The 61,707-nt window shown below is 28.2% G+C and overlaps 3 protein-coding genes and 1 non-coding gene across 7 annotated transcripts; 2 read left to right on the top strand and 2 right to left on the bottom strand.

Moving 5' to 3' along the window:
- Nucleotides 1-1,610: 1,610 nt before the first annotated feature.
- Nucleotides 1,611-28,866, bottom strand: LOC112685296. Of its 4 annotated transcripts, XM_025557136.1 has the most exons (3): nucleotides 28,670-28,866; nucleotides 24,673-24,747; nucleotides 24,431-24,615 (listed from the first exon to the last, which is right to left on the bottom strand). In XM_025557136.1, the coding sequence occupies exons 1-3, from the start codon at nucleotides 28,707-28,709 to the stop codon at nucleotides 24,434-24,436; spliced, it is 297 nt and encodes a 98-aa protein (XP_025412921.1). In that variant the 5' UTR covers nucleotides 28,710-28,866; the 3' UTR covers nucleotides 24,431-24,433. The 4 variants fall into 4 exon arrangements, 2 of the variants coding, with proteins under 2 accessions (XP_025412919.1, XP_025412921.1); XR_003148781.1 differs by lacking the exons at nucleotides 24,431-24,615; nucleotides 24,673-24,747; nucleotides 28,670-28,866 and adding exons at nucleotides 1,611-2,100; nucleotides 13,496-13,920; XR_003148780.1 differs by lacking the exons at nucleotides 24,431-24,615; nucleotides 24,673-24,747; nucleotides 28,670-28,866 and adding exons at nucleotides 1,611-2,100; nucleotides 2,161-2,300.
- LOC112685295 lies at nucleotides 4,331-5,658 on the top strand. The gene has a single exon (XM_025557133.1). The coding sequence runs from the start codon at nucleotides 4,712-4,714 to the stop codon at nucleotides 5,324-5,326; it is 615 nt and encodes a 204-aa protein (XP_025412918.1). The 5' UTR covers nucleotides 4,331-4,711; the 3' UTR covers nucleotides 5,327-5,658.
- An 8,300-nt stretch (nucleotides 28,867-37,166) lies between the features above and the next one.
- On the bottom strand, nucleotides 37,167-60,898 carry LOC112685288 (RNA polymerase-associated protein CTR9 homolog). The gene is made up of 9 exons (XM_025557130.1): nucleotides 60,653-60,898; nucleotides 56,132-56,198; nucleotides 39,054-39,287; nucleotides 38,415-38,990; nucleotides 38,226-38,345; nucleotides 38,027-38,158; nucleotides 37,783-37,961; nucleotides 37,523-37,717; nucleotides 37,167-37,448 (listed from the first exon to the last, which is right to left on the bottom strand). The coding sequence occupies exons 3-9, from the start codon at nucleotides 39,240-39,242 to the stop codon at nucleotides 37,415-37,417; spliced, it is 1,425 nt and encodes a 474-aa protein (XP_025412915.1). The 5' UTR covers nucleotides 39,243-39,287; nucleotides 56,132-56,198; nucleotides 60,653-60,898; the 3' UTR covers nucleotides 37,167-37,414.
- On the top strand, nucleotides 59,291-59,363 carry Trnan-guu. Its single transcript has one exon. It is a non-coding gene; the product is annotated as a tRNA-Asn (tRNA).
- Nucleotides 60,899-61,707: the final 809 nt, after the last annotated feature.

Raw genomic sequence — 61,707 nt, 5'->3', positions numbered from 1 at the left:
CTCGGTTTTTTAGGCACACCAAACATGGTCAATATTTCCTGTTCGACCTCGTTCCGTTCTTCGATAGACATTATATCTTGCTTAACTGTCTGGACACCAGTATCTACGTACACACCAGTCGGCGACTCAGCGGTGACCATCATCGACGTGACGTACATCGCGATCAGCGTCACAAAACAATTTCGTTTGTACATAATTTTTTTTTTCCTTTCGCGTTGTCCGTCGAGAAAAACAGCCGTGTACTCAAGTCATGAAACGAGACGGCGATCCTATTGTCCGGGTCACGAACGCTGAAAAAAGAGAAAACGAGAGAGAGAGCTCGGCGCGCGTAAACGGCCGTGTCGCGTTGGACGGTCGTGCTGGGATCAGGCAGTGTGACCAATCCGGCGGCGTCGAGCGTGGTGAAGGAATATGTGGCAGTGTGTCCGCCACAAGTGTATTGTCGATTTACGTCCGTATTACAATGTAAAATGTACCTGTTATGGTGTGTATTGTTATTTTTATTGTTGGCCGTCGGCGGCGCGGGACACAATCACACCGGCCGATTATCACTAGCGCATTCGAGGCAGTGCTATATTCATGCGTTACGTTGCGCACCGTCCGAATTCTGTTTTCCAAAACGTTTTGCTGTCCGCCCCAAGCGCCGGTAATACAACAACGCGCGTCGTCCGGCTGTGCAACAACTCATTAGCACTTAACAGTGTTGTTAACCTGTTGTTGGCCGCCGAGTGATGGCAAACGGTACATGGGGGAAGGATGGGGGGTTCAAAACCTCCCCCGGAATTCGAGAAAATTATTAAATATGTTTTTGTAGGGCGAAAGTGGTTTTCTTAGATTATAAAAACACGAAAACGTATAACCTAAAATCCTAAATTCGCCGGTTGTTGTTCAATCACAGCACCAGCTGTGTAATTATGGTTGTACACAACGTCTGTCGGTGTCGGAGCCAGGTCACTGAAATGCACATACCTAGTGCATTTGGATACGTCTCCGATGTGAAGCACACATGCCCGTCGTTGTATATTTGCTATCTTCAAATTTGTAATTCAATCAGTTTAAATACCACCAATTGTTTTAAAACGAGTATTTGGAATAATTTCACAGTTTTTGTCTACATTAACATTAAATGATCATTAAACTTAATTAAAAGATTTTCGTTCTAAATGGCAAAATGTAATTAAAAATATTCAATATGAAAAATGTGAATCAAATAATAAATGTCATGGTGAAAGAAATAATTAATTATTGTTGCGACAAATTAATAGTTCATTATAATTTGTTTAGTGGGCTTATCATTGGTTATTTTTATGATACGAATTAATTTTAACTATGCATATTTCTTCCGAACGTTAATTTTCAATACAAAAAATTATTTAAGAAATTCATTAGCACAAAAGTATTTAGAATATTTCATGCTCATGGTTTAAAAAAACATATATTATCAAATCTTAATTATGAAGATATTGTACATAATGTGGAAACTTAAAATAATGTTACTTTTGTAATTTTTAAAAATAAAATACATTTTAATTTTAAATAATTTTTCTTAATATTTCATTAATAATTTTTTTACATATTATTTTCTTGAAATGTAATTATTTATGTACAGTTGATAAAATGCAAACATCTCAAGCTCCCACGGGTTTGCGCATTCCGAGTAACTTTTGCAACCCCTGATATTTTTTCCGAATTACGCCACTGGCGAGAACACGCCACATATAATTGGCCATGTGAAAAGACTGGATTTTCTAGATCCAATTATACAAATGGTTAAAATGACTAAAAGCATGCTACACCTTATTATTAATTCCAATAATTTTGGACAAACACTACATACTGGTGTCGGTTTACATGAATACTGGTCGTATTGTCACCTAAAACAGTCTGAAAGGAAATAGTATTAAGCATATAGGGCAAGTCATTAAATAATTCATGGAGGCTAGAAATAGCATTCTGGAAGAGCATACGGAATTGGTGGTCGTGAATGGTGAGTGTCCCGTTCAAACGAATGATTTTGATTGTGGTCCGTGGGTTACTGCAATGTGACTTTGCGTAGCCAAATCCATTGACTTTTGGTTTACTCAGAATAATTTTCAGAATCTTAGAAAATATCAAAATATCAATAATAGGTACATATTTTTTTTAAATTTTATCTATCACTTCAAAATCTTTGAATTGTGGGTTTTGTGTTCGTTTATTTTTAGCCAAATAATATTTTTATTTCCCCAGGAACTCATCTACGACAACGACGGTTGTATTTTATTATAGCTTATCTTATTGTTTATGAAATGTCTCGTAATACTATAATTAAAAAAAAAAAATAGATGTATATGAATATTGGAGTACTCGTTTGGAGTAACTTCGCTTTATAAAAATCGTTATCGGTACAAGGTTCACTGCGTAAATATATATTTCCCATATCTTATTATTAAATCAGTGGTTAGTTAGACGAAGAGTGGTGTGTTATCGTTTTATTATAAATAATATAACGATATTTGACAACCTTGTTCTTATATTTAACCGTTTATAATGAATTATTATGAAGTTATTATGAATTAGTCGATAGTTGTCTTTCACCAAAGAGTATACGTCCGCGGTCCGCGTGATTTATTTAGTGACAACAGTGGTGTTAACTGTTTATACATATTTTATAGGTACGCACGTGAATTATTTATAGTGACGAAATTGGTGTTAACAGTGGTGTTAATATGAACAGAAAAAAGTGAAGTGTAAAAAGTATAAAAAGAAATCAAAAGAAAAAGCTGAAAAATTAACTAATGTTCTTAATCGGATCCAAAATGTTGATGTAAATTTTAAACCAATAAAAGAAAATGAGGAACAACAGGTATCTATTTCTAATTTACCCCAACCAAACATGACTAATGAATCGAATATTATTAATTCACCTAAAAAACAAATATTAGAAAATAAAAACCTAGAATCTGTACCTTTTACTTCTTCTGCCATTCATTGTCAGTCTTTACCTCCCCCCAAGATTAAATAATTAAATTTTTCGAATCATTACCAATTTTTTATTCTAACGATCCGTCAATGTGGATTATAAATGATGATCTCCGAGACTATTTTGCTGTTAATGGTTTTGAACAAAATAAAAACATTGATTTTTCTAAATTGCTGCGTATGCTGCGTATGTATAATGATGGGGAACAACGTTTATTAACGAAAAATATGTTTGAGAGAAAACATTTAAATGGACAAATCATCAATAATCTCTGAAGGGTATAATGACTGGAGATCTGCATCTCTGCGATTAAAAGAGCATGAAAATTCTTCATGTCATAAAACTTGTGTTGTTAAACTTATGGATAGACGTAATGTAATACAACGTATCGATTCAAAATTAATGGAGCAAGTAAACAAAGAAAAAATATATTGGAGAAGTGTCTTGACTAGAATTGTAGTGATTGTTAAAAAATTAGTTTCACGTGGACTTCCATTTCGAGGACACGACGAAATAATAGGATCTGTAATTCAGTGTTTGTTGGTTTGTTTTTATTTTTCGAAGCTGAGGTACCAGCAATACAAGCAGTATTGTAGTAAGATGCGAAAATTCCAAAAAAAATAAATTGCTCATTGCTAATTGCCACGGTGCCAACGGGCAAAAACTTAAAACAATACCTGACAACAACATAATGACAGAAGTTCAGGTTTGTTATAATAGTTATAGTTATAATTGTTTGTTTTGATAGACATAATAATTTACATCTAAATTGGATGATTGATATTTAATTGATATTCAATAAATTCACGTACCACAGCCATTTGAATAAAATTAATGCTAGTTGTCGATTTTCTTTCTCGTATAAATGCTATCAAAGCAGATCTATTCATACTGTTTTGCCAAAGTAATTTTAAGTAAACAATTCGACTGGAAAAACTGAACAATACATGCGTTTCTTATTAATATTTTTGGAACAAATTGGGCATCTGCTACACTTATGTTTTATATTTCACTAAAAAATATTTCTTCGTTTATTATGGAATCGAGCCAAAAATAATGCTCGATAAATGTCCATTATTTTTAAATAACATGATAAGTATATACATTTGTGCTAGATTCCCCGTAAAGCATTTTGCTGCCGATATAAAAATAGTTTGTTAAATATTACGAAAAAGAACCAGAAATGTAAAATATTAATTTAACAATATACAACATATACTATTCGATGTATATGTATGTGATCGGCGGTTCTTTTATTACGAACACCCCTTTAATTTCATTACATTATATCGTATTTCTAATTCGTTATTAATATTTATATCAATTGGTTCTGATTAAATATTACTTAATATTACATGTTATCATATCGATAAGTTATATATACATTAATATTTAAAATAAAAAAATAGTTGTGAAATTCGTGGCGATGTATGTAGACCCAGCGACATACCGCAACACGTTGTTTTCTTAATCGCCTATATTTATCAAACGCACGTCGTAAATTCGTAAATCGATAAAACTCCTGTCGCACAACCCACGGCCTTCCGCCAATTTCGATCCCCGGCACGTATACTTAGACAAAAAGTGTATTTTTTTTGTGTTACGTTTGAATGCAATAGGATAATAATGTGAACAAGTAAACAGTGCGCAGTGCAATTGAAATAACGTTCTCGTCGTGTTTTTTTTTTTTTTTTTATTTTGAAATTGCAGAACAATCGCATCGCCAAGCTGAACAACGGCAACTTCGTCATGTACTCTAAGATCAATAAGCTGCTGCTATCGGACAACGTGGTGCACGAGGTGCCGGCCGGATTGCCCAAGTCGCTGGTGCATCTGAACCTGAATAAGAACCCGATAAAGAGCATGGACCAGCTGTCACGCGCTGTCGGACTGCAGGTGCTGAGCCGCTGTGGCCTGGCCATGTACCCGGCGCTGGACGTATCCGGCAACGAGCTGCTGAATGACCTGGACCCGGTTGCTTTGGTGGCTACGTGCCGGCTGTACTGGCTCAACGTGATAGGCTGCACCGCGCTGTTCCGACTACTCGAGTCCCGTTGCCGGTGCCTGAGCGCCGTCCAATGGACGCGCAACCATAAAATCCTAATGTTCGGTATGCCGCCATGTCCAGTCGCCAATGGCACCAGTGTCACGGACAAATGCACCGCACCCACGGCCCTGCACCAGGCTATGACCCTTTTCGAGCGCTGCACGGACGAGTGGGACCGCCGGAACACGTATCACCGGTCCATTGGCCTGTGGCTGGTTATCACGGTTGTTGAAGTTACCGTACCGATGTACGTGCGCTGGCGGAACTGTCGCGACGCAATATCAAAGGCAGGATCAGATATGCATTCTGATGAATAGACTGCATATAGGTGTCTTACAAGCCGAGGTTTTTTTCATAAAACGGTAAATCATCAAATCTCATATGTAGATGAAAATACAGGAGCCCACACTCAAAGCATTGAGAGTCATGGTTGGACGCGAAAATGAAATTATTGAAGAAAATGAGAAGAGTTTCTCTTCATTATTTGTAGTTTCATCCTGATTACTTTTGCTAGTTAATTGACGGTAAATCAAGATAGTCTTGATCTTTTTCTCGCCTTGTTGGAAGACATTCAGAAGGTATACTAACAATAAAATTAAGTAGGTACTAGTGTAGTAAATAGTGTAATCAAACATTAATTATTGTTTATTTTTCGTTAAATAGAGTTTTTTTAAATTGAAAAGTATTCTTCAAAAAGTAGTGATAAATTACTAATTTATTTAAGTCATTTAAATTTTAACACAAAAATAATTAAATGGTACATATTTTTGTCCTGAAATCATTGTACCAATGATAAAAATGTATTTCAAAATTAGAAAAATAGTTTAAATTTTAATATCCAAATTGAGCTACTTTAAATCCAACTCACTTTATATAATACTAATTTATTTAATAACTAATTATTACCTGTACTCAGTTTTATATTTGATATAACCAACACTGTTTTATGTTGTTGATACATTTTTAAAAATATTTCAGATTTAAAAAGTATTTAAACTAATACATTACACACAATACTCATTTATCTTTAAATCAGTATCAAAACAATGATATAGTTGCCCCTCAAACACTAGAGAATGAAATTATGGACAGCTTATTACTAGAGATTTTTCTATAATATCTGAAACAACAGATCTTAAATGTAGCCCAGCTGTAGTTTGTACTGGATTCACATACATGTAAAATTTATTTGTATAACATTTTATTCATTTCATTATACTGATAATTTTATTTTCAATAGTCAAAACAGGTATTTCAATATGTTAATGATAAAATTGGGAAAATGTTCTTTTCATAATAAAGTACAGAGCAACACCACATAATTAGTTATTCCATAAATTCAACCAGAGGAGCTAAATTGTACAATAAATATTTATCTTTGTGTATTATTTTATTTATATATATATTAAATAAATCACCGACTATCCACGCAATTCTTCTATTACTTAAACGAATCGGCGCGAAATACTCAGTGCCATAAAATTGATTAGCAAGATTTGAACTTTTTCAACCTAGTGAAGTATAGAAATTAAATTTTTTTCTTTCATAAAACGTTTAAATTATTTTTATTTGACGTCGTCATATGTAATTGTTAATAAATAAATGCTATGTATAATTTTCTAAGTTCAATTGAAATTATAAAAAATAATTTTAAAACTTTATGATTTTACATTTCACATTTTTTATCAGTCGTCCGTTTTCAACGATCTCAAACATCTCATGTATAAATACACAAGTAAAACATTTTGAATACTATTAAAGCAACTGTTTTACCTGACGGTTAAATTCGACAAACTGAATGGAAAAATAAATAATAGAAAACTGATCGATAATCAATATCTTTTTGTGCGATATTTATAAATAAACGTCAAACTATTTTTCACAAAACCGGCCTTGACAAATAACAATATGCATAATACAATAAAAATGTATTCATACTTATGTGTGTATAATTTCTAAAAATGTAAATAAACATTAACATTGTGGACTGTAGTATGTATAAAAAATGTTTTTACGAATTACTAATTAACAATACTAACAACGCAATCTGTAAAAAATTGTTAAAACGAAAAAGTTGTTTTCCATATAACATAAAACTAAGAAGTATCTAAGTACATTTTATTTATGATATTAATAACTATTAGCTATTCTTAACAATTCATTTGATTTACAAAACTTTCTATTTTTCTTTTATACCTAACAAAATTTAATTTTTAAATTGAAAAATTATTATCTTTGGAATATAAATATTATACATACGACTTTTATTTTTTCAAGTTATCAGTATTCTGCCATCTGGAGGTCCAACTATCCAAGATCTTAAAATAGGCCAAAAAACTGATTTAATCAGCAAGTATCAACTGTGGGTCAACTGATACCCCTTAGCCGTTCTAGGTAAAATAGTCATTAGAATATTCAACATGGATTATTTTCTTCGAATAATAATTAACATCTAATCTTGCTAGTCGTTTAACAAACAATAATCATGCAGCTTATGCTTATACAAAACATAATTAATGTTATTTATTAACCAATGCGGTATTCTTTATAGAACACATGGATAAATCGATATTAACAAATGATCGAGGAACAGTAAAATATGTTGAAACCGAATAACTGATAACTAAACCAAGGCGTTGTTTAAAAATAAATAAATTACTACGATAATTAACCGCATGTACGAGAAGCTATTACATTTACATTTTTTAAACACATTCTATGCTTGACTCTCCTTTACTCATGAAAGAGGACATTTTGAAATACGTATTATTTATAATTCATATCGGCCATCGTATCCGTTAAATTAAACATTTATCGAGAACGTAAAACGTTTGAACAACATTCGAAGTATTTATGTTAAAATAATACATCGATATGTGTGTGTGTGTGTGTGTGTGTGTGTGTGTGTGTGTGTGTGTGTGTCGTATGTATCCCTCATGTATGCTTGACTTGATTATAGTTCGCTTCTATATATTCTTATATCTCTGGACATCATTAAAAAAAAATAAACAGAAACAACCAGTTTAGTTGAACATAATATTAGCGTTAGTCATTATAACGACACTGCTCAACCCTAAGTAAGTTTGTATACAGGGGCGGATCTTGAATATTTTAATAGGGTGGCACAAATAAATTGTGTAATGATTATTTAATCATAATTTATAGTACATTAATAGTTCCACGCGCTAGGCATTCTCCCTATTTCTGTTGCTTAATATTAAGTGTGTATATATATTTATTTAAGTAACATTATTTTTGTGTTACTAAAATGTTTGTAACGCTAGATTTTCATGCAACGGGTGTGTAGGAGAAAACGTCAAGCTGTATCGCTAAAACTTTGGGAATTGTTGGTATATAGGTATTCTATATCCAAACATCGATAATTGGACAATTTGGGATGAAGTATTAGAAAGATTCACATCATATTATATTGGTTGAATTTTCTGAAAAATAAATTTGATAATATAATTGTTTATTAGGATACGAGTATATTATACATCAGTACGTAAGCGTACGTTTTACACGAGTATATAGGTACTCTTGACCCCTCCAATAATATTACACACACACACACACACACACACATTTTTATATGGTTCTCGATAGAGTTGGTGCACGGCGCGGAGAGTATACAACATACTGGCGCCGAATATGAGATGGTACGTGTTGGTGCAAAAACGAATAACGACGGAGTGGGAACTCGCAACCACAACTGTGGGATAGGGACCGGTTGTTCGCGTTCGCATGACAGTCACCGACAGAGGGCAGCACGTGATGGACTTTTTGTTCGATCGATATATTCACTTTCACATGAAATCCGCAAATAAGTATAGTAATAGTAATAATAATTGACCACTATACTATACTATTACGCGTGTCACGAACGCGAACTAAGAAACGACGAAAAGAGAAACAAATCAATAATAGTAGAATCATTGATTATCAATTAAAAATTACGCTTGGAACAAAACTTCAAAATGCATCATTAAATATTTTGATTTAAAAAAAAATTACAAAAAACTGAATATTTTAGATGAACGCAATATAAATAATAACTTTTCCTTGTAACTATGTAAGTGTTTGTTAATTTTATTTTAATCAATAAATTATTAAAAAATAAATATACATAATAATTATAAGTAGATTTATATGTATAACATAATAATATTTATAAATTATAAAAGTAAATATATAAATACATAATATTACTTTTACATATAAGTAATAAGTTTTAAGTAACAATTAAATTGAAATTAATTCTTTTTTGCACCCTTCCAGAAATTGCGCCCAGGGCGTAGACTCCTCTAGCCTCCTCTCTTGCTACAACCCCGTTGATTATAGAATAACCATAATTTTATACTGTAATCAATGGCAGTAGCCAGACTTAGTGTTCAGGATATGCAAGAAAGTTTCAAAAGCGAAGAATAATAGCAGTGTCCAAGAAATAAGAATATAAATTATCATTTCCATTAGCATTCGGCGGGGTATGCAGTTGCTACTTTGGCTACGTCTACGCATCTGTTCAAGAAAAAAATACTTCAATATTTTAAATGCACGTTTAAATGGTGTGTAATTATATATATATATATATATACGTAATAACAATATACTTAATTATATTTCTTAAACTTTTCAATTGCGTGTGGGTAACAATAAATTTCAAAATATGATTTGGAAATAAATTGAATTTTTTTGAGTCATAGGTTATTCGAACGTATCGGTAATTTGAACGATCCATTTCCAAATTATCGTACGGATTATTGTGACTCTACTAGTATTCCGTATAATTCGATATGTAAAATTTATTGGTACATTTTATAAGATGTACTTATAAAACGGTGTGATTATAATTTCGTTATACTTTCTAATATTTTCAATGTATTCAAAACTAGAATTAATACAAGTCCATCATAAATTATAGCTGCTAGCAGTTAAATGTATTTATTAATACACACTTCTATAGAAGTCTTCAAGTGTTATCTTTCATAAAGAGCGCATCAGTTGTGCGCGGCAGCGATTTTTCGGCCGACGAGTACGCAAACCTCGTTACGAAAACCGATCAGTCAGTGTCGTACGTTCGTGCGTATTATTTTTACGTGTAAAACTGTCCCAGTTTTTATATCTGGTGATTTTTTTTTCTTTTTTGTTATTCATTTGAATTTTAAAATATTTAAAGTAAAAATGCCAACTAGGAGTTATTTATGGTTTGATGGTTACATTTTATATTGCAATATTTGTAAAATTTTTAAATCATTTAAAATAAAATATTATTGATTCTGTAATGTACTACATACCATTAAAATTTCTTATACGTATTTGGTAGTTACTTTGTATCACAATGTAAATGTAAAAAATTAAAATTGACCACGAACGAATTGTGAAACAATCAAATAATAGTAACATGAAGGAAGCCAAATGCGAATCATGAAAACAACAGTAAGGAAAAGCTGCAGATTGCAAACCAACGCATTTATTATCCGAAAATATCAATCAAAGGCAAAGGCAAAAACTAATTGGCAAAAAAATACAATTAACCGACGAGGACATGATCAAACAGACATAACAAAAAAAAAAAACCATAAATGGCTCCGGTTTAAGCACCAACTTCAGACGTATCCAGCCAACTCAGTTTATATTTGTTATGTTTACTTTGTCTATGTTGATATTAAATTAAAAGTGTTAGTAAATATCTAAATGCCGCAACAAATATTCTTGATAGTCTATTAATTTAATATAAAATATCCTTACATTTTAGCATTATGCCACCGTGTCAAACTCACCATTCGGTACACTACTATTCAATTATAAATGCAAATTTTGTAGCATAATACAGTATTTTTAGAAGCATAATTTGAGGATTTTTTATACATATAAATCCGTTAATTATTAATAATCAACAATTAAATATAAGTTTTTTTGAGAAAAAAAACATTTTACAAAGCTTTAAATTTTCGCCATCGAAACGAGATGAGTTTTTAAACAGTCTAATGCGTAAAACTAATACTTGTGAATTATTTTATTCAAAACTGAATAATATTTTCTATTCTACTTATCCAAAAATTTTCCAATTATTAGAAGTTTTGAAAAATATACAAACTAACATTTACATCGAAATGCGTAGCTCAAATAAGACACAAGAACGACGTCAAATAGAAGAAAAAGAAGATTATATGAGAGAAATTTAACGTCAATTTGAAGGTAAAATTATAACGCATTTGTAGTTCATAAAAAAATTGGCTAACAAGAACTTGCCAGCTTAATATTCATGTTTCATTTGATTTTTTATATAGATATAATTTTTTTAATTTCAACTTTTTGACTGGATTTTTGACTTTGATCCACTTTTGTTACTACATTAACAATAGATAACCGAAATTTTGAATTTAAACTCCAATATTTGATCAAAATATCTATTAGATATAGTACACAATATTTTTGATTGATTGCGTTAATTATTTTGTAATAATAATTAATTTGCACTCAATATTATTCTTCATGTTTTTTCTGTGGTTTTTTGAATTTATACTACAATTTTTGATCAAAATTGACAATATTTGTTTGACTATTCTACGAAATTTGACCGATCCGACACTGTACAGTTATAATCGGTTGCAGGTTGACTAACCACAAACGCAACTCAGCTCAATTGCGATAAACCATGCATATAACTCGGCTTTGTCGTGAAAAACTAAGCACACGATTCGACCTAAATAATGAATAATTGTATATAATAATAATAATTTTGCACGCAATGTAGGAAACACCGACATTTTTATATAAACATCCATCTTAACATATAAATTAGTTTATTATTATATTATTGGAATTTCAATTAGGCAATTATGGGCAAATTGCAATTTGTAAAACACGAAAATATTTTATACTTGATACAGTCTTTTCGAAAATTAGTGTCAAGTCAATCAAAATGTTTTAGTATTTCCTATACCGTGTTACTGCATAATACAAAATATTATGTACGTTAAGTATTAAATTATTATCTTTATCGGTATATTAATGTATAAAAAATTTTTTAATTCTATCTTTTTGTCAGTTTTTCTGGACATGTTCGTTGTACACCTAACGTATAAAATATAAGAAAACTTTAATTTCAGTTAATTTTCTCTAATTGTACCTATATAAAATTGCGTATATTTTTTCATCCTTTCAAAATAACGTTTATGGATTATTATTTTATTAATATTTAAATTTAAATTATTTTTATGGGTTATATAAAAAAATATTATGATATCACTTTTTATTATAGATACTATGAGTTTGATTTGACAATAATGTATTATTCAGATCTTAAGCACACCAAAATAAATGTGCATTATGTAAAACACACAATATCAGATTTCACACAGAGCATAATATTATGTATACAGGACCACATTTAAAGGAGGGGGCAATGGTCAAAATCGTCCCCAGCGCCAAGATTTTGGGGACTCCAAACTTTTAAGTTGGTCGAAAGTTTATTTACTGAAATATTTGTATATATTATGAATGATTAAAACTTTTAAAGTTGAAATTGGTTTACATATTTTTATTATAATAACATAATCAATGAACATCCAAAATATGTAAAACAACAACAAAATGAAACAACTTTTATGATGAATAATGGGTATAATGTGATTAAAAATATATACCTACGTTTATACATATCATATATGCATATGTATAAGAAAGACATGTGAGAGGCCTACGCTATGGATTTCAGATTTCTTTTTTAAATGCGGGACATTATAAATCATAAATATAATATATTTACTATATTTACATAGGCGGCAACAATTGGAGTTGGGGGTAAGGACATATATTTCCTCAAATAAAAAGTTATTATTTAATCAATTATTTATTTTTACTTTTATAGTAATTTTTAGTACCTATGATTTTAAAAAGAATTGGGACATTACTATTACTATTATGGTCCGGGCCGGGTTTTTTCGGGATGTAAAAACTTGTATAAAAATTAAATTTTACTGATAAAACATTCCTTAGGGCCGAGCCGGGCTTTGAAAAATATCGTTAAAGTTTTAGGCCCGTTTCACAGCCGAACGTTCACACGTGGCGTTTTTTAATTTACATTATTCAATTTCATATGTGCCGATAGAAAAAACCCATAAGCACTCTCGTCAGTTGCGGACGAATTTATTTAGGTCAATATTAAAACATGATTTGCGGACACGAGTTTTGTTGGACACACTAGTTGTGGATAAAAAAATAATAGTACATAAATACTATTTTTACGCCATGATCCACGAATAATTGAGTAAATAGAGATGTAAAGCTTGAAAAAGTACCATTCATCAAAACAGTATCATATTTTTGAAAAAAATTAAATTTTTTTTCGTAGTGAAGCACACAACATTTTTACTATTGTCAATGTCAATAATCCATTTTTCACCTCCCTTGGTGTATATCTACTACGTCGGGTACTATCTTATAAAATTCTAAAAGTATTTTAGGTAATTTTAGATACTTACTCATACGAACAGTGTGAATATTTTTTCGGATTACATTTGTATCCTTCGTGTCTAATACATTTAAATCATTTGATGTTATCTCAGAATGTATTCTTTTGCTCTGACGTTCACATGGTTGCCCTACCGCTTTGCACTTTACACAATTGCTTATCTTCTGCCGTACAAGTAATCGTTCTTCAACGGCCGCGTGGTTATGTTTAAGATTATTTTCTATTTGAATAAAATTTGTATCATATTATAAAAAAAATAAATTTTTTTTTTGTACACGTCCATCGTTGAATTTCATTACGTATTATGCGGTGAAAACAGAACTTAATACCGCCAATCACGCGTAAATCTTGTAAGTTTTTCACTGTACATTTTTATACAAAAACGAAATATATGAAACGCACACGAGTAAGGTTGTCGTTAAACTGAAAAACATACTTAATATCACTGATAAATTATCAGTTTAATAATGTCAATTGTCATTATCAAACGTAATTTCCGAACGTCCACAATCGTTGTTTGTTCGCAATTAGTATGTTGTATTTATGTCCGCAATTCTTATATTACATTTCATAGGTTTCGTCCGCAACTCGCATGGTTTTTATTACTTTGTCGGCAATTCGGAAACACCGAGTTCGGCGTATATGAAAACTTAACTAATGTAATTAGAAAACGTGGCAGACGATACATAATTCATAATTTTAACCATATGCGCGGCTGTAAAACAAGCGTTATACGTTAATAGAAAGTCTGAACCGGTCCGAGCCTAACATTTTTGGCCCGTACAGACCTCTAATAAATACGTCTTAAAATAATGTGTAGATAAGTATATCGGTCGTCCGACTAAGATAAGATAAGATTATATATGAAGTATATTTACGACGATTCGAAAAATATACGTTCATCGGATAAATACCCTTTAAAATTAACAATTAAAAATAATTTAATAAACATGAGTTTAAAAATTAACAAAATTCACAAGATTCTCATAAATCTATAAATATGCAATTATATGTATTATGTTTCAAAATATTCAAAAATATGCAAAGTAAAAATGGTTCTATTTAATTGACATAAAGCCAAATCGTGGACATACTGAAAACCACTCAATTAGAACTTGAAGAAGAAACATGTAAATGCATATAAATCCTAGCTATATCCTTATCATTGATAATAAGTCAAAGACTCTAGTTTCATGTATTCATATGTGATATAATAATTGTATGTTTTAGAATATTTTTTTCACTAGTTTTAATTTCATTACAACTGGGTAATATCTTGAGGGCATTTGGGGAGCTTCATAAAGCTTTTTATTCATGTTTTTAATTAGTTTTAATACAATTTATTCATATCGAATATTTTAGTGATATAAATTAATTTTATATTAAATTTATCTTAGCTTTTTACATTTTAATTTTTACTAATTAACAGAAAATAAGTGACTTATTTTTCGGTATTTTGGGTAATACTTTTTTATTGTATTGTATTACATTTTTATAGTATATATTCCATTATGTATTTGAAATATGTGAAAATTCAATATTTATTTTTAAATCATATAATGTATATTCCAATTTAGAATAAAAATGTTTAAGTACTTTTAACCTATAATATTAAAGTCATATTAATCGCTATGTGCCTACGTTTATTTTAATTTTTTTTGGTTATTTAAGAAATTATTTTTGCTATTATTAAATGATTTGTTTGAGTATTTTAAATCTTCATCATCTTATTTTAACTTTCATAGAATTTTATTGAGTCAAATATCTTAATTTTAGAAATATGTCTATTAATTTTCAATGCTGAGCCAACAATAAATATGATAGTTTCAAACATTCATTAAAAAATAAAACTGTATAGGAAAATTAAACTTACATTTTTAATCGAAATTATTCACTCAATGTATTAAGTTAGGATACACATATAAGGCTGTGTAGTTTAAAGCTTACCGATATGTTCGACACTGTCACATCAAAATCAAAATGCTTAACTCATCAAGTAAATGTAGGAACAGACAATTGTCACGTTACGTGAGCACACATGTTATCACGTTGGCTCATTTGAACGGTGTTGTCACGCTTAGAAACAAACTATTGTTACATTATGAAGTTGTCATGCTTTATAACGTCAAAATTACTCAGTAATCTCTGTTTTGTTGACGAACACACACTTTTTTTTTTTAACATAAAATTTAAAATGGAAAGAATGAATTCAAGCAGTTCAGAATGGGAAAGTGGGTAAGGGTTCAAATGACCTGGCAGTATTTATTTTGAGGCTCCATAAATATTTTTATACCAGTTACCCGAGTGCAATAAAAATACTTAAGTTATAAACAATTTTTATTTGAAAAGGTTACTAAACAATCCTGCTCAGTTAATTGATGTGTTATTATTATAGATGGGAAAGCAGTTTGGCAGTTTGTAAGCCTCTTTTCATATTTTATTGGTGAAACTAATTAGTAGGAAAATTGTTTAATTTAATTTTACCTTTAATATTGTAGTGCTAAAAAGTCTATACTTTTAGACGGTTAAGTCAGCATTAGATAGCAGATAAGAGAAGAACCAGCAACTATGTGTTGCCTAAACATTTTTAGAGTCAGAGACATGAAGGCTTAGTGTTTAGATTAGAGGTAATAATTTAATTTATTTTTAAATAATTGCAATCATTTTGAAAACATAAATTATTATTATAAAGGGTTTAGTTAGCAATGGTTAAACAATGATACATATCGCTAATTTAAAAAAAAAATTGGATTTATATAATATCTAAAGATCTAAATAATTATTAGGCCAACAAATTAAATGACGAATTGATTCCTTTTCTTGAAATAAAAAAATACTATATAATGTCGAATATTTCATATACTAATGCAATTTATTGCCAAATATAACTATACAATATTCGACATAAAACTGAAAATGAAACAAAAAATCCTTAGTATATGGCAAAATGAATAGGAAATATCTAACAACAAATTAAGACAAATTAAAAATCACATCCTTCCAATACATTCACTAGAAAAGAAGAAGTGGCCATAAACAGGTTCAGAATAAGAAATACCAAACTAACATATATTTTTTTGATGAAGAAGATCCACCTACATGTCCAACTTGCAACTATCCTCTGAAAATCAAACACATTCTAACTAAATGCAGGAAGTACAAGTCAGAACAGCTGAAAAACAACTTGAACCACCATTTAGCAGAAAATCTAAACACCGGTATAATAAATGTTATTAAATTCCTCAATGACACAGAACTACACAAAAATATCTAGAATAAAAAAAAAAAACCGTATATTGTATATTTATCCATAATGTAATTATAATAATTTAAAATACCCTTGCAAATACTCTTTGTAAAGCCAATGGCTCCAGCCGACGAGACAGTTATTTTCAATAAAAATAAAAATAAAAAATACTATCTGGATGAATCTCGAAATATTCATATAAACTATTCGAATTTTAAATAATTGTAATAAATGTAATATTAATTAAAATTTTGTATTGTTGTTTATATTTATATTCTGAGACAAATCATAAAAAACAATTTTGTATTTTATGTGTTCTCTCGATAAAATAAAAACAATTTAGTAATTTATAAACATTTACAACACTTTTTTTTATTCATTGGTCAAGAAAAATACTATGAACATTTTTAATTTAAAATGCTATAATAATTTAAGTATCACAGGGGAGTTTTTAACTATTTATGAAAAAACTACAACTATTTTGTATCCTCTGATTATCACACAAACATCGACCATTGTGACTGAGACACATCAACTGCTACTACAAGGGTTACAACAACAGAGACCGTAAAAATAAAAACAATGATGTAGAGATTTGTGATTGTATGCATTAATGTTTGTAGATACAATGATAATTTATGACGCGAAAAATGAATTATTAATTTTTGTTTATTTATTAATTCATGCCTTAATTTATTCGTTACCAAACTACATTTTTATTGAACTAAACTTTATATTTTATTAATAAATATATATATATATATATATTGAGTAGTTATAAAGTATTAATACTTAATTATTATTATGGTTATTAACATGTTTTATTCTTATTGATAATAAATCCAAAGTTTTAAACGAGTATTTTGCACCTAAGGAGTTTATCATTGCTGTTAATATGATTTCAGAAATAATATTTCCGATTAATGAAGATGCGAATTATTGTACAACAAAAGATAAATACAAATAAAATGTGCTTAAATAAAATTAATACCTAATAAAATATGTTTAATCGAATTGATCAAATTGTTTACAATTTGACAAAAATGGGATACAATGTGGACTTTTCGGTCTATGGAGATTCGAAAATTTATTTAAAAAAAATATAATAATCGGCAACTATTATTATTAAATAGAGTCTACGTTAGCTTTGAATAGAAACATGTAAACATGTTACAAAGCTTACAATTATTTTCAAATTGAATAAATATCTAAATTAATATTTTTACTTTTATTTTGCATACTTAGAATCTATATGTATATATATATATATATTTTTTTTAGAGTGCATTTAAACTAAATAAGTAATATTTTACACCATAGATGTATCCGAGAGAAAAAACCTTTTTAACTCTAAAATTATACAATTGTCGACGCTTAAATTGCCCACAATTATATTTACAGCAATGATAATGATAATTACCTATATAAATAAATTAAATAAATAAATGTGTATAATACAAAATAATATATAATAAATAATTTAGGAATAATCTAAACTTATGACGGCAAAACTAAATAAATATGTAAAAAATAATGTAATATAAATAATGTAAATCTATGAAAACTCAGTAATATAAAATAAATTCCTATAATGACTTAACCAATACTCACTTCACTCAATGTCAGGTAACGGATCCTATGCGATTTACACAGGAGAACGAAATAATTAACGGCAAAAATAAGTAAAATACATTTAAAATGTACAATTTCGCGTGTGTGCGAGTCACAGTCACTGATGAATATTTTCTTGTCACATGAATCAACAAAACAAAAAAAAAAAAAAAACAATACGAATATGCCGTGAGGACAATTGAAGACGAACTGCTAAGTGACACTCGAAAACGTTGAATATAAAGGCCTCTTTCTACTAACGGAATATTCAAAATAACGGTATTTCACAGATAAAGGCCTGATACGACTAACGGTATACTTCGAATTAAACTAAAACCGTTATATTAGGTTTATACATTAAATTAGAAATTTAATATTGAATTAGAAAATACAAAATTTCAATTGGGCGCTAACAACGATGAATACAATTGTTTAAATTTATAAACTCAAATTGTATGGTTTTAATTAATATTACTAATTAAAATTAATGCCATACATTTATCAGGTTTATACATTGAATTATAATTATAATATGAATTTAAATTTGAATATTTAATTAGAAACTACGAAATGTAATTTTGGCGCAAACAACTATGAATGTATTGGGTTGTATCTGTATTGTATAAATTTATCATTAAGTATAAAACTAAAATGAATTAAATTTAATTAATATAACTGTGAATAAAACTAAAGCTATACATTTTCAATTTTACATTTTTTCTACGGAGAACAATAATGATAATAGAAACACCTAAAGTAAATGCTTAATTGTGATCATAATATTGTTGATTTTAAGTAAATAAAACGAAATTAATAATCTTATTATAATTCTACATAAGAATAGTTTATTGTGTTAGATGTAAAAAAAAAAAGTTCTATATTATCAAATTACTAAAAAGGAACAATGGAAGTATTTACATAAAATAGTTTTGAAATATTTGTAATGAACTGATCTAAGTCCAGAAGTCGTTTATTAAGAACAAAATAGGATAGTTGATAACAGTGACATAGCCAGAAAAATACTTTGGAGGTGAGGGGAGTTCAATTTTAAATTCACTTTTACATAAGTAACAACTTTTTATTTTAATAAGTTGACCTAAACATTAGTTGAAATATAAAATGTGTTTTTATTTAGTTTATTGTAACTATGAACATTAAAAATTATTTAATAATGACATGATATTTTAATAAATTAAAGTTCGAACTGTAAAATTAATCATGTGAAAGATTATATCTTTATTTATAAATTAATTTAATTTTATGATTTCTTAGTTAAATTAATTTAAGTTAGTTAAACATTTCATTATAAATATTAATACATATTTCAATAAAATATTTCATGTGTGTTTATTTGTTATTTCATTCAGACATACCAATCTACAAGAATGGTCAACCATTTCAACAGAATGAGGAAAAATGGAACTATCCTCACTGTGTACGTGCTATAAATGGCAAATAACACAGTTCCCCTTCTACATTGGTTCCGAATATATCAAATAAATGGAACACTTATTGTTGTGATAATGGCATTGATACAAATTATAATTTTTTATATTCTGACATTCAGTGTCAACGTATAATTAGTGATGGAGGTTATTTTCGAAACACAAAATTGTTCAAAAAAATTGAAAATAAAGAACTATTACTTCCAGCAGATCAACTCTTACCTATGTCATACAAAAAAAAAGCAGATGATACCCTTGCTTTATCGAAAAATATTATGAAACCTTACCGAGGTCCCTACAATGAAGGTAGTGTTGAAATGGTGTTTAACTACCGTGTGTCACATGCTCGCCGAGCAGTAGAAAATGTATTTAGAATAATGGTATCTACTTTTCGTATGCTAAGAAAACCTTTACTACTAGAACCGGAAAAAGTAACCAACATTGTTATGACCTATGTCTTACTTATGGTAGTTATACATCTCGTTTTTTGTATCTTTGACTCGTTGACCCCCGGGGAATATTCGGGTCATTAAAATGTCCCCTTTTCAGAAAGTAGTAAAAAATAACGATTGTTAATATTAATTTATTGATGAATTATTATTTTTATTATATTTAACTAGAATGTGTGCATGCGATGTGTATACACTACATCACTGCATATTGGACAGTGAATGGCAGAGGCTTTGTGTGGTGTATCGAGATAGTTAACACTAATAAAATATATAATAAAAATATATTTAAACTAACGGTACATTATGAGTAAAAGCAGATATGACTAATGGAACACTTATAATAACAGTGTCACAGTTAAAAACCTGATACGACTAACGGAATATTCCGAATGAAACCAAAAACCGTTATATCAGGTTTATACAATAAATTAGAAATTTAATATTGAATTATAAACTACAAAATGCCATTTGGGCGCAACAATGAATACGATTATTTCAATTTATAAACTCAAATTGTTTGGTTTTAATTAATATTACTAAATAAAATTAATGCCATACATTTTCAAGTTCACATTTTTTCTACTGAGAATAATAATGATAACAGAAACACCTAAAATAAATGTTGAATTACGTATATAACATTGATAATTTTAAGTAAATAAGTATATATAAGTACATACAATTGACTTTGTAGAATTTGTGGAAAAGAAAAAATAGTTGAGCGACAAAAAGTTGCTCGTATTCTGCTACCCTAAAGGTACGTTTCCCTTGCACGATCGCGAACGTAAACCACGAACTATATAAAAATTTAAAAATAAAAAACAACAAAATCAGTTATATAAACGGCAATATTATATAATTATTCATTAAATATTCATTATAAATTAAAATAATTATTAAATTCTAATCAAATTTAATCACATTCAACTTAGAGCTTTTTTTATTTAATAAGATTTTTAAGCAATATTTTTTATTAAATATAATATACCTACATTGTTTTCCATGTTTTTTAGTAAATATTATAAATATTATCGGGACTTTCAAGTTCAGTCACAAACACTTTTATGGTAGTTACTAATGTAAAATTTACTATTTTGAAAATCTGAATAATATTTTTACAGATTTAATTCCAATACTGCAAGTAAGTTACTACTACTAAAACAAAACGGGATTATTACGGAAAAGACTTGAAAATAAGGGACAAAATACGTTCCGTGTAACTTGTCGGGACAACTGAACATTAGTTGAAATATGAGAAAATCCCGTATTATACGTTATGTGACTTATGGTCTCCTTATTATAGTATAGTAGTATAATACAACTTTTAGTATATATGTTCAATATATATGTTGTTATGAAATCTATGTAAGTACTTGCCTTGCATCTAATACCTTCCTAATTACCTATGTAACTAAGTTAAATATTTATTACTTAATTTGCAATTTAATTTTCGAATTGATATTGATTTTAATGTACTTCATGCAAGTTGTTTCAATGTATTAGGAAGTTATGAAATCAAATTAAACAAAATATTTAGTGTTTAAACAACAAAAATGAAAGATGTGAACTTTCGTAAATTATAAAAGAGTCTTAATGAGATTGAAAACCCATGTGAAAGTAATTCTTAATAATTATTAATTTATAATGATTTCTATAAAAAAATTCATTAAAAAGTTCTTTTGAAATTTTGTATAATTGTTACCAGGGGCGGCTCCAGAGGGAGCCCTAGGGGCCGCGGCTCTCCCAAGCCCGTACCGTATTTATAAAAAAAATGTATATTGTTAACAAAAAATGCATATTATAATATGGATTAATTTTTACTCAAACTATATCTTGTATAAATTCCAAACCTATTGTGTATATTATATTAAATTAATCGAGATAGATAAAACACATTTTCCACTTGTATAACGTATATGTCAATAATGTCACTATTTCGGGCTTCATTATTTCAATGACAACCTTGATAGCTTATCGTCAATACACAGTACATTTGAGTTGTTTAGGGAAATACGTGTGTATACCATTTATATATAGGGTTGCCATACTTTATTTGGCGAAAAGCGGAACAAACTATTTTTTTTCATCTTTTATTATTGTCATAAATGTTTATTCACTTTTTCATTATACAGGATACAATTATTACAAAAATATATTTATTTATTAATTTTTTACTCCTATGGCATCCGCGATAGAAAGTTTGGAATAAATATTCGCTACAGTACTATACTACAGTGATTGGTTCACTACAATTAACAAAATATTAAATAATGGTCGATTCCCTTAGCGATAACTATCGTGAGGAAATGGAAATACAAAGAACTTATTTGACAACAAAAATAGTCTCTTAGTCGGTAAAATAATTAAAAATAAATTTCGTCAGTAGATTGTTCAACTATTTATTTTATATTGTCAATAATGTTATGATTTATCAAACTAGAGTTTAATAAAATACAAACATATGTTATTAAAGTGACATTCCGGGAAATTGGCTGTCCCAAAATACAACATCGGGACATCAGGACGCTATACTCGAAATTGGTACTGTCCCGGCCAAACCGGGACGTATAGCAATCCTACATATATATAACCATTCCATAATCAATTAGTGTCCGTTCCGCATCCGCACCAAACGTTGCAGTATTAGCGCAAGTGTACTTACACATAACTTGGGTTTAAAATAGCAAAAAAGCTGTGAGAGGTAGGGAGACTGAATTCTCTTTCCCCCCACCACTTTAAGACCAACACATAACCGATTTGTACCCATGATATTGTGATACATGTTCCGTATTTTCCATATTCGTATCAGTGATATCCCCAAAAACATTGTCTCCACAAATTTAAAAATACGGAAACAGACGGTACACTGAAAAAAATAATTGTGTATCGTTTTACCAAATATGTTTGTTAAAGAATAAATTGTAGTTACTATCAAAAAACTGTTATAAAAACAAAATTGAATTGTTTTCAGTACATAACAGTTTTTATTAATTAGAGTTGGTAAAATTAACATAAAGAATAGTTGTATATGAAAATTATTACGTAAATACAACAAGATATCCGAATGATCAACATTTTAAGTAGATACAACTAAAATAATGGTATAAAATGTTTATCAAATAAAATCTTATTTCAGACTGGAAAGACCACAGCTATAGATAAAAAGAAATCTATACAATATTGTGTTGTACAATGGGTACAATCGAATGATTAGTGATTTCAACAAAACTTTTTTGTAAAAATAACTAATAATAATTTTGAATTTTCCGTAAATCCACGAATCACGATTATAAATAACTTTATATTCGTGTGTACATTGTATATCTAACCTATGATACGCGTCGTGAGATCGGAGAGGTGGTTGGACGGAGTAGTGCCGAATGCCGATGTTGGTGGATATTTTATGATCGACATTGTTTTTCTTCGGTTTAACTGTTTAATTGCAAGTCTAAGCCATAACGAATGTTTTAGTTTTTGCCATTTACTAATATAATATATAATTTTTATATATAATTTTATTTATAAATTAAAATTATAATGGCAGATAAAGATGCAGCGGACTTCTTAAAAGCTTGGAATCTAGAAAAGTATATCTGTTGTAGGCATATAGTCATAGAATTTAATATTTATACAATTTCACTATCCGCCTAACAGGGTTGGACTAGCTTTATAGCTCGGCCCGGGCAATATAATTTCGAACGGCCTCTATGGAACTTTATAAGTAGGTAGGTACCTGATCAAATTATTGTTTAACTGAAAATGTATCTTCGTAACTCAAAAAATAATATTCACACAAGTACATTTGAATATTTTCAGATTTAATGTTATACCTTAAATAAATCTAGTTATGCATAATATATCTTAGCTATAATATTGATATAATGACCTACCTATTTTATTTCATTATTTATTATTCAAATTCATTATTTCTTTATTAAGACATATGTTAGTATTTAATTTTTCTGTTAGAGATGGAATAAGTGGAGATGATGCTTTTTTGTAACTGTGTTTAATAGATGACATTATGTGATCTTCAGATGTTTCATGCATAATTATTTTGGCAAGGCCATTTTTCCATAAATTGAAACTATGTTTTGTCCAATGACAGTTGGATTGTTTTGTTTTAAATAAAACACAATAATGGCAAAATAATTTATCAATTTTTATTGAGTAAGATAACCATTTTCGTTTCGTTACATTTCTATCACCTTTCCAATACTAAGATTCATGAAAAGACCGACCGATATTATTTTTTGGAATGTGTTTGTCCGGTAAATCATTTGGTATAGGTTGTGAAGGTCCTTTTTTGAAAAAAACTCTATAAGATCTGGAGTGAGTTTATCTATTTTAGTAAATACAACAGGATCACCATCCACTAAATATTTAAAAAAAAGTTAATTTTAAAACACATTTTTTTAACAGTTATATTCACTTTCTAAGTCATTCAGCATAGTTTCATCTTGTTTTTCAATTTGTTCCAAGTCCACAGTAATACCATCCTCTTCAACTTTCAAACATAAAAATATGAATTTTACTACACATGATTCCTATAACTACTGGATGTACAATTACAACTAAAGAAAATACCATCATTGACGAAACACAAAACTATTTGTTGGACGGAAAATTTTTAAAAAAGTTTCAGTCAAAGAATCAAAAATAGTTGTTTCGTGTCAACACTGCCAAAAACAAATTTACACTCATATTTTTATATCATAATAAGTTTATTGATCTAACTTTTTACAGGATTATTTATTCGTCTACAGTATGTAATCCCATAAAGTTAATTAAGATTATTTTAAATCAATTAAATCATAATTAATAGTTAAATTTTTTTTTCATAGAAAAATAACCATTTTACAAATGGTAAGTTCTGAATGATGAAACTGTTTAAAATGATGTTTTTATCTACTTTTATCTGTTTTTTTATCTAGATAAATGTAATTATCTTTTATCTATTATCCAGATACATTTTTAAATATTTATCTATTATCTTATCTAGATGAAATTTTAATGTATTATTTGTTATCTTATAGAGATAATATTTTGGTTATCTATGTACAATACTGGTGATGTAGAGAAAATTCTCGCTGTTCCGCAGGAAAGAAATTACTTTATTTACCCTACCGTCACCATATATTCGAAATTGTTCTTCGGAGTATTTTTGATTGTAAAATGGGTAAATCAACTGGAAAAGATGTACCAATTTTTAATTGATTCCTGTTGTCTTGGAATAATTTAAACAAACAGAACTTTAAATCAGGTGTTTCAGAAAAAGATATAAAAAAAATTATTAAACAGGAAATGAAAAGACTTTTAGAGTTTGTAAAACACAATTTAAATAAAGCTCCGCCTAGAAATGATTATAAAGAATTACTAGAGTTGGCATTAATTTTTCTTGGTGAGAAACCAAAAACTCCAACGTTACATCCATGTACCAGGTGCCATTCATCATGCAAGGTGGATGGCTAAAGCAATTTATTGTATAAAGATTTATTTATTTAGAAATTAATTTAAGCTAAGTGCCAAAGAAAAAATTGCACTTCATCATTTACGTGTATTTTTAATAATTATATACATCGAAGCATGGTTTAAGTCAACTTCCGTAACTACTGCACCTCATAACGACTTTGATTTTTGAAAAAGTTGTACAACTAGATAGTTGTAATCTAGTAATCTAGTAATAGATGCAGAAATATTAAAGGTAGCTGTCTCAAAATGTATTAAGTATTTGAGTCCCCAATCCATAGGATTGGCATATTTCGATAAAAATATAAATTCTGAGATGAAAAGGAAAATGGTAAAAATACTAGATAACAGTTCAAATGAAAGCACAAAACGTTTAAAACTGAACAACTGTAATATGGACGAGTTTATAAAAAATTAAATAGATATTTTCGTTAACAGTGAGACCCGAAATTTTTTCAGACTATTAAATTTGGATGAAAGTTTTCTTAAAAATGATCCATCGACTTGGGATAACATTCATAATTATAAAAATTCATTAAATATTGTAACCAAGTTACGAGTAGTAAATGAGATGGAAGAGGGGGTATTAAGTTGATGGAGGATTACAATACGTTATTGACAACCAACGAAAAGCAAAAACAGTTTGTTTTACAAATTGTTAGTGACTGCAGGAAAAAGTTTCCCGATTGCAAGAAATCAGCATTAATGTAATTACTTTAAAAAAAAGGAATTATTTGTTATATTAATTATTTATTTTAAATTTAGTAATAAGAAAAAATTAAATGAAAGATAATTACTCTATATATCAAAATATGTACTTAATAAGATATATTATACTTATATATTTATATTTTAATCACAATATGTATATGTTTTTAACTATAAGTCTGTAATCTGTAATCAAATTTAAATTGGGTAATTTAATTTTTTTTAAGAAATTTAATTTTAAATATTTTCGTACATATGTAATTTTATTGTATTTTGAACCGTTTGACTGGTAAAAATAATAAAACGAAAAAATACCATTTAGTCGGATTTTATGAGCTTCTGCATATTTTTTACTTAAAATTGTAATTACCTCAATAATAAACAATGTAATATTTTAAAAAGTGACATTTTTTAAATTCACATATAATTTCCTACTCGATATTTATTGTTTAATATTTTTTGGTTGAAAAAAAAAAATTTTTAGCACAATATAAAGATTTTTCTATAAAAAATGACATAACTGCTCAACTTCAAGTGCCCGGGGGCACGGCTTAAAATTAAATGATTGATTTTAAAGGAATTATTTTTTTATGTATTAAAAAAAAAAAAAATGGGATGGTGCCGCAAAAAAAAAAAAAAATTAATCATCTATTTTTACTGGCCACCCTAGTCCATATCCATAGTCCATACCTACGGAAACTTTAATAAATGTTGTTTGGAAAATTTAAATTTATATAATCTACAGTCTACACAGTCGATTATAAGATAATATTAAGATAATATATTTGATAATTTTTATTGCATTTGTGACGATATATGTGTACACGTGTTATATTTGTGAATTATCGTTGTGCACAAACGAGTTATCTATTTTCAGGTAAATGACTGATTTCGTCGTGCGCAAACAAGTCGTCGATTTTCAGGTAAAAAATTTTGAATGTGCGCAAACGAGTTGCAGCGTAAACGTGTAGCCCTTTAATTTATTAATTACTACCTAGATAATAATAGCAATGAAAAAAAGAACTGATACTGGAGTTGAGTAGGATACACGAGATTAATTGATAAGTTAGGAATTTTGGAATAGATTTTGGTTTTATTTTACACTATAAAACTAAAAAAACAACTCTGAACGAAAATGATTTGTCAGCCTCAAATTTTAATATATTTTATTTTGATATCCTAGATTGGGAAAATTTACATTTCCCCATTCATGTACAAAAATGTAACACGTCAAATATTTTGAAAATAAAAGTGTGGTTTCGGAAGGATTTCTTTTACAGATAATTGAAGATAAACGTATGGAGAACCTTGTATCAAATTCGCATGTCTTAATTTTAAATACTTATGTATATTATTATTCATTTTCAACTACAAAATACCTTAACATTTTCCCAAAAACTTTAAACTTTAAACTTTCTATGCATAAAAAATTAAGTTTTGAATTACGAATTTAGATTTTTTTAACACCGATAATTACAACTTATGACGGAACTTTGTATTAAATTTTCAAGATTTTTGGGTCAGCCCAATTTTTTTATCGACATTTCAATAAAAAATACTAAGAAAAGTTGAAAATTTCAATTGTCTATAAAAAGCTAAAAAAATTCAAAACTTTTCAAAAATTGTACCACGTAAATATAGATGATTTTAATACAAAAATTTGGTGAAAATTTCAAGTATCTATATTTTTTTGATTTTTGAGAAACATTTAAAAAAATCGATTTTTTTCGAAAACTGATTTTGCACAAAATTACCGATTTCCCTAATTTTTTTTTATGTTTTTTGCGACGAATTTGAAAACTTCAAAATTTTTCACTTTTGTTCTGCGTAATGCATCAATGATATTTAATTTGCTAACGGAAACCACCCCTAAAGTTCAAAATTGAAGAAATATTTCGACAAGATATGGTGTACACAGATACACAAAAAAAAAACACACATTGTAAAATCAAAACATTCTTCACTTCATTTAGAATCTAAAAATTAATTAGTAATGCATTTACTAAATACCTTATCATTATTTATGCATAAGAATTAAAAAATAATATGGTAATATTAATGATCAATGATCTCATAAACTACTAGTTGTGACATTTTGACCGTTAATTAAAAAAAAATATCATATAAAATAGTTAATTATTAGAACGCTGCCTTTTTTGGTCTGACTACTTGTTTCAATTATATTCGTGGCTAATCGCCTTTTGAAAAAAGATGAAATATCGGGATTATTATTTTTATATTTTAGATTTTACCTGATGTGGTATGCCGTTTCCAATTTGTATCATTCAGCATTCCTTTTTTTCCCACAAATGAATTCGTATTTATTAAAATTAGACATATTAGAAAATCGGTTTGGCACAACGCACAACGTATAATACAATAACTATAATGAAAACGAAAAAAAATACGAATAGGCAGCAAGGCAACAACTCGGTGTCTCGGTCAAGTATTAAAAGTGGAATGACTTTCATGGTTCGATTTTATTGTCTATTGAAAATTATTAATTGATATAACGACAATAGTATTTTTATATATAATTATATAATATATTGTGATAATAATCATATCATTGCCGCCATCCGGGAATGTTAGATAAAATTATAGCTAAAAATAGCCAGTACTTGGTACGAAAAACCACAATCGGATAATTGTGTACATAATAATAATAATAATAATAATAATACATTGTTTTTATGTTGCAGTCGTTACACTTTTGATTCCAAGAATTAATTTCCTATCGAACACTACTCAGTGCTGCGGTCAGCACATTGTTGACAAATGTTATGCACATCTTTATAGTCCTATAACTCACTCAATTTTCAGGGCTATTCTTCCATTTTTATCTGTGAAATGTCTTTATTTAAACGGTGTATTTGAATTTCGTTTTCGTTTATTTTTAGCAATGTTATGGCTATTCTTTTCCTGGAAATCATCGATGAAGGCAACCTGCCGCGATGATGTATTTTTGTAGCTTATTTATTGGTTTATATCTTAATGACTCGTACACAGACATTTATAATAGTTATTACTTATTACATATAATTTTATATAAATAGAGTTTTTGAACAGCAAAACTTGTGTAATTTTACAAATAGGTATCATTATTTAATATAAACTCAGTTGAATTTTAAGTATACTTTATTTTATAATATTCAATGCATAAGTTCAACAAAACGCTTTATAAATTTTTTGTATTTATTATTCATCAAATAATAAATAATAACGAATATAGGCTGTAAAAATTACGGTCTTGCGCTGGTGGCGGACGTCGACACGTAGTCGACCGACATTGTACGCGGTCTAGTTTAGTTTATATATATATATATATATAAATAATAACAAAACTATCAATTCGGTCAATGCGCGTAGCGCCAAAGAACGTATAATACATCACAATAGTTGTTGATTTAACAAAGGTGGACGCTCAATTATGAGCGCCGGAACAATGGGGGCAATGGAGACAACTGCCCCCACGGGAAAAATTCCGTGAGAGCATAGCCTTCAAAGGCATTTTCCTAGAATTTACGCTCGTGTGACTTAAATACATAGGCCATCTTCTACATTAATTTTTATGTTGAATATAGAAACAAAACTCAAATATATTTAATAAACTGTCTTTTTTTAAGTATTAACTTACACATAAAGTAAACTAATAGTTTTATTTAGAAATAACATCCATTTACTAAGTATGTAGTAGTTAATACTTTATGTAGTATATGAGGTATGTATATAAGATTAAGATAACATGGGACAATTATCCCTTATTTAGAAAATAGAAAAGATTTAATATTTAACCGCAACACCCAAAATAGAATAGCTTTCAGAATAGCAAATCCATTATCGCGACTGCACAATAAATTTGTAATCTAATTTATTTCAAGAATAATTTGATTACCTACAACCGATGTGATTGGACACAGAGGCTATAATATAATAATATAGGTATAATATTATACCTTCCTCTGTATTTGTAGCTGTGCTCAGCCTCCACGGTTCAAAAATTGTTCAGGCACCACTGTGCCCAATTCAATGCCTATACCATTACAACTACTTAGTATTTAATTATTAACAAAAATAATAATAATTGTAACCAGGTATAGTTAGAATATCTATGTATTTAAATTCATTAGTGTCTTCTACCAAAACTTCACCTAAATCTATAATTGATTTTTCATCCTATAGTTGAATTAATATATGTGTATACTAGTATACTAACCTTTTTAATAATTGTTAAAAAATTACTGACTTGCATGTTAATTAAATCTCTGGTGTCACTTTGAAATATCGAAGTAATCACTAAGTTTTCGTTTCGAACTGATTTGGTTTATTCAGATATTGAATCATTGAGATTTTCAAAAAGGTTTAGTTTTCTATTCATTCTATGGACATAAAATATACTCAGGCATCTAAGTATAAACTTAAATTTGATCATAAATTTATTCAATATTTTATAGTACCTATATAATACTAACAAATTAATAACTACTATTTAAAAACTAAAGATAATAAGAGACATAGATATATAAAGATTAATGTTAAAAATTGAGTATCTACTTATTATAATATTACATTTGTATAGAATTAAACAAAATATTATTTTATTCTGAATAATTTATCTTCCATGGGAGTGTTAATTAAATTTATCGGTCGTCCATTGAAGTGATTTAATTGAAGGAATACTAAATTCAAAATAATATGTTCATTCTGATCTACTTCATAGGCTTCACAATAAGAATTAAACCCATTCAATTTAATTTTTATGCATTCAATAATTGTTTGAATATTATTAATTATTATTATTTCTTTTATTTCAAATAAACATATTTTATCTTCAAACAGAGTCAAGTAATACCATGCTTTATAATCAGTGCCTATTTATACAATTATTTTATAGCATTCAAATTTATTTGGTGATATTTGATATTTGGGACATATTTTATGATCATATAAACTTTTAATTTTGTGTTTAGGATTTAATGTCAAATTTTATTTGACATTTTTTTGCAGATGTTAGTGTTATATTTTTCCTTGAGGTAATGGAACGTGCGTACATTTTAATTTCCTTATAACCCTCATAATGGAAACACCAATAATGTATAGGTGGTCCAGACTCTCTTATTATTTTAGGGTAGTGTATCAAAAAATGATGCTTATGTTTTAATGTATCATTAAAGAGAATACAGTATGTAGAATTGTGATCTTTGATTAGTTTTTCATAATAATTTATAGAGCTTTCAGGAAAGGTGTTTGATGGTAATAAATCAACTGTTTTTATTAGAATCAACACAAATTTCCATACCTCATCATTTTCAGAGATTAAATCTCCAATTATGCTGGGAAAATATTATATAGATGTAACAATTTCACGAGCAGACATTTTTCAAACTATACTTTTGTAAGTAAAGTAACTGGGGGTGAAATATTACCATTTTCAATAGGATTACAATTAAAAGTTATTTTACGGTTGTTGGTTGTGTATACAGAAAATAACTTATATGTAAGTGTATAATGTAAAAGTACATAAATCATAATCGCATATACCTTCAAAAATATCTTGTATGACATCAACACAATAGTTAGTAACAACATGAAAATTAGATACTAATTTTTTCAGTTTCTTAAGCTCTTTAAACTCTATATTTAGTTTTTGGTGTTGATATAATCATTTTTTAATTATTTTTAAATCAACTCTTTTTTCTATTCATTCTCGTATAAGTAGGATACACCATATATTTCTGGAGTTGTACTCCCAGATGCTAAATGTTTAATTTTTCTATCTTTAGAGCGTTCGAAACTTTCAGCAAATAGTTTTTTTCGACGACTCCTGCCAGAACTAGTTGATAGTTATAGTATGTTTTCAATTTCTCCAAATATATTAAAACTTAATTCTAGCCAATTATTTCTTTATTTGATTTCTTGGTAGACTCCTACCTGCACCAGTCCACTTTTTATGAAGGGTGGTAACAAAACTTTTTATCCTATATTTTAATGATATTTCAAACTCGTCAGCCATTATAGCTTGTTAATTACCAATTTTTTCACAGACATATGGAAAATTTGCTATATGATACTTAATCTAATAAGAAATATTTATTGATTTGCTTCACTACATTTCAAAAATGTTTCAATTTTTGAGTAATATAGTATTATCGAAAACATTTAAAAATATGTAATAATATAATAAACATATTATTATGTTTGAATTGAAGTTAATTTATTTATCATTTTATTTTATTACAAAATATAATTTTTGACGAATTTGAATATATAATATTTTTTAAATATAATAGGTGCTATGTATTGTGCCGCAACTTGTCAGAATATAATTATATAGTATCGTTTAGAGAAAAATTTAAGCTAATAGAAAACACTAAGTTCAAACCTCTACTATCCACTACTTTTTTTTCCATATCCTTAATAGTTTTAAAAAAATATATTTTTGTTTAAATATTTCTATATATATTAATTAAATTGTACATGCGAAACTTCATAAAAAAAATTTAAAAAATATATATACATACCTTCCACTACTGTATCCATGATATTGAAGAAAAATGTACTAAATTCATTCAACGAACGACGACAAACAAATAATAACTATACGCTCAAACAATTTACCTTGTTATTGAAAATGTTATCTCTATAAGTATAATCAGTATACTATTACAACCGAGACTCGGAACTTTATGTGCTAAAAAGTACTCAAATATGTGTATTCATATGCGTTAAAAAACATCATAATATGTAGTACAATAAGCAGTAAAATATTGAAAAATATGTAATTTACTGAATAAAATACAATTTATATAATTTGAGGGAAAAATAATAAAATTAAAAAAATATAAATAAACACTGCACACTTATATATTGCATTGTTATCCTGCTATACAATCTTCATCAAACTTTAATTATCTTGAGTACAATTGTATAAATACTGAAAAATACCACTTTATATTATGGTACAATAATAATGACTTGCCAAATTTCAATAAAAATTAATTCGTGGGCGAACACAGCAATTTTTAAATACAATAGAGATTATAATGTCATTTTTTAGTTGGAAGCAATACTAAAACAACCATTGATGAATTAATTAATTTCTTTACGTTATATGATATGTAGAATTTTGATTGTCATATATCTAATACTTTTTAATTTAATATATAACAACTAATATTTTTTTCTATAATTTTGTTAAAAATAAATTGTCTCATTAAATCTATGAAATATACATTTATAGTTTTTTAAACCTAAAATATGTGAACTCTTTCAAAAAATTACAGAATATGCAAAATTATGCATAAAAAATGTATGTATTTTCTTTTGTATTTTATTTTTAAATCTGCGTACTATGGATCGAATTTGTATTGAACCAGAATTTCAATATGCTTTTTCTCAACAAATATGCAAATACTATGTGCAAATACGTCCTGCTTACTAGAGAATTTTTTGACATTATTGATGAAAATATAACTGAAGAAAAAATTATTTTCGTGCTAGATATTTTTTCTGACGATATTTTTGATTTGATCGTACAAGAAAGTAATATTTATTCTTTTCAAAAATTCAGAATATCTATTAATATATGTGCATATAATTCTGCAGAGCTAGTTGATTTTATCGCAGTTCAGTTAAGGATGGGTGTAAGTAAACTTCCGGCCTACACAGACTATTGGTCAAATTTAATGGGAGTTCCTAAAGTACAAGATATTATGCTTCTTAAAAAGTATCAAAAATATTGCGTTCTCTTCATTTTAAAAACAATGATGAGTATGACCCCAATGATAAATTTTATAAAATCCGGCCATTTCTTAATAAAATACGTCATAATTGTTTAAATCTAGAAGAAGCAACCTGTTAGTTAATTGTTGTAATGATGATTCCCTACAAGGGAACTAAAGCTGGTTATCGTAGGCAATATATTAAGTCAAAGCCCAAAAAATGGGGCTTTAAGTTTTTTATAAGAGCTGGAATTAATGGTCAAGTATTTGATATATTGCCATATGGCGGAGAAAGCACATTTACTGATATTCAATTCACTGAATATGAAAACAAATATTTTGGTTTAGGCGGAAAGGTAATTTTAGCTTTAGCTTCCACGAAACCAAAAAAACCTCTTTCAGTTATATACTATGACAACTTTTTCACATCACCGGAACTTATTTATCACTTGAGAAAAAAGTATGGTATTCTTAGTCTAGGTACAGTACAGCAAAACCGCCTGAGAAATTGCCTACTATTAGACGAAAAAAAATTTAAAAAAAAAAAGATAGAAGAAGCTACTCTGCAAAATGTGATAGAAAAAAGTCATAGTTGTCAAATGGTTTGACAATAAATCTGTTTGTTTAACGAGCAGTTATGTTGGAGTGCATCCATTGTCAACTACAAGAAGTTATAATAAAACTACGAAGTCTAGAGTAGATGTGTCTATGCCTCAAATTGCCAAACATAATAATTCACATAAGGGTGGTGTTGACCTAACTGATATGTTTATTGCACTTTATCGCACGAATATGAAACACATAAGTGGTACTTAAATATTTTTTCACAATTGTTGGACGTGTGTGTTAATAATGCTAGGCTCCAATATCGTAAGGACTGTGAAAGAATTTAAGAATTTAAAAAGAATTCAGAATAAATATTGCGATTGCCTTGTCTTCTAAAAATAAGCCGAAAGTTGGGAGAAAATCTAAAGAAATGTGTATATCAGAAATTATAAAGATTAAAAAGAAAAAATACCACGATCAATATATGATATTTGACTTGACCGTTATGACCATATGCCTATTGTCGAAGTAAAAGGAAGATGCAGGATGTGCAAGACTGGCCAAACAACATTTTCATGTGACAAGTGTGATTTGAGACTATGCATCACATCAACACGAAATTGTTTTAAAATATTTCATAAACAAAAATAAGTTAAATACGTTAGTATATAATATTATTTTGTTTTTCATTATGTTTATCATTTTCTGTTAATTTATTTTGATTAATTTTGTTATTTTTAAAATATTTTTTAAATTGTATTATTACTACTTATTACTATATATCAAATTTCCAGAAGACATGGAAAATTTGAATTTGAATTTTAAATTTATATATTGTTTTCATTTTACAAAATTATTTTTAATATTAAGTCGAAACCGAAAGGATGAAATGAATAACTTTTAAACACAATAAATAGTTCCTATAGTGTTCTCAACCAACCATATTAATCATTAATAGAATTTATGAAAATATTTTTAATATATTTAAAATAATTCAGTAAGAAATAATTATTTCTAGTACTGATCAAGATGAAAAAAACTATATATTTAAATTTAGAATAATTAAATTAGAAAAATCAAATTGAAATATTGATTTATTCGACAAAGTATCCTTAAAGATACAGGAACTACTATATCGGTTTATGGCAATGTATCTTTTAAGGTACAATTCATAACTTAGAACTTTCATATCTACAATTTTTTTTACGAAATTTTTGAATTTAGCGACCTTAAATTAGTTTAAATATATCTACTTTAAAATTTTCATTCTAATATTTTTATGCTTACAAAGTTAGGGGTTAAAATAAAATATTAATTATTTTTAAATATACGTTATTTAGTGTTTTTATACAATTTAAACATATCTATATTTTTAATAGTAATAAGTTTTACTTGTGTACGGGAAGGGGTTGTGGGGGCGAAGTTTCTGCGGGTTATTTTACATTGAATTATTATAGCTCCCCCCCAAATTCAACCAAATGTCCGCCTATGGAGATAACGGATATAGTTTTCTCATTAAAGATAATTAGTTATATTAAAATATTATTGTGCATCTTACTATTTCTAATAAAAAAAACAGAAAATCCAACTAATCGATTCGTAATCTTATTATGAATTATTTTTAATTTATATTTTACATGGAATATAATTTCTAATATTTAATGATTGACTGAAGTTTTTGAGTAGGTATATGTTACGGTTCAAGTGGATAAATGGTCATTTTAAACACTGATAATATATACCTGAATGTGTATTGTGTGAAACTTAAAAATAATTAGGAACTATAAAAAATAGTAAAAACAATTACATGGGTATTAATTATTTTTCTTACAAATTTTATTTCTTAATACCTAATATCATAAAACACACAGTTCTAACAAATAATATTTGTTTTAGTAAAATGCATAAGTATATTTATTTGATCATATTTGTAAATATGCTTAATACTTATATAAATGTAATATAATAATTATAATTATATCTATAATAATAATAGTAATAATGATTTTGTCTTATTAATTTATGTAATGTTTAATATTTTATTGTGATATATATATAATTTGTAATTTATACATTTTATTTTAGAACAGAAATCCTCTAAGTTATATTTTAATAACATAATAGTTCAGTTTAACATTAATATTTTTATAAGTCCAAAAACAATACATTTATAAATAACTATACAATATTAATTTTTTATTTTTCCCAACAAATACCGACAATTGTTCGAGAAAAACAATTGTATGAATCTAGTGCAATATCAACTATATGAAGAAATTATTTTACATGCAAATTGAAATAAATGTAATAAGTACTTTCTATGTATTCAAGTTAAAATTTAAACTAATGACTACTAAATTATATAATATATATATTAACTCGCCTATTCTTTCGGTTCCTTAGATAATCTTTGAATCGGAATTCAAAATTTTCAAAAATATTACAATGATATTATTATATAAATATTTTTTAATATCTCTGGTCTATTAATTAATTTGAAACATCTAGGCCCAAAGATGATGTTTCCTTCAAAGTTAAAAGAAACATATATACAGAATATATATTATTGTTGGGATAATATACAAGTAGCTTTAAAACATATCTTTTAGTACATACTTATAAGAGTTATTTTTATGGCCAGAACACAAATTAAGTAATGACTTGGCTTCAGCATTATTCGAATCAATAAATAATGCCCAATCAACATATTTTTTAGCATTGCTCATCTCGTTACAACTTAGGGCCAAATATCCTAGATATATACCTGTAACATACGATACAACATTATAGAAGTATTATTAAATAAAATAGTATTCTATGTAAATATTCTTAATATACATCGAATCCTGTATGCTGATTAATTCTTTGTACATATCTCGAAAGTTATCAAGATTATCATAAGATTTGACTAAATAAAAGTGAGCCACAGAAGTTATTTTCACAAAATATTCATTTGAGCAATTAGAATATTTTTCCTTTGCCATTTTTATACACAATTCTAATGTAGAAAAACATTCATCATATTTTCCAACCCTTTAAATGAAACAAAAGTAAAAATGTTAGGTATTTGTTAAATTATGTTTTAACACTAATCATACTTATCGTGTAGAACAGCGAGGGCAAGACGAATTTCAATTGAAAGTTTGGTTTCTTCAACGACACGTATTAAACTCATAATTTTATCATAAATCGGAGTTAACGTTTCTAAACTTTTATTTAAAGCTATTAAACCTAATTGTACCCAAGCTTCTAAATCGTCAGGAAACTCATTTATTACCTAAGTTAATGAAAATAAGTCAAAAATTATAAATAGTTTTTAAAAAAAAAAGTTAAATTACGTACTTCTTTTAAATATTTTTCAGCAAGTGATCTTTTATAACGATTTGCTGAAGAAGCATACAGTACGCTAAGGATTTTTTTGATTTTCACACAACTCGGATTCATTTGAAAAATCTGTTCGAAGCACTCTTGAGCCTAAAATATATAGAATTACACAAATATACTTCGATTCAGACTGCATTGATATCATTATAAATATTACTCTCTCTTTGTCAGATTTTAGTAAACACATTTTCCCAAGTCCGTAATATGGATATATTACATTACGCGGTGCGAAAAAAACTGCTCGATTAAAGTAATCAAATGCTTCTTCAACATAACCCTAAAATATAGAATGTGTTAAAATCATATTATTGTTCGGAGAAGTCATAAAAATAACAAATTACATTACCTCGCTTTCGGCGATTCTACCCAATAGATTATAACTTTTAGTTATTTGATAAAAATCACTTGATTTCTGTATTACAAATTCAGCAAGTCGTTTGGATGTAGCATAATTTTTTTTATTAAAATAATTGAATGCAATCTCATTCAGTGTTTCCGCTTTAACCGAATGAATGCTACATTCTTTTGAAAATTGTATACATAGATCAATAGCAAATGGTAACGATTCGTTATCGGTTAACTTCGTGATTGCGAGACCAACTAATGCATCCACATGTTTTGAATTTGATTTTAAAACTAGTTCAAATTCTAATCGTGCTTGTTTTAATTTTCCTAGTTTTAAATAACAGTGTGCCATTTGAGATCGAATATTTACAGAGTCCACATTTTTGCGAACTTTGGAACGCAACAATTTTTTATTCTGTGTTATATAACGTCTACAAGCAGCCTCGTTGAGATCACTGGACAGTACAGGTGGTATGTGATTTAATGAATGTTTAATTACTGAAGTGAATTTTCGATTAGTAACTGCCAAAGTGTTATTTTCCAATAAGCATATATAGGCCCTGCCTAGTAAATGTTTCTGAAAAAAAAATTAAATTATTAAGGTGCGTTTTGTAAACATTTATATACATTGTTATTTTACCATGTGATTCATGTGTATTTTGTCCGCCATTGAGTAAAGATTTATAATTCGGTCAAAAATCTTATCGCGTACTTTTAAATTGCGTTCCTTCTTAGCTTGTATTATATAATTTTCAACTGCCCGGTCAACATCATTGATAGCATAAATTTCACTTTGAGAGACCTCTAAATCGGCATTTTCAAGAGGCATGTTTAATTACTCAGTCGTGGCAAATGTATATTCTCGAAGTTGTAACTACATATGATTGAGACAAAACATAAAAATAAACAATGATATTTTTATTAATGCGTCAAGTAAATACCATTATTATTTAATTTAATTAAAAATTATTAATAATTAGTATAGTCGGTATATTGATATTTTAAAATAATTATATGTTTGGAGGTAAAAATGACACCATTAAATTACATACTCATCTGCTATATTGAATACTACCTATCAGCACATGCAGATACACGATAATATTTAGAATATGGTCTTAAGAGATCCGGCCAAACCTGAACTAGAATCATATATTTTTTTTCTTTTAGATTAAAATATTAATAAAAGCGTTATATATAAGAGGTTAGTGTTCACAGTGCCTACTCCATTTCTTGAAATTGCAGGTAATAATTCCCTAACTTAAATATTACTAGAACTGTACAACCAAGGTTTTATTAATTACATTATACGAGTTATTTTCATGATCCATAACATTTTTAACAATATTTTAAAATTAATCTTGATCATATAATGTTTTCAATATATCAGTATAGTAGTTTAAAATTATAATATAAAATTTAACTTAAAAAGAAAACTTTACAACTTTTATTTAACGATGTGGAAAACTATAATTATAAATATATTGATATTTCAATTTATTTTTATCAAATTTAATTTATAAATTGAGTAATTTATACTAAAGGTAAATTTATTTTGAATGTAATGCCTCAATAAAATATACTTGAAATATAATATATTCTCTAATTTTCGTAGACTTTTTTGCTTGTTGAATATAATACGTAATCAACGAATTTAAAGTGAATGCATTATTAATTAAAATAATATAATACTATTATTTTACGTATATATTACAGAATATACACATACGGGTGATTATAACTATTGAATTTAAAACCATGGAACGTGACAAAATTGAGTTTACAAGGTTTATATAGATTATATAATAAGTCGATCTGACGTAATAATATTAATATTAATTTGTGCTAAAAGTAAATATTAATATGTTTATAATTATAATATAATATCAGAACATATTGTGTTTAGCCATCTGGGTATTTTTTCAGTATTTATTCATAATAATATTTCAGTACAGAAATAAGTATATTAATGATTGGGGTCTGGATTTGTATGTACTCAAAAATCTTAAAATAGTATGCATTTATGCATCAAAAAAACCTTTAAATATGCACTTGATATGTTCTTATTTTTTTTAAAATATGCAAAAATATGCTCTTATCCAAAATATATGTATTTATATATTTTTTTAATTTTCCCTTATATATTAATACAACTTAATTAAACAAACTTAATTTTTTTATTACCGACACTACGACATCAACTTACAACATTAATTATAGAACAAAAAATGTTAAAAAATTACATTAAATTAATAAAGTGCTTTTTAGTTAAAAATAATAATAATAAAAAATGTATTTAATTCTTTTACACCATAAAATATATATATATATCTTTGGTAAATATTTATGAAAAAAAATATATACAATGAAGACGATTTATAAAAAAAAACAATTTAAACAAATAAAATTATTTTGATTAATAGATATGAATCGATATTTACTTTTTATAAAAAGAGTTAACAGTAATATATTATTCTTCCATATTTTCAGGTGTCATATTTATTCTTCTATCACTTAATATATGTTTATATAGACTGAAGGAATTTTCCACATTTACTGACGTCTACGGTGCATATTTCATATTGGCCACAGAGTAAGGATTGAAATTTTCTGGGATCTGTATTTCATTGTTTCCTGATATAATTAGTCCGATTTGTTCTAGTACTTGAAATCCTTTATTTTTTTGATACAACTGAGATATTTAATTTTTTATAATAGAACCTTTGTCACCTTGTATATTTGATAGTTCGGAAATTATATTTTTCGTAATCTCTAACGATTGTAGTAAAGTTAATTTAGTATCTTCTAAGTTTGTGATTGCCCGAATAATTCCAGAAAAGTTAATTTTTATAAATGTTAAATCATTTTTCACTGTATGCAAATTGAACATTTTTTTTACAATTATTTACACTTACTGAAGAATCATTATCTAGTTTTTCTATTATACCTTTAATACTTTCATAGTTATTTGTATTAAATATAACTGCCTCAATCTATGTCCTCCATCTTGTAATAACTGATTCTGGGGGCAATGGTAAACTAGGTAGCATTTCTTTATATAGTTGAATACGAGAAGGTGACTTTAAAAAAGATTTCTTTACATTGATATTTAATTTATTTACATTGGGGAATAACTCTCTAACCTTTTCTGCTACTCTGTTTAACATATGTGCTACGCATGTTACATGGATGATATTTGGGTAAAACAATTTTAATACATCTCCAGTTTTAACCATATATGATATTATAATATATAAACGCTGCATCTGATAAAAACAATCTTAGGTTTTCATCATTTCCTTCAGCGGGCCATAATATTTTCAAACTATCGTTAATAATATAGTTCTTTACATGCTAATAGATAGGGTTGATTTGGTGTATCACATTCTAAAACGCCAACTAATAAATTTGCCATATAGCGGCCGTTTGTATCAGTTGTTTCGTCAACAGAAATCCAAATATCTGAATTTCCAATAATTTCTCGGATTGCAATTATAACATTATTGTAACATGGACCAAGATAATTTTTTCTAAGTGTACTTTCATCGGGAATATGCTTACCTGTGTACTTCTCCAAAAAATTCTTGAATTCTGGAATTTGAAGTTTATTTCATGGTATATTAGCGACTATCAAAGCTGAACAAAGATCCTCATTAAAAATGTTACCAGATTTAGGTTTTGCGTCCAATACAAATAATTGTTTTTTGTTATCATTTGCTTTACGGTTTAAAGCACTTTTATGCAAAGCGGTATCAACGTGTTGTTGTATTTGAAATTTTTTTGTGCAAACGATTTTTTTGTCACACAATTGACAAAACACTATAGAACCGTCCATAGTAAAAATTGTGTGGTCTGTTTTATTATACAATGCAATCCATTGATTTATTAAAGTTTGAATATTACTACGACTTTTCGGAATTTTAAAATTTATGAGTGTACGAAAAATTATTAAAGAAATTCGTTTGTATACGGAATGCGGATTACGAAATTATATTTATAGGCGATTACCAACTGGCGACTACTGCATGGCGATTAAATACCAACTAAATGTACAACAACACGAGGCAGCGTGTTTATCCAATACAAGACTAAAAATCACGATAGTAATAATAATAATCATGCTAAAAATATAATAGTTTGAAGGAAATTTAAATATAACTAGTCTTCATTGTTGTCGATGACTCTGTTTTGATAAGCAAGATATAGTTTTAATACAAATTAAACAAAAATATAACAAACAGGAAATAAAATATTTCCCCACAATACCATGAACTTATAAATCTAGTTTCTATAGTGAAATATAAATAAAATTGCTATTATGTACCAAAATATGCTTTATTATGTCAAATTCTTCAAATATGCTCTCAGCCATAAAATATGAATTTATATGCAAAATAAACTTTTTTCTATAGGTTCTCTGCTATACAAATCGTTCACATTTTTTACTCCCGTCGAACTGCATACACTTATTACAAATATTTAAATGCATAAAAATCCGGACCCTATTTATGATACTGCTAGGCTTCTGATTCGTTTTGTATTTTTCGTTTCATATTAAAATAGCGCAAGTACCAAGTATCTAATATTAAATTTATAAACCACATTTGGTTCATAAAATATCAATTAGCGCAGCCTTGTTGTTATTATTATCTATTTATATAGCTTTATGGAAATTAATATTATTACTCTTTTATATATTTTCATTATTAATAGGGTGGCATGCGGTCGAATAACCGAGAATAATGTATAGATAAAAACTTAGTAAGAAACAAATAAAGTATATTTTTGTCTACACAGTACAGTAAATAGCAAATTACTGTCGGAAATCTCATTTCGAAGTATTCGTAATCATTTTTGTGTGTAAGATAATCACCGATATTTTTCAATTATATTTATAACATTTTACTCGTAAACCCGTTTGACGTTTATAAGAATAAGTAATACTGTTTTCACAATATATTCATTACTCAATTATTGCTGAATTACCTGCAACACAGCACCGTACACCGTCCACCAGACAATTTTATACGGATTCTACGGATTTTCTCTCTACAGCGCGATCTGTAATCTGCTGTCACAAATATCAGGTAATTACAAAATTATAATGTAGTAAAATTAATAAACACAACTATGGTTCAGTTAAAATTCTTTGAAAACTTCGCAGCAAAAAAAAAGTAGAAAAATTAAATTTAAGTAATAATAATATTAAACATGTACATCATATGTTATAATAATTGTAATATTATATTTAATTAAAATATAAAACTTATTATTATAACATAATATAACTTTAAGTAAAATGATTGAATTTTGAAAAGAATTATATGATACCAGTATTAGTACTTTTCATAAAAATTAAATTCGTTATTATAAATTACATAAACTAAAAATTCATGTTTTTTTTTTTTTTATGGGAGGGAGAATTTATTTTCAAGTATCATGAGAAATTTGAGATTATTTATTAAGTATTTTCTATACACTAGTGCCTCGCGCCCTCATGAAATGTATTTCATCCAGGGCCTCGAAAATTCTAGCGCCGGCACTGGGCAACAACGTTCTGGAGGGAGCCGCTCTTCTTTTTCAACTAAACGACTGACACCAGCCTCAAATAAAAGATACTTTAAAAAAATGACAACATTGTTTACCTTATAATCTTAAAAAAATTGTAAAAGTCGCCAATATAAGTAAAAACAAATAATTTAAATATATACATTGATAATTCTTATATTTTTGAAAAATCATCAGTAAGGGTCTTATAAAAATGTAATAAATCTGTTTTTATCTGTGATTTCTTAATATAAATCTTTCAAATGATTATTTGTTTTTAAATTAATAAGTTCAAGTTGAACTTAAAAACTATCAATAGAATTTGAAAACCGTTTTCAAGATTGAAAATCACATATAATTTAATTTCTGATGATTGAAAATCCATTTCTGTCTGATAAAAATTTTGTTTAAGAAACTGTTCAACTTGAACTTATTGATTTAAAAACAAATAATCATTTGAAAGATTTATATTAAGAAAACACAGATAAAAACACAGTTTATTACATTTTTATAAGACCAATATAACTGACAATAATTGTCTTATTGGTTACCAAAATATTATTCATAATTTAAGTTAGCCGCTATTTCTTAAATTTGGTTGACGTCAGTCACACACAAGATAATCGAATAGATTCTTAAGTTAAACACATAGTTTACGGTATTACATTTGAATATTTTACTTCGTTACATTGAGAGTTATAAATCTAATTTATTACACAAAATGATTTAGTAAATATAATATAATAGCCAATAAAACAATAAAACAATAAATACAAGTATAAACAATAATTAAAAATTAAAATACCGACAATATTATAGCTGATCATAAAATATATAATATGTATATTGTATAAATACAAATTAATACAAAAAAGATAAAACCCATACAAAATTATAGAAATATTATAACAAACTATTTTTTGTAGCTTATTGGCTAGTGTTTTATATGACGTCACAGACATTTATATGGATGGGACTTTTAATGTCTGCCCTAAGTACCTCAACTTTTTACCATTCATGGATTTAAAGATGACGTATATATACCACTTGTATTTTTCTTGCTACTCGACAAACAAAAGGTCACTTACGAGCTAGCGTTCAAATATTTGGTTGATCACTGTAGTTTGTACGTTACGACACTCGCACCTGTTCAAGTATTTATAGATTTTGAGATTGCGATTCATATGGAAGTAGAGAGCGTGTAGCCAACATCACAAATACGATGGTGCAGATTTCATCTAGCCCAAAGTTGGTGGCGGAAAATTCAGAATCTAGGTCTCTCGGCAATTTACAAAGACACTAGTTCAAAAAACGAGACCGGTAATTTTTTGAAATTATTTTTGGTCTACCTTTTGGCCAATAGAAGTTATCGATTGCTCTACAGACGAGTTGATAGCAATTCGACCAACAGGTGACGAAAGAATTGAAGAGTTTATGGACTACGAATTTGATAATTATATTTCTCCAGAAGCTAGTTTTCCACCAAGTATATGGACTCAATTCTCAACTACTTTAAATAGAACTTTGAATAATTGTGAGAGTTTTCATTCTAAGCTCAACAGTTGTTTCTATAGTGGACACCCAAATATTTTTGTATTTATAAATGAGTTGTTAGAAGTACAATCAGAAACGTATATTAAATGCAGGAGTAATGGAACTAAGGAATCTAAAAAACAAATTTTTTTAAGAGAAGAGATGTCACGGTATACTGGTAATCTCATTACCAGATACCAATTTATAAAAATAATGTGTTACACATTTTTACCAAATTACTAATTTTTTTTATATTTTTTTAACTAGTTACTACTAAATATTTTTAATAATAATTTTTTACCTAATTACTACTAAATGTTTTTAATAATAAGAAATATAATATAATTCAATAAATAATTAATAAATAAAAATCAAATGATTTTCAAAATATGCAAAAACTAAAAAAAACAACATTTTTGAGAAACTTGTCAGCCAACCTCCTCGTGGTGTTTCTTGGGTTATGCTAATAGGCTGAATATTTTACTAAATATTGAATAAAATATATAATGACCTGGGAATCAACTCGTACGTACCTTTTAATGACCTGGGAATAAACTCGTACCTACCTCTTAATAACCCGGGAATTAACTAATACATGAGAAAAGTCTCGAGAATCAACTCACCTATTGCGATTGTTGTGATGCGTCGCGGTGACATGTCGCAAGGTACTACTCTCGGAGCAGTTACTCCTTTCGGAGCAGTAGTGTCATTGGTCGCGACGACTCAAAGTTAGGTCGCTACGACTTGTCGTGTCTTGCAAACCAATGAATAATATTTTCGTATAAACAGATGTTGACGACTTGTCGCAGCGACAGGTCGTACCTTAGAAACCGTACCTTTAGGCCGCACCTACATTGGATCCGTATTTCTCCCGATCCGATCCGATTCGTCGTCGTCCGACTATCGGAATCCGACGACGTCCGACGTGAGTGCCTACATTAGTTCCGTCGAAGTCCTTCGACGTCCGTCGAGATCCATTTAACTGCAGTTTGTATAGGAAGCTATTACAGTCATTATTGTCAGATTAAATACGCGTCGGAGTGGAAAAATCGGACGTCGGATCGGGAGTCGCCAGGAGTCGTCGGATCGGAAATTCCGTTACTAGTGTAGGCACTTACATTACAATATAGGTGTTTGTTTTTTCTCACGACAATCGTCTTCAACAAACTCTTCTCCGACAATCGGACGACGATGGATCGGATCGGAAGAAATACGGATCTAATGTAGGTGCGGCCTTATGTGAACTATAAAAAAAAAAAATATAGATACACAAGGTGTGAAGAATGTTATGATGATATCAGGAAATCTGAATTGTAAGGCATCCACTTATCTTAAGCCATTTCGACCACTGTGTATATAACAATATGTATGTAAACTCGACTAAATAGACTTCCACTAAATGTCCGTATTTAAAATATTATCGGATACTATCGTTATTTTTAAGTTATGAGAGATGAGAATGAGATCATTATCGCAATGGATTTAGTTCACCGCGTTTACATATTACATACTATTTACCTGAAATCTAAAAAAAAAAAAATTCAAGGGATTATGAATAATTTATTGCACTTATCGTGGATTCTTGGAGAAAAATAGTTCCTAATTGTACCTACATTAGAAAAAACAGCAGTGCCGTCAGACGTCAATACAACATTTCGATTACCGAGTATAAAATACTACATCAATTAATCCAGTTTTGGTCAAATTTACGTTATTACTTATTGCACTCGGTGCATCAAAAATTCATTTTTATCACATGATGGGGATCTGTACACATAAAATATTAAATTGATTATTGTTAACTCTAAAATGCAGTTTTAAAATGTTTGCCAAAGAATGCTTATACTCATGCATATCTATGTTAATGTTATGTCTAGGCTTAGAGACTTCTAGCATTTGCATACTTTTTTTAATTATTGTTAAATACAGCAGAGTGCGAAATAAATTTGTTTCTCGGTGCCATGATATCAGATCTAAAATTTGAATGTGCATATTTTTGCATATTTGATAGATTTTGCAGAAGAGTGCATATTTTAAAATTTTTATGCTTACTCTTTGCATATTTTGACAAATTTTTAAAATTTAAAATTAAAAACTATAGATAAGTACATATACTATGGTACTATATATACATATTTCAAAAAAAAAAATATATATATATACTAAGAGAACAATACTTTCAGTAATATGTATATATATAATATATATCTTCGAACTATCTCCCATATCTCTTTATAATTTTTGTGTAAATATATATAATACTATAAACTCGTATCAGCCGTATAACCCGCTGGATATTAACCGGATGTTGATAAAGATAATAGTCAATATAGAATAATAGATTATTTGTTTAGTGTTTAGTTTCAATTTAGTCGATTATTATCCGGCGTTGTTTTTGCGTCTCACAACCACACAACGTCGAATCATACGTAAAACGTCGTACGCGTATATTTTGTAACGTTGTGTAATGCCGAAAGTACAACAGTCTACGAGTAGCTGACTACAAAGTTTTGTTTCGGAATTTAAAGATTCATTTACATCCGATGGACACGTTTAATTTTGTGTACTATGTTGAAATTTTTTTTTTTAATGCATATAAATGTATATTATTATGCATATTTGTGTATTTTTTAGAGCTTTAAGTCCCTAAGCCTAGTTATGTCTAGTAAAAACCTTATACCGTCATTCTGATTTCATTTTAATTGATGACAAATATAATAAATTATAGTATTTATTATGTTATAGTATATTTAATCAATGGTATAGGACTTTAAGATAACCCACGCATACGTACGTAGATAACGACATTTGTATAACATTTTAAAATATATTATTATCGTAGTTCCGAGAATCCATAAAACTGTCGACCACTGTAGGCAGTGGCTGCGATAATGTATTACACACACTATAGTATATTTCAGTGGTTCTCAAACTATGGTACGTGTACCCCTTGGGGGTAATCGACATTTTTTAAAACGTAGGAGTCTGGCCAATACATTTTTAAATTTAAATAGTGGAAAAAACTCCAAAATTCAAGTTAACGTTTGTGAATTTTAGGCTTAAAACGATACTGTAACTAACCGTTTAATTTATAATTGATTAAACGTGTCTGCTGTTATACCACGTACACAGTCGAATATATTAAAATTATATTGGCACGACATTAAGCTATGCTACGGTTGCCAATCGTACTACATTGGACAGGACTGTCCAACATTTGTTTGATTTGTCCTTCGTTCAACAATGCTATAGACTTTTTATATGACTATTCTCGTTTTACAAAAATACTTATTTATATTTCATTATTATTATTCTTTTAATTTTATCAATTTATTATTTAATTAAGGTGGTAAACATCCAAGTGTCATAATTAATAAAATGAAATAGATGTTTTTGTTAGTTATAATTATAAAAGTATATACTGTCGGTTACAGCATCTTTTACTAAACTATGCAGTACCGTAGATATCAGGGGAATGGGCCATGCCCCCTCCATCATATGCCGTATTATTTATACATATAATCAGTAAAAATAATCATTGTAGTGGTCTTTTTATTTTGCATTATGTGTGTATCTTTAAATTTTTTATGTATATTTTAGTTTACTAACTAAGAAGGGGTAAATAAAACGTTTATTGGTAAAAAGGGGTACAGTGTATATCTGTGAGTGTTTATAAAAGTTTGAAAATCCCTAGTCTATTCTAAATAAGCCTGGAAAAAATCGCGCATGCAGGTCCGCTGTGATTGGCTAAGGATTCGGCATACGACGTGATCGGTCGGCGGACGGAGTTCGCCGTCGTGAGTGTTAAATTAGTGTTGTCAACAGGTCATAGGCAAGCGAAGTGGAGATGGTTTAGAAAATACAGTTAGGCTGTATACATCCGAATCGTCGACAACATTGCTCGCCACCGGCAGATCACGTGACATACCTGCGCGAAACCAAACGCGTTTTCGTCGTACATTTTTCCAGGCTTATTTGGAATAGACTATAATGTTTATTTACTACTCACACAATGACACAGTTCAAATGTACATGTGATATAAATTGCCAAAATATTACTCTTTAAAACGTGCTATGCTGAAGCCCCCTTAATTCTTAATTATTTATATCATCATCAATTTTATCATCAGGACTAATAGTTACTGAAAAATTTTTAATGTCTGTGCTATTGTTGATGAATAATTTTTTTATATTGTATCCAGCAATTAGGAGGGGCAGAATTTTTGTCTACGTATATCCAGTGGCGTCATTTGGGGAGTGGCAAGGTGGTCATTTGCTCCTGTCTGATTTTAAAAGTAGTCCGATAGACCGATAACTGGCTGCTGCCGTTTAACTTTTTTTGTCGAAAAATGTTTATTTTTCTAAAATATTTTGAGAAGATAATATCATATTAGGTATGTATTACGAAATTATTGAAAACAATTACAGATAAATTAGAAAATTCTTAAAAATATTAAAGAAGTTATTATATTTTATTGAATAATAAGTTGGTAGTACCTACCTATAATTATTCTTTTAATCTGGTATACATTAACTAAAGTAGACTGGATTGGGATGAGCTCTATATACATTTCACTGAAGTAAGCCTAACAAAATTACACTATTGGTGAATATGATCTTCAAAATTAGGTGGGCGACTGTTGTGTGAATAAACATATTATTTCAACTTTAATTTAAAGTGTGATATAAATTACATTTTTAATAGGTATGTATTTTGTATTTAATAATAATCTTTAATTTATAATATTAATAATAATCTTTAATCTTTTTCAAGATTAAATTAACAAAAAAATATATAAATTATAAAATAGATATGTAAGATGGCATTTGTAATAACTTACAAGATAAAAATTTAAGTAGAAATTTTTTTGAGAGCGGAGTGAATTGCTTTTTAGGTTACCTATATGCAGGCGCGGATCTAGAACTCAAATGGGGGGGTCATTTTTTCAAAAGTAAAAAAAAAGATAATACACGATTACAAAATAATAAAAGTAATTTATTAATTCAAATTAGAATGTTATGAATATATGAAATTGTTAATTTTTAAAATTAAATAACAAAATGTAATCTTCTTTGTTTTATTTTTCCAAATATAGAAATAATATTATTAACATTTATGTGTATATTTTTGTGAATATTGAACAAAGCGTTCCTTTTCCATATTTAAACGAAGCCATGAAACCTTAAGCCTTAAAACGCCTAAGAGTAGAGAATGATCGCATGTATAGTATTTTTTAACATGTTATTAGAACCTAAATTAGCGATTAGCGGTGCCATAGCAAGTATATGGTATAATATTATATAAACATACTGGTAACGGATTGGGAGTAACCGAATTAGTTCCTGTTTGAAAAAGGTATTTTATTAGATATGGTTCCCACTTGTGTACAGGTTAGGCGAGCTACTGCATTGAGAACAAAAACAAAATTTTAAGAGCTATATGTATGACATATAGACAAAATTATTATATCGATAAGATAGAGTATAGAAATATAATAGATATTATATAGATTACTAGATATTAGCAAACAGAAAAAAAATAACAAATAATCGGAAAATTGTATGACTGAGTACATTAATGAGAAGATTACGAGAATTGAATATTTAAAGAAAGTTAGCTTCAAATTTGCAAATCAATGGTTTTAGAATATATTTATTATATTTTGTTATTTGTATTTCGTACACCTAAGTGATGACTAGTCGACTTCTAAATCAATGATTTAAAATTGATATATATGCCTTTAATATATTATGAGCCGGTCAAAACATTTTCTCCCCTCAGTTGAAAACTGAAATGATGCCACTGTGCCAATCTTGCGGTCATACAAACTATATTTAATGTAAAATAATCATAATTTAATTAATTAATTACATATTTTAGTTATATCAAATTTTTTATAGCTACTTGATTATCTTTACACCAGTATTTTTGGAGTTTTAGAGCCAAATCTATTTCTTTTTTTCCTCCAGTGTCATAATATTCAGCTTTGTATGAATGGTGAAACTTAAATATTTATTTTATGAACTAAAATCTGTTATAAATTAATTATAACATTCAATTTATAAAAGTAATTTTTACAGTAGCTAAATATTTGTTTGAAGATATGTAATTCATACAATATTTTTTTTAATAAACTTGTAAATTATTTACAAATATATTATCTGCTTTAACTCTTCATTTTTTGAAAAAAATTCGCTGTACAATTTTTATATTTTTATATTTTTTAAAAATGTCTATTTGTACACTTGAGGTTAAGAAGTCAAAATTGGAGAAAGACAAACGAAAATTATTCATAATGATCGATGAAAATATTATAAAACCTAAAATTCTGTGTTATTAGCTTTTTATATCTCGATGTATAGAAACTTGTACTTTGGTTCTATCGAGATACTATCGAAAAAATAATAGATTATAATTTTGGTGCAAATTATAATTCCTATTTCTTATTACCTGAGGGTAGTCCAAATTACATATCATTATTTTGGGGCAAATTACAATCACATTTCAAACATTTTGGTGTAAATAACACATGTTGTATAAGCGACGTGCATGTGCGCAGTATGCTCACCCTAACGGACAACATTCGAACTTTTGATGGTATACAATTATTAATGGATAACAGTAAATTAATCAAAAATGTCTTGTTGATGACTTTATGAGATTAATTTACGTATAATTAATATAATTATACGTAAATTAATAATATATAATAATAAAATAGTATAATAATATAATAATTAATATAATACGTAGGTACAACAAGTTTATTTACTCTATCTCTGCCGTCAAACTATTGGCCGTTTTTGTTTTCTAACCAAGATATAATTTTTATTAGGTAGGTACCTATTATAATATTAATATGAGTAATCAGATCTGTTGTATTGTTGGTTGTACAAATACATGAAAAAACACGAAAAACGTTAGTTTTTTCGTTTTCTTAGTAAACCACATGACATTCTACAGAAAAATAAATGGATTCAAGTAATGAAGCGAAAAAGGTATGTAGGTATCTAAAACTAATAGGTAACCACCTATTTTATATCAAATCCCTTTGTAGACCTATATTATAAACTTATGTTCACCCTTTTCTACTATTGCTCTAATAGCTGGTATTTATATTAATTGTCAGCTATTTCATGTAATTATGATAATATATTTATGTATTTTTATATTATGGTTACCAAATATAAAAAAAATAATATTTATAATTGGAATAATTTATAAAGTTTTTCTACTTGAATATTGAATGAAAAATAACTTTGACTCGTGTAATATGTGCTTAGTTTTAACTAAAACGGTATTTAATTATAATCATTATTTGTAGTAATTATCTGTTAAATTTTAGCTCTAACAATCAACCATGGAAACCGTATCAAAGCTCAAGAATATGTAGTGAATATATGGTGGTACACCATCCAAACACCCAAGTAGTCCATTATTCTATCCAACAATATTTCCTAAAATATACAAACTGCCTTAATAAAGCCTTCTCAAGGCCTTAATAAAAAAAAAAAAATACAAACTGAAACTTTCAGCACACGAAAGTGTCAATCGTTTCAGTCGTTTACAAAAAATAAAATCTTGTAATATAATAATTATATAATTATATATTATAATTATTATACCTACAAATTCACAAATTCAATAATACCTAATAATTTAACTGCATCAAATGAACTTGACTGTCCTAATGTTGTAAAATTCACTGAGGATAAATCTACTCAAACTTCTTTGAATTTAATAAATAACAATTTTGAATTCTCCTGTTTCTTTTCCAATAATAATGTTAACACACAAGCAAATATTGTCGGCTTAGATTCAATTTATTTTAAGCCTAAAATGGTTGATAAATTTGAAAGTAGTGTAAAATATGATATCTTAGAATATTTTATTGGTTTTAAGTCTATAAAAAATGAAAATCATTTAATATCATTATGTAGTGTTAACTTTGAAACTTTCAACGTTTTTCTTACATACATTGATGATCAAAATTATTCTAAAAAAAACTAAAGAAGATAGATTTTGTTATCATTAGTGAAGTTAAAACTAGGAATTAGTTTTACATCAATTTCAATATTCTTTAATCTACACCGGTCCACATGTTCAAGAATTTTTAAAAATATTTTAAAAATGCTTTCGATTACTACAAAAATTTGTGTTTTGGCCTAGTAAGAAATCTTTTGTTTTCACTTTACCACAATCTTTTAAACAACATTATCCAAACTGTAGCGTTATTATTGACTATACAGAAGTCAAAACTGAACAACCACCACATGTTGATCAAAGAGCATTTATGTACTTTCATTATAAATCTGCTTTTACTTGTAAATTTTTAGTTGGAAAAGTGGTATGTGGTATGATCACTTTTGTTTAAAAAGCTTATGGTGGTAGAGCTAGTGATAGCTTTATCACTAATAATAGTGGTTTATTAAACTTATTAGAACCTGGGGATCAAGTTATAGCTGACAAGGGATTTCCTTGGATAAAAACTAGTGTAAATGAAAAAACTCGATTTTAGTTATGCCCCTCTTTATGCACAATGGAGTTTTTACTGAAGACGAAATTATAACATCATATAATATTGCTGGTGTTCGAATACACGTTGGAAAATCTATTCAGAGAATAAAAATTTATAACATCCTTCAAAAAATTCCCATTGAACTTTTGGAAAATATTGATAATATAATATTTGTGTGATGTGTAATGACAAATTAACAGCCACCTTTAATTAAATGAAAAATATGATTTTGTATTCATCTTAATATTTAGGTATATTTATCATGTGTATTGTCGCGTCCTGTGTAATCACATAATAAAAATTACATTATAAGGAGGTTCCCAAGAATATCAAAAACCACAACCATGGATAAGTTAGATTATTATATTCACATGGTTATTTAGACAGGAAATTACAATAAGAAATGACAATAAAATAGTAGTGACCACATCCTGGATCTTTGTGTTATTAAATATGGGTTAGTCAAGAGATAATTCACAAACGCAGAATTTACAAGAGTTATCATATTTTTATTATCATTTTCATATACACACACACACACACACACACTTGCATATATCGGATATAAAAGGGACCCGAAAACAAGGGCAAATCAGATGAGTTTTGGCTATGCGGCACTTAGCACCTTCACGCTAGTGTATGTCATGGTCTGGACTTGGAAATATTTTGAATTATTTTTATAAAGTTTAATGCTCAGGATTTAGAATATTTACAGCTAATTTAAACCATTGTACTTAGAATAATTTTAACAGTTTTAATAAATTATTTTATCACAACTGGCATTTTTACTTTATACCTACATCCAAGTTGACTAGATTACAATTACTGAAATCAACGATCAAACAGTTGGCACGCAACAGTATGTAAATAATATATCAATATAAACCTTTAAATTTAAACATAATTATACATTTAAAGAATTTTAATGATATTAAAACAATACCAAAAATTACATTATAATATGGTATATACATGTATATTGAAAAGTTAATTGTTTATTGTACTAACATATAAAACCATATAATCCAAAATGAATTGTTAATTGTTTTAATATTCAAAATAAAAATTATTCATTTTATAAATACAATTCTTTAAAAAAATATCATTTCTGTTTATATTAATTAAAATACATTTATACTGGCTTGAATAAATAAAAACATCAAAGTATTGCAAGCCATAGCAGTTCATAAAAACTTGGCATTGAGTATAATCAATGTGGTTTTTTTAAACATAATAACTCCATTACTATCTATAATTAAATAATTTAAATTACATTTTCTTGAATCAGTAATAATTGATTGATTATGGCAAAAAATGCGACATTTTATTTCGAAAACTTTTATAAGTATTCCATCCTACATTACAAATCCATTCGGACTTCCACACAACCAAGGATTTAAATGATTTATAACTAAACCACATTCATAAACTTCAATCTCATACATTTCTATATATTTTTTTAGCGCAATTTTTTCATTTTCATTTCCATAGGCAACATTTTTTAGACCTTTGCCAAACATTGGCTTCTTATTTATAAAGATATAGCTAATTTTTCAAAATTTCTTAATCTGATTTTTACCAAATGTTCTTTGCTAGCTGACAATCTAATTGACCTTTCATCAAACCATGCAACATTGGACTGTTGTACTGTATTTATAAAAATGTTCATTATCTTATTTTCAGATAATTTAACATTGTTTTCATAAAAAGTTTCAGTTATTTTATTTATAAAATTAGGTTTAATAATATTTTTTTCTTGTTTTTGATTTATTAAAATCTTATTTGTGAGAAAAGTAGACTGTTCTAATCTTAATGATTCTTAAGTGTTTTCTATTAAATTATTTAAGACTTCAGATACAATTTTTTCATTATCTATTTTTTTTTTTCTTCATCATAGACAATTTTAAATAAAGATGGTATTATGAAATCAGGAATTGTATTTGTATGGGTGCATGGTGTCAACTGAACAAGCTTAGATGAAAATAGTTCTTTTCTTTTACCCATGCAATATTTTTCTTTTCCTGCCTTTGAAATTTTAGGTTCATTCCATTCGTAACGATCAATGATTTTAGAATGACCACTCTTTATATTTATATAATGTGTTAATGCATATACTTACATTTTCCTCCAATACCTGCTAGACGTTAACATAAAGCTTCTACAATATCTCTGTCGGACCCATCAACCTATTATATAATTCAAGAATATTAGACTATTCAATCTAATTTCTCAAGTTTTTTAATTATTTTGAATACAATTATTTAAACTGAATAATATTAATGAAATATTGCAATAAATTATTAAGACTAAGTTAAATTTATTACGAGTTTCATTAGATATGGATGCAACGTAACAGAAGCTTACCGTATGACATGGTCATTAATTTGACTTTTGTTTCCAAATAATATTTCTTTAATGTTTATAACATGGTGACTTTTCATAAACAGTTTTCCTTTACTCTGGACATTATCAGAAAAGCCACTACTAATAATAGTTTTAAATCCTGAATAAAGAATTATACTTTGACTCATATTAAGTACCGAATCATCAATCAGAGTTTACATAATAATATTAACATATTATAGCCAATTAGAAATGTTGTACATAGTTTTCATATCAAAACACTATTATTTAACCTTTCAGCAGGCGCGTATGCTCATTTTGTACGACAATTATAGATTTATTGACATAAATTTTATCTACGTATCCCGATTAATACTTGGATTTTTCCTATTCTATAATGACGTATATGTTATAAACAATAATAATATGTTATAACAATAATGATTATTATCTAATTTTACGTATTTTTAAATTATTATTGATGTATATTAAATATATTGAAATTTTTAGTCAGCTCCGTCTAAGTGCACGAAATACGTCTCGCGCCTGGTCGTGGTATTATTTTTTTTTCATACAAATATTTTTCTTTTTCTTTATTTTCGTGTATTACTTTTTTCACCTTATTATGAACAATATTGCGCGTATGATACAAAAATTATCAGACGAAGAAGTAGAAGACAATTTTGAAGATTTTGATAGTGACAATGATCTTAGTAACGAAAATTTTGTTTCATATATTTTCGATAATTCATAAAGAATTATAAAAAAAAATATTTATAAATTCATAAAATAATATATAAATTAGAGTAAAATGTTTCCAAAAAATATTTCTATTAAAAATTATTTATTTATCCTTTATTTTAATTAAATATATATGAAAAGCATACTATCGTATAAAGTACGACACGCGCCTACTCGTGTAATATACAGTAGCGTACCTGCCAAAAGGTTAATTTCACGGGATGTTATTCATATGGTAACTAGTAAACATACTATTATACATATTTATATTTTTTAACAATGATTAGTTACACGCCATTACTTTTTATTTAATGCAATGTTCAATAATAATTATTAATAAATAAAGTATTGTAATTATGTACACTGTACAATTGTATATTTGTGTCCCATTAAAACTTAAATTTTTATCCACCATGCACACCAGTGTAGGAATCATATTAAAAGCACGTCGCAAATGTATTTTGGGTCAATTTTGGTGCAAATCAACTACAGCCGAATTGACTACCTACCTTTTAATGATAAAAAATTTATTATTTCTTAGAAAAAAAACAATTCTAAATCAACAACAGAAGTAATACTGATTAGCAAGAAAAAAATTTAAATTTTAACACACTTTGAAAATTGTTTAAAAATGAATGGCGTAACCAAATTAAAAGTTTTAAACGCTAAAATTGTTTTTAGATAGTTATATATAGAGGTGGAACTATGAATTTTTACGCCCGGGGAAAATGTTAAAATTACGCCCCACTAAAGACCATGTTGAGTTTTAACCTAATATCAGTATTTAACAAAGTTAAAATAAATAATTAGAAAAATTACACCCTCTAAAATTTTTCGCCCGGGGATGAATCCCCGTCTTCCACCCCCTAGTTCCGCCCCTGGTTATATATAAAATAGCTACCTTGGATTATAAGAAAAAAAATGTTATACAAAATTTAAGTTATTTATTTTTAGTTGTAAAAAATAAAATAAAATATTAATTATAAAAATTAAAGCGTAGAACTCTAGAAATCACTAAAAATAAATAAAAATAAAGAATTTAAGAAAATTAAATAGAAAAAAATGTATTGAATCAGTTAAATAGACCTGTTACACCCTGTGTATCTAATCCTTGTGTGATACGCTTAATCAGGATATAGTTCGAAATATGTTTTAAGTAATTTAATGTTATATATTATACATTTTATATTTAATACCTCGATCTGACAAACCTCAAGAAGAAGAAGAAGAAGAAGAAGAATACCTCGGTTCGCAAAAATACATACGTTTCTAATATGATTACCCATCATATATTTGAAAGGTTGGTCTCGCGATTCTGTTTTTAGTATGACTACCTTTCATGTGTCTTTTATAATTAATGATGATAACTTGTACTACTTGTTGTTATTTACATTTTCATATTATTATTTGGCATGCAACCGTGGTGATCATTTCCAGTGGCGCAACTAGGGGAGGGGTTTGGGGGTTGTAAACCCCCCTCCCAAAATTTTACGTAGGAAAAATTGGTTTATCTTGAACACATGAAACGGCTGATTGATATGAAATATGAATATTTTTCGTATTATAATTGATAAAAATAATAACATGAAGATATAGAACGTTTTGTAACGTTCCGTTCAACTTTAAAACATTAATAACCTTGCTACGACGATTTCTCGATGGTCGATTGTATAATAATTTTTTTGTGATATCACAATATAACATAGAAGTTAAACAGTTTAATTTGTAATTTAAATATTTAACTCATACACCTAACTAAATCTTACTTCCTTATCGTCACCAAACACCTGTAGAAAATGCTTATCTTTTCCAAATTCACAACCCCCCCACCAAAAAAAAAAACCAATCTTGGTTGTGCCACTGATCATTGCAATCCTACTACTGATGTTTATGTATTATATTTATAATAAGAGCTACTCTACTGCTCTTAACAACATTTATATGATCCCCCCCCCCCCGTGTAATAGTAAACGTAAGGGCTTATATTTATATAAATCCGTAGCAGCACCATCAGCACTACGAGCCTGTAATTACAAAATAATAATGCGTCGTTTAAAAAATAAATTGAATAATATTTCTGATTATTAGAATATATTATGTATCAGTAGGTCAGTATACGTTTTACATAATATTGATTTTAAATCTGTTCAAGACTGTTTTTAAGTGAGAAATTATACCTTCTGTAATACATCGAGCCTCCGTGGCGCAATGGTTAGCGCGTTCGGCTGTTAACCGAAAGGTTGGTGGTTCGAGTCCACCCGGGGGCGGACACATAAATTTTGGAATATTTTATTACAATTTTACATTTCATATTATAACATTGATAATTTAATTATTAATTATTTTTATAATATAATATGTATATATATTAATTATTTTTTATTAATTATAAAATAACATGAATTTAGCTAGGCAATCTTGATATTTTACTTGTTTATTTTTTTTTACAGCCTTTATTTCAACTATACTAATTAACAATTGATTTGTGCGATTGAGTTGCACATGAAACTTTTTGGGAGTGAGTTTAAACAACGAGATTGTAAAGAATGTATTATTACAATAACACTGAATTGTATGAACAAACAAATTAAATAAGATACCTATATTGCGTTTACAACAGATAATCGTAATAATAAATAAATGACAGTAATGATAATATCGATTGCCAATGAACAAAACAAATAATATGGTACAAGATAATATACAAGATAAGAGTACCAAACCTAACGTAACCTGTTTGACCTGGAAGTTGAGAAAAACCGTGACAAAAGTATTGGCAATGATGGTACCACGCGAGGGAAAAGTTGAAGACGATGTACGATGTTGATTGCTTAGTGCCGAGTGAAACAATGTTTACGAACTTGCACGTCCAAGTGCTAAGCTCACAGTCAATATAGCATGGATACCAACAATAAGTGACAACTTAAGCGTTCTACGGTAAAACAGGGAAGAACTTGGCAGTCAATGTACGCAGACAACAGACTCCAAGCACATCCGGTTGTAAGTCGGATGGCACTCAAAACGTGAAATTATACGTTGTGGTGCAACAGACCGGACACGTACTTACGCACTATCGTGTGGTCAGTCGGTCATGCACGGTGAACGGCGCGTCGACGCTCACAGTCGGTCCGAACACGACGCAATAGTCAGCGACAAACGGCCTAGACGCGCGCGGTATCACGGAGCTCTTGACGGCGGCGGCGAACCGAATCGCACTCGTTCACTCACGAACGAGAAAAATATGCTTTGAGCGTAGGCAATAGTACAAGAGAAAACACAATGAAAAAAATACGTAGGTACTGTATGTACGACGTCAAAACAGAACGGTGTAAGTCGCGTACACAGACGAAAGATAGATAGCTGCCGCTGATAAGGTCCAGCGGCAGCAATTGGTCCAGACATAAACAGCTGTGCGGACGACAACAATATAGGGTAGCGGCGGTGACGTAAAAACGCGCTCGCGCTCGCGCGAGTAACAAGTATACGTCGTATTTTGTGTCGAACATGGTTAATTGATTAATCACAGAGTTATTTTAAAACGAAGTTACAAACTTACGATGTTTACCCAGTGTGCTTAAAGACAGTTGATTTTGAAAATCAAAGTCTGAGACGGTGTATGATGAATGTTCTTTTTTCGAATAGAAAAGACCGAACGAATCGATAATATGTGATTATTGCACCGGCGATCACCGAAATCTCTCCGATACCGTCATTACGTACGCGCGATTGCGATCCATCACGTGCTGCCCCTGTCGGCGGTTTTTACAAGTGGCTCGGGAGTACGACACGGGTCTGTCGGAGCCTCACGGCTGCGACTCACTACGGGCAATAACGATCGGCGAACGAGAGTTCGCGAAACGTGCGAGTTGTTCTCGCTGCTTATGGGCGCGACACCGCTCCGTCGCCACCACGAGCCTCATCAACACCACCACCGCTACCCACTCACCGCTGCCACAATGGGCCATTGCAGTACGTCGCGACCATTAAGCTGGTTACACACGTAGTGTTTCGTGCGCTGCATTTACGCGTTTTTGAAATGCCGTGTATCGAAACGCGAACGCTGTAAATATTCACACGAGAAGAGCGTACCTGCGTTCTAAGCGCATTTTTCTTTACCAAAAATGCGCAAAAACATATTTAAAATCATAATCCATACGGTCATTGTTCAGTTCAAATTACAACATGGTCGAAGGAAGTCGAAACTCGAAAGTTAATTTTTTTTTTCAAAATTGTTATTTTTACATTTATCGATTTAATGATATTGAAGCGACATGTGTTGCTTACGTTTTATATAAAAAACACAAAATGCAAAAACAAAAAACAAACAGAAAACGTTATTAGGTACACCCATTAAATGCCATTGCAGAAAAAAAGTAGTTAGGTAGGTACTGAGGTATCTATACAACAATATTCACTGCAGAGTGCAAACGTACTTCTTTGGTATGATTTTATGAATGAAATAAAATTAATTATGAATGAATTTGTATGTAGTATTGCGAGATAGTAAAAAAACGCAGCAAAAGATACGCTCCATGTGAATAACTACATTATAAAACCCATGTCTAATTTTAGCGTTTGATAGCGTACGGACGCTCAGAAATTGAACCATTT

This window comes from Sipha flava, unplaced genomic scaffold (genome assembly GCF_003268045.1).
Source record: "Sipha flava isolate LNK unplaced genomic scaffold, YSA_version1 272_pilon_pilon, whole genome shotgun sequence".
In the NCBI taxonomy this organism is placed as follows: domain Eukaryota; kingdom Metazoa; phylum Arthropoda; class Insecta; order Hemiptera; family Aphididae; genus Sipha; species Sipha flava.
This window is presented reverse-complemented; position numbering and strand designations above follow the sequence as displayed.

Coding starts and splice junctions, on each gene's coding strand:
- LOC112685288 (XM_025557130.1), bottom strand. CDS start 39,242: ATGCCTCTTGAAAATGCCGATTTAGAGGTCTCTCAAAGTGAAATTTAT. Junction 38,991..39,053: donor AAATACACATGAATCACATG/GTAAAATAACAA, acceptor TTTTTTTTTCAG/AAACATTTACTAGGCAGGGC. Junction 37,718..37,782: donor CTCGCTGTTCTACACGATAA/GTATGATTAGTG, acceptor TTTCATTTAAAG/GGTTGGAAAATATGATGAAT.
- LOC112685295 (XM_025557133.1), top strand. CDS start 4,712: ATGTACTCTAAGATCAATAAGCTGCTGCTATCGGACAACGTGGTGCAC.
- LOC112685296 (XM_025557134.1), bottom strand. CDS start 28,702: ATGATACAAATTGGAAACGGCATACCACATCAG. Junction 2,101..28,669: donor GAAACGGCATACCACATCAG/GTAAAATCTAAA, acceptor ATATTTTCTAAG/ATTCTGAAAATTATTCTGAG.